Genomic DNA, 72,089 nt, shown 5'->3' with positions numbered 1-72,089 from the left:
ATATATCTGCATGGGGCCCTATACATAAGAAATATCTGCATGGGGCCCCATACATAGGATATATCTATTTCTGGACCTATACATAGGAAATATATACATGGGGCCCTATACATAGGAAATATCTGCATGGGGCCCTATACATAGGAAATATATACATGGGGCCCTATACATAGGAAATATATACATGGGGCCCTATACATAGCAAATATCTGCATTGGTGCCCCTTAACCACTTGCCTGGCGTAGTGGCATAAAATGTGTCAGATTGCCCACAGGCGGTTGCTGGAATGTCATTTTCCCGCAGCTGGCCGGCTCCGCACACCTGGTTGGCCCCTTGTCATCCTCTGGTCACTGCCGTCAGCCTCTTCCTCCTCGGCCATCTAGATCTCCATCCTCGGGCAGGAAGCCAGGAGCTAAATGGTGAAAAGGGAAAAGTTAGATGTTTATTACTAAAAAAATCAGTCTTTCTGCAGCACAACAGTTATTGTTGAACTACATCTCCCAGCTTTGTGTTTTAGTCAGTTACTAAGAGGTGCAATAGCAGACAGGTAGCCCACCGGTACACTTCAGTCTCATATGTCAGTCATGTGCTAATTACCAAATACCCCCTGATGTGTATTACTCACGCTCACTCCATGGCAATGTGACTGTGACTAGCTATAGAAATTGCCTCCATGTTTACCTCCATGCAATGTGAGTCACCCGTAATTGCTCTAAGTAGCGTATGCAGGCCCCAATGCGTGCGCAGTTCGCTAGAAGTCACTAGATCCATAAGCAGGTGGGATTACATGCAACTCAGAATCAGGCCCTTTGTGCCCGATATCACACTTAGGGTTATCTGCACTGCGAAGCCTGAGGCAAGGCCACACAATTCAGCGGAATCACGTGATTGTCTGTCCATACCACGCACTTCACTAGGGAACGTGGGTGGGTGGCCTCCGGGAGACTTGCCCACTCTTCTGGGCATCCAGGAGAGTCACCCAAGATTCATGAATCTCCCGGATGTTCTGTAAGCAGGTATACTTATACTATTGTGCAGACACTGGGCCTGATTCAGAGCCGCTCGTAAGCGGCCGCTCGTTCGCTCTGAGCGATGGCCGCACATATGCGCATGCGTATGGGTTGTAATGTGCATGCGCCAACCAGTCAGTGCGGTCGTAAATCGTGTGCTCGCAAAATGGCGAATGCCTGCTAATTTGAGTGACAGGTGCCCCTGTCGCCCCCCCCTTAATCCGGCCCTGCTGACAATGATTGATGGTCTACCGGGGATGATTGATGTACATAAACTGAACGTCTGAACGTTCAGTGTATGCACTTCTCCCCTAGGGAGGTGACGGTACTATTACGATGTCGTAATCGTGCCGTCACCCCCGCATCTACAAGTGGATGGGCACCTTTACTGTAAAGACAGATAAGCAGCGAAGGGATAGATACAAAGTGACAACAGATTCAGGGGCATGGCACCATATCTGCACCTTCAGGGCTGTAACTAGGGATGTGTGAGTGGTGCCTACGCCCAGGGCACAGGGGAGTGTCAGCGTCGCTGCTCCATGACACCTGCATTTGGTTTGCAGAGAGCCTGACACGGCACAATGCAGCCTGTAGAGGCGGCAGGAATGTCCCCTAACCCTACAGCTTGTAATGTCACCCGGAGTGTCTATAGGATGCGCCAGGTACTCCTCTGCTTGCTGGTCCCGTGACCTGGGCTGCACTGTAACTAGTGTTGGGTTATTGACTCAATTGATTCTGAAATTAAATTTGTTAAAAAATTTATACAATTTCTGAATTCATAATTCACATCGGAGAATCAGACGTATCATAGTGCATGGAGAGTAATGCATCAACACACATGACTAGTCTATGGCCTTATACACTGAGCATCCAGCCCCTCACACACTGAGTGATAAACGCTAAACAAGGCTTGTCTGGCATTTATTTCTACTGCCCTTTTAAAACTGAGCCAAAGGCGCTGATGATCGTTGGCTTTGACAAACCGCTTGTTAGTAAATCTACCCCTAATTCATCTTGGTTCGTTCTAGAGCAGTGGTTCTCATACTCCGTCCTCAGGATCCCTAACAGGTCATGTTTTCCAGACCACCTCGCTGGTGCACAGGTGTACTCAGGGCCGGTTCAAGACATTGTGGAGCTCAGGGCGAAAGTTCCCAGTTGCGCGCCCCCCCCCCCCCCCAAAAAAAGAAATCACCTTTTTTTAGATAACATAACATTACGCCACACATAGTAATGGCCTTTATGAAACATTATGCCACATGCAGTAATGCCCTTTATAACACACAATGCCACACGCGTAATGCCCTTTATAACACACGATGCCACACTCAGTAATGCCCTTTTATAACACACGATGCCACACGCAGTAATGCCCTGTATAACACATTATGCCACACGCAGTAATGCCCTTTATAACACACGATGCCACACGCAGTAATGCCCTTTATAACACATTATACCACACGCAGTAATGCCCATTATAACATATTATGCCACACGCAGTAATGCTCTTTATAACACATTATGCCACACGCAGTAATGCCCTTTATAACACATTATACCACACGCAGTAATGCCCTTTATAACACATTATGTCACACGCAGTAATGCCCTTTATAACACACGATGCCATACGCAGTAATGCCCTTTATAACACATTATACCACACGCAGTAATGCCCTTTATAACACATTATGCCACACGCAGCAATGTCCTTTATAACACATTATGCGACACACAGTAATGGCCTGTGTAACACATTATGCACACACAGTAATGCCCTGTATAACACATTAAGCTATGTGCAGTAATAACCTATATAATACATTGTGCCACACACAGTAATTACCTTTATAATACATTATCCCCAATTCAAATTACACCACACAGTAGTCCCTTATGTTATGACACAAAGTGGTGCCCCTTTTACATAATGCCAAAATTAGTGTACCTTATACACAAGGCCCACAGTAGTAGTGCCCCTAATACAATGCCCACAATAGTAGTGCCCCTTATACAATGCCCACAGCAGTGGTGCCCCTTACACAATGGCCCCAGTAGTGGTGCCCCCCATGCAGTGCCCCCCCATTAGTAGTACCCCCAGTGGTAATGCCACCTATAGTAGTTCCCCCAGTAGTAAAGCTCAACAGTAGTAATTCCCCAATTAGTAATGCCCCCTATAGTAGTGACCACAGTAGTAATGCCCCCTATAGTAGTGCCCACAGTAGTAATGCCAGTAGTAATGTCCCTTATTGTAGTTCCCTCAGTAGTAATGCCCCCCATTACTAATGCCCCCATTAGTAATGCTCCCCAGTAGTAATGCTCCCCAGTAGTACTGCCCCCATTAGTAATGCTCCCCAGTAGTACTGCCCCCATTAGTAATGCCCCCTATAGTAGTGCCCACTGTAGTAATGTCCCCAGAAATAATGCCCACTGTAGTTGTGCCCACTAGTAGTAATGTCCCCTATAGTTGTCCCCCAGTAGTACTGCCCCCATTAGTAATGCTCCCCAGTAGTACTGCCCCCATTAGTAATGCTCCCCAGTAGTACTGCCCCCATTAGTAATGCTCCCCAGTAGTAATGCCATCATTAGTAATGCCCCCATTAGTAATGCTCCCCAGTAGTACTGCCTCCATTTGTAATGCTCCCCAGTAGTAATGCCCCCATTAGTAATCCCCCCAGTAGTACTGCCCCCATTAGTAATGCTCCCCAGTAGTAATGCCCCCCATTAGTAATGTCCCCTTTAGTAATGCTCCCCAGTAGTACTGCCCCCATTAGTAATGCTCCCCAGTAGTACTGCCCCCATTAGTAATGCTCCCCAGTAGTACTGGCCCCCTATAGTAGTGCCCACTGTAGTAATGACCCCAGAAATAATGCCCCCTGTAGTTGTGCCCACTAGTAGTAATGCCCCCTATAGTTGTCCCCCAGTGCTGGTGCTTCCGACTGTAAAAAAAACAAAAAAAACACAATACTTACCTTTAGCCACGCTCCTGCTCCCGCTGCTGCTGCCGCTGCCTTCTGGTCAGACGGCGGCTCCTCGGATCTATGGGGAGACGTCATGACATCATGACATCCCTCCCATAGTACTCTCTCTCTGTCGGAAGCCGGAGCTCAGGAGTGAGCTCCAGCTTTCGGCTGCTGCTGCAGGGCGGGAGCTGGGTGCCTGCTGATAACAAATATCAGCGGGCGCCCGGCAAATGCAGCGTCCCGGCGGCGGCTGGGGGGGAATTGGACCGCCACATTTTTTTTTCCTTTCTGATTTTTTTTTTGGTGGGGGGGGACTCAGTGGCGCCCTCTAGGTGTCGGCACTCCGGGCGACGGCCCTGTTAGCCCGCACCCGCACCTAGACAGTAATTAGATAGACAATGTCTAGATAGACCCCAGATGTTAGACAGTCAATAGGTCGACAGGTACAAAAGGTTGACACACTAAAGGTGGACGTGTAAGAAGGTCGACAGGGTGAAAAGGTCGACATGAAAATGGTCGACACAGAATCTATCAAGTGTCGATTTATACAGGCAATCCATTGCCAACACTTCTCCAAACACACTGGTCACCACAATACCCAATTATGTTCTGTACTTGTCATTAATGCTGTTAGCTATATAGGTGCAGGAATACAGGCAGCCACTGAGATCTCCACAGTTGCTAAAATGCACCAACATACTGTATTTTATGTTATTATATATACAATATCTGACCAGGGACAAGCTGCATGAATCATCCTCCTTATCAGCAGTGACAGGGTCACTCAGCCTCCACTGATGGGTGTGGTATAAGAGATAGACAGTAATTAGATAGACAATGTCTAGATAGACCCCAGATGTTAGACAGTCAATAGGTCGACAGGTAGAAAAAGGTCGACACACTAAAGGTGGGCGTGTAAGAAGGTCGACTGGGTCAAAAGGTCGACATGAAAATGGTCGACACATGGTTTTTGTTTTTTAGCCCTAATCTGCACTTAACTCTAAGTCTAACCTTCCCCTTGGTGCCTAACCCTAACCCTCCCTTCTAGTGCCTAACCCTAACCCTCCCTTCTAGTGCCTAACCCTCCCTTCTAGTGCCGAACCGTAACCGTCTTGGTAAGTGCCTAACTGTAACCGTCTTGGTAAGTGCCTAACCCTAACCATCTTGGTAAGTGCCTAACCGTGGGGGTAAGTGCATAAACCTAAAAAAAAAATGAAGTGTCAATAGATTTTTTGTGTCGACAAATTTCAAGTCGACCATTTTGCATGTCGATCTTCTTACATGTTGTCCTATAGTGTGTCAAACTTTTGTACCTGTCGACCTACTGACTGTCTAACATCTGGGGTCTATCTAGACATTGTCTAACTAATTACTGTCTATCTACAGTCTGGAACCCTCCACTGACACATTGTATAAGATAATTTATCCATTATGTTTATTGTGATTGCTTTCTGGTGGAAGCCTCTCAGTGTGGCCTCAGTGATGGTGGAAGGGCTTTCATGGGGTAGAGACAACACCAGCTAGATTGTACAGGTCTAACCTGGGCAATGCCAATCTACTGCACTTTAATGGCAGCTGAAGTGTTCCTAAACCTATATTACCCTATATTTAAAAAGCATTATATACAAACATAATTTAGCATGTCACTGGCCCTTTAAGGCATAAGTGGTGACATCAGAACCTGTAAGCAGTGTTATGTCATAAAGGGCATTGTCAGGTGACAGTTAAGAACCCTGCTGGCTGGCAATTCTGTACCACTGTGTGCCTGTAAGCCTACAGAGCAGCAGAGGTTTTTGTCAGTGAATTATTTACAATTTCCCAGAGAAATGAGAGAATTGGCCACGTATAGTCGTGGTTCTATACCATCAAGGAGCCCAGCTTGTAGCTCCACATTATTTTCATCCAGCCAGGACAGCTGCAGAACAAGTCCATATGCCACCATGAAGGGCACACATGGAGAGGAGAAACCTAGAAAGCCATATAGCCTAGGTGAGGACCTCTATGACTATACAGAGGAGGCAGCAAATAGAATCTACGCCAGGCTGCTACCTAACTCAGCCTCCAAACAGTCGTCTAACATGAGCCAGCAGGAACAGCGTTCTGCACAAAGACATGGCATCAAAGAACAGCCATCTAGAGACTCTGATGGTGATGGTTGTAGTAGGGCAACACTGGGCAAACCACCAGCATGTCCACTGCTCATTACTAAATTGCCGTTATTGCCACAGATGAATCCAAGAAAAACATTTGGACCAGTGTATAATGCTTCAGATGTGAAACTCTCCCATCTCCCTCCATCGAGGAGCCCAGCATGTAGCTCTGCATCAACAAGTCCATTTTCATCCAGGCCGGACAGCTGTACAAGTCCATATGCCACCATGCAGGAGATACAGGTAGAGGGGAAACATGTCTCACCTAGAAAGCCATATAACCTAGGTGAGGACTTCTATGGCTATAAAAAGAAGGCAGAAAATAGAATCTGCGCCAGGCTGTTACACAACTCAGCCTCCAAACAGCCGTCTAACATGGGCCGGCAGGAACAGTGCCCTGCACAAAGACACGGTATCAAAGCACAGCCATCTAGAGACTCTGCCGATGATGGCTGTAGCTGGGCAACCCTGGGCAAACTACCAGCGTCTCCAATGCTCGTTACTAAATTGCCGTTATTGCCATGGATGAACCTGAGCAAAATATCTGGACCAGCTCCTGCCTTAAATCCGAAACCCTCCCGTCTCCCTGCGCTGAAGCCATGAAGGACATCTGATGCTCCGGCTCCCAATCTGAAGACCAGAGGCACCCTTAGGGGGAAGGTTTCCTGTATCCCAGCACCTCCCACACACCTGAATTAGAGCTACTCTGTGGTTGAGGGAGTAGAAGTCCAATCAAGTCCTCCCGTATCCCACAGCTGACTCTCATAAATACATCTGGGGTAGGTGCTTCCTCATCCTAACTGAAGACCACCTGTATCCCACGGCTGAAGCCTAGTTCCTGCCACCAAAGTGACTGCTTCCCGTGTCGCACAGCTGCAGCAATTATCTGTAGTTAGAGACAATTATAAATAAAATTCTGTTTGAATCTATTATTTATGTTGTGTCATAATCTGCTGGGATAGGGAAGCTGTGAGAGGTCTGGGGGCTTTTACCCAGGTTCCAAAGCAGGTTGACATCAACTCCAGGGAAGGTGCAGTAATATCTCTGTGAGGAGAACGTCTTTATTTTCTGGGCCTGGAATTTAGGAATGACTGGAAGGTTTGGTGGGTCGGTTATTTCCCTCCCCCTCTCTTTTATTCCAGTATTATTGTGTTATTGTACCTGTATTGTATAAACAAGCACCTGTGTCACTATTATTGTGCCCAATATTCATTATAGTCTTATGTAGAGTTGAACAAAATTTATGTAAGAATTGCTCTTATGCTGCGGCCACTCCGACCATTTATCTTTGTCTGCATAGAAAGCACTGGCTCATGCAATAACAACCAATCAGACACTGGTGGGATTAAAGTAGCTGCTATAAATATATTTCCCATGGTCTTTTAGAGCATGATTTTATTGTTTCTGGTGCACTACAACCCCCAGACGTGGAGAGAGCTTAGCGCAGGTCTCCTGGGGTGAGTGGAAGCCGGGCTCTCCCACATCTGTAGCTATATCACATAGACTGGCAATTACCACTTGTGTCCGGGTGCATTCAATCAGACCTTAAACACATTTCCGTTCTCTTGAAAGTGTCTCAAACTCTATTTTAATGGTGTAGCTTGAAAACATATATTTGGTCATTGGCTCATCTTTGTTGAGGGGACCCTACATTTAGGAAACTTTGTAGTCTGCTTGACTTTGTGATCTGGCCCCACAGACATGTAATGTGATTAGGACAGTGATCGCCAACCTTAGTTGAGGTGTGAGCTACTTTAGAAAAATGAAACCTCCTGAAGAACTACTAAAATTGTATAAAAAAAAAATCTGGCTAATAACCGAACAATTGAAGGTCATTTAATGAAAATGAAAAAAAATGTTTCATAGAAAATAACAATGCATCTAATTATTACGGTGATATTGTTGTAGTTTGTAAAAAAAATTAATTACAGGCACATTGTGTTAATGTTAATTACTGGCTCCTTGGAGGTACGTGCAGTAAAGGAGCAAAAGATATAGGCAGGACTGCTGTGTGATTTTCTGGCAGGGCTGGGTGGGAGTCAATCGCTCTGCCATAGCGTAGACGGCGTTGGTGGAACCATGTTATGCGACTGCTGTAGAGGCTGCGGCAATCACCGGACGTGCTTCCCTGTGGCTCCACCCATGGCATCGACACCACGGGGGAGCACACATCAGAGGTCACTTCCTCCTAGTTGACTCGGCAGTATTGCAGCTAGGGGAGCTACCAAAATGAAGACCGCGAGCTACCGGTTGGAGACCACTGGTTTAGGATACGTATTTAGAAGTTTAGAGATGCTTTCCTGACATCACCACCACCACGTGCTGAGCCAGCTCTTCCTATTCTGTGACCAGGACCCAGATCGCATCGACACTGGTTACCCGTTCACACTGTATAGCGAGCCGGGTTGAACCCGTGTAAATACTGGCTGCTTTTGCATGTGGCCCACAAATGCTGGACAGCTTTATTGTTACACTGCAGTTTAGTTTTTAATTTGGACATAACTCTCCCAAATCTAATAGTGCATACACAAGGTCAGATGAACGATTTGAAAGATTTTACAAACGATTTTGAACGATTTCTGAGAGCATTAAAATGAATGGAATCGTCCAAATCTGACTGTAAACACATCAGATGTCAGATATCGTTATCTGACAAGCGGGAACGCGCATCGTTCATCTGACAAACATGTCAGATATGTCAGAATTTCCTTCAGATATGAACGATTTTTAAAATGGTTATTGTACAGATCTGAAGGAAAATCTGACCGTGTGTATGCACCATTACTCTCTCTGCACACGTTACACCTATCCCACCTGCAGTGCAGCATGGTGTTACCAAGGTGCACAGTCACTGGCTCTATCTTACTCTATTCCTAACACAGGCCCAGTGTTAATAGACAAAACAGGTTAAACTGAGTTGAATATGAGTGTGAAAGATCTACATGGGGCCCTTTATATAGGAAATATCCACATAGGGCCCCTTCAATTGGAAATATCTACATGGGCCCATTATCTACATAGGCCCATTATCTACACCTATATAGGAAATATATACATGGGTGCCCCTATATAGGAAATATATACATGGGGCCCTATACATAGGAAATATCTGCATGGCGACCTATGACAGGAAATATCTGCATGGGGCCCTATACATAGGACATATCTGCATGGGGCCCTATATAGGAAATATATACATGGGGCCCTATACATAGGAAATATCTGTATGGGTGACCCTATACATAGGAAATATCTGCATGGGGCCCTATGACATAGGAAATATCTGCATGGGGGCCTATACAGAGGAAATATCTACATGGGTGCCCTTTAACCACTTGCCTGGCGTAGTGGCATAAAATGTGTCAGATTGCCCACAGGCGGTTGCTGGAATGTCATTTTCCCGCAGCTGGCCGGCTCCGCACACCTGGTTGGCCCCTTGTCGTCCTCTGGTCACTGCCGTCAGCCTGTTCCTCCCCGGCCATCTAGATCTCCATCCTCGGGCAGGAAGCCAGGAAATAAATGGTAAAAAGGGAAAGTTAGATGTTTATTAATCCAAAAATCAGGCTTTCTGCAGCACAACAGTTATTGTTGAACTACATCTCCCAGCTTTGTGTTTTAGTCAGTTACTAGGAGATGCAACAGCAGTCAGGTAACTTCAGTCTCATTTGTCAGTCATGTGCTAATTACCAAATACCCCCTGATGTGTATTACTCGCGCTCACTCCACAGCAATGTGACTGTGACTAGCTATAGAAATTGCCTCCATGTTTACCTCCATGCAATTTAAGTCACCCGTAATTTCTCTAAGTTGCGTATGCAGGCCCCAATGCGAGCGCAGTTCGCTAAAAGTCACTAGATCCATCACCCATAGCGAGCGATCGAGGCTTAACGTCCGAGTCTGAATCAGGCCCTGAGTCCTCAAGGCACCCTGACGGTCCAGGTTTGAAGGATAACCATGCTTGAGTACTGGTGACTTAATTAACTATTCTCACACCTTCAACATTTACCTCACATATATTATTATATACAGTGCATCAGAAAAGTATTCACAGCTCTTCACTTTTTCCACATTTTGTTATGTTACAGCCTTATTCCAAGATGGAATAAATTAATTTTTGTCCTCAAAATTCTACACACAATACCCCATAATGACAACGTGTAAAAAGTTTTTTTGAGATTTTTGCAAATTGAATTAAAAAAAAAGTAAATCACATGTACATAAGTATTCACAGCCTTTGCTCAATACTCTGTTGATGCACCTTTGGCAGCAATTACAGCCTCAAGTCTTTTTGAATATGATGCCTCAAGCTTGGCACACTTATCTTTGGGCAGTTTTGCCCATTCCTCTTTGCAGCACCTCTCAAGCTCCATCAGGTTGGATGGGAAGCGTCGGTGCACAGCCATTTTCAGTTCTCTCCAGAGATATTCAATTGGATTCAAGTCTGGGCTCTGGCTGGCCATTCAAATACTTTCACAGAGTTGTCCTGAAGCCATCCTTTGATATCTTGGCTGTGTGCTTAGGGTCGTTGTACTGCTGAAAGATGAACCGTCGCCCCAATCTGAGGTCAAGAGCGCTCTGGAGCAGGTTTTCATCCAGGATGTCTCTGTACATTTCTGCATTCATCTTCCCCTCTATCCCTGATTAGTCTCCCAGTTCCTGTTGCTGAAAAACATTCCCATAGCATGATGCTGCCACCACAATGCTTCACTGTAGGGATGGTATTGGCCTGGTAATGAGCGGTGCCTGGTTTCCTCCAAAGATAACGCCTGGCATTCACACCAAAGAGTTCAGTCTTTGTCTCATCAGACCAGAGAATTTTGTTTCTCATGGCCTGAGAGTCCTTCAGGTGCATTTTGGCAAACTCCAGGCGGGCTGTCATGTGCTTTTTTACTAAGGAGTGGCTTCCGTCTGGCCACTCTGCCATACAGGCCTGATTGGTGGATTGTTGCAGAGATGGTTGTCCTTCTGGAAGGTTCTCCTCTCTCCACAGAGGAATTCTGTAGCTCTGACAGAGTGACCATCGGGTTCTTGGTCACCTTCCTGACTAGGGCCCTTCTCCCCCGATCGCTTAGTTTAGATGGCCGGCCAATAGTGGTGGTTCCGAACTTCTTCCATTTACGGATGATGGAGGCCACTATGCTCATTGCGACCTTCAAAGCAGCAGATATTTTTCTGTACCCTTCCCTAGATTTGTGCCTAGAGACAATCCTGTCTCGGAGATCTACAGACAATTCCTTGGACTTCATGCTTGGTTTGTGCTCTGACATGCACTGTCAAGTGTGGGACCTTATATAGACAGGTGTATGCTTTTCAAAATCATGTCCAATCAACTGAATTTACACAAGTGGACTCCAATTAAGTTGTATGAGCATCTCAAGGATGATCAGTGGAAACAGGATGCACCTAAGCTCAATTTTGAGCTTCATGGCAAAGGCTGTGAATACTTATGTACATGTGATTTCTTAGTGTTTTTTTTTTTTTTTATTTGCAAAAATCTCAAAAAACTTTTTACACGTTGTCATTATGGGGTATTGAGTGTAGAATTTTGAGGACAAAAACGAATTTATTCCATTTTGGAATAAGGCTGTAACATAACAAAATGTGGAAAAAGTGAAGCGCTGTGAATACTTTCCGGATGCACTGTATGATCTACCCAGTGCTGCACAGTTTGCAATTAATGATAATAGTAATGACAGCCTGTACCTACAGGTGCATAACAGTGAATATGTTCTATGTGCCAAGACATGGCCAATGTGGTGCTCAGAATATGACAATGCATTTGACATGATTATTCAATTCTACCTGCCAATTCCTTAGATAAGCCTCTGTTACAAGTTATTATGTTATTTTATTTGTTTAGATATTACAGTTGATTCATTTATTTATTGGAGAAAGCAGCTGATTAGGGGCCTTTTTGTATTTTCCAGCTCTTGTTAGCGGTAGTAATTTATTTTCTGGGCATTTGTTTACCTTGGCATGTGTACAGCAAATTGCAGCATTTACAATATATTTTTTTTGCGTCATTCACCAGCAGAGATAGCGTTGTCACCAACCAGGGTGCATTGCCTAGGATGAGGCACCATCGCTGCCCAGTAGTGGCACCTGTGTTTGCCTTTCAGAGTGTCTGGAATGGCACCTTGCAGCCTAGCGAGCCAGCACAGAGTTACCATTCAGCTGGGTACACTCTGAGACAATGTGTACTGGAACTACATCGGCCGACGATCCCTTGTTCCATCCTCCTTTAACATGCATGGAGCCGCGCACGGGAGCGCGCACATTGTACATGCACACTGCAATATCTGTTGTTATGGCGCATGCACACGGTCAGATGTGTCAGATGAACGATTTGACCAACGATTTGAACTATGAACGATTTCTGGCTGCATTAAAATAAATGGAATCGTCCAAATCTGACTGCAAACACATCAGATGTCAGATATCGTTATCTGACCATCGGGAACGCGCATCGCTCATCGTTCAGACATGTCAGATTTTCCTCCAGATAAGAACGATTGAACGATTTTTGAAATCGTTATCGTTCAGATCTGATGAAAAATCTGACTGTGTGTATGCACCATTACGGTTTGGCCAAATCGGACAAATTGTAACGTCATTGTCTCAATGTGTGCCCAGCTTTAGGAAGCTCCAGGTGGTTAGGTTCTTACTAGCGCTGGCAGTCCCGACTCCTCGGGAAGGATGGTTACTCTGGTATGGCACTGATACCAAGTATGTAAACACCTGGGGAAGAATTCAAGTCAGCGATTTTATTGCGGTGTGCCGATCCGGAACTGCACATCGCGCCCTCCAGCATCACAAGTTTTCCTCGCACCTGTTACAGGTGCAAGTGTAAAAGTGCGCCATTGGCCCTACCGTATATGGATGATATGTGCGCAGCCGCGATGCATTGTATTGAATTCCCCAAAATATGGGTAATAATCACAGAAACAATGGCCCTTGGAATGATTGCAGTACTGAATTAAATAAAAAGGGAGGTGGGATGTGGCCAGCCCCACACAAATCAGCTGCTGACCTCCAGCAATGTGAGTCGATGTTGGGGTAACTTATTAAAAAATAACATAAAAAAAGGTTAATCCGAGGATGCTGCGATATAGCAAGGGCACATAGAGGAGATGATGAAGAGCAGAATACTTAGAGGTCACTAATAAGTCACAGGCCACAGCCACACATACCAACATCCACAGACTATTCCCCTGCCTGGAATAACCCAGGAAGAATAAGTGGCATATAATATGAGATATGGTAAGAACTTACCCTTGTTATCTCTATTTCTACGAAGTCCATAGGGTTCCACAGGATACCTTGGGGTATAGGTGATGACGTCAGTCTTCAGGCACCACAGAGTTAAAGTTTTCAGCCTCCCAGGATGCATCTGGGTCCCTCTCCTATACCCCGCCCCCGGGTCAAGGCATCTCAGTTACGTCACAAGCCATAGGCCGGAGGAGGAGAAGAAAGAGAGAGAAGAAAAAAATCTGGACACTCACAAGAATCACATTCTCACCATAGGGAGACGGAAAAACCGGTGACCAGAATAAAGCCCATCTGCAGTACAGGTGCGACAGGGCGGGAGTCCTGTGGAACCCTATGGACTTCGTAGAAATAGAGATAACAAGGGTAAGTTCTTACCATATCTCATATTTTCTACTTCAGGGTCCATAGGGTATCCACAGGATACCTTGGGATGTCCCAAAGCAGTATCCTTTAAGGGTGGGGACGCTCCTGTGCTGAGAGGAGAATCCGCCGCCCGAAGGAAGCATCCTGAGAGGCAAAGGTGTCAAAAGCGGAATACCTCACAAGGTATGGACAGAAGACTACGTAGCAGCCTTGCAGATCTGAACTGCAGAGGCACCACGTCTAGCTGCCCACGATGGACCCACAGACCTAGTGGAATGAGCCCTCACCAAGGAGGGAACTGGAAGACCTTCATGAAGATAAGCTTCTGAAATTGCCATACGAATCCAGCCTGCCAAAGTCTACTTTGAAGCAGGCCAACCCTTTTTACGGAAGCCATAGAGGACAAACAACGCGTCCGACTTCCTAAAAGAAGAAGTGCGGTCAACATAAATTCTCAATGCCCGCACAACATCCCAAGTGGCGTCACCCACTGAAAGTCCAGGTGAATTGAAAGCCGGCACAACAATTTCTTCATTGATGTGAAAACTGGATACCACTTCGGGAAGGAATCCCGGACGAGTGCGAAGCACCGCCCTATTCCTATGAAAAATCAGAAAAAGGGGGTCTACAAGAGATAACCCCTAAATCCGAAACCCTTCTGGCCGAGGCAATGGCCAGAAGGAATATGGTTTTAGCTGTAAGCCATTTAAAGTCCACTGAGTCCAGTGGTTCAAACGGCGGTCCCTGGAGAACTCTCAGGACCACAGCCCAATTCCAAGGCGCCACCGAACAAAAGGTGGCTGAATGCGAAGAACACCTCGCATAAAGGCGGGCACATCAGAGAGCGCAGCAATCCTACGATGAAACCAGACTGACAGGGCAGACACCTGCACTTTCAGAGAAGCCAGGCGAAGCCCATGATCCAGTCCAGCCTGTAGGAAAGCCAACACCCTAGACAGGCGGAAATACCCTCTAGGTCTACACCACTGGAAGAAAGTATGCCACACACGATGGTAGATTCTTGCCGAGGAAGGTTTACGAGCTCTTAGTATGGTTTGCACCACGGAGCCAGAAAAACCCTCTGGACCTTAGCATGACCGTTTCAAAGGCCACACCGAGTCAGGTTCGGGTGAAGACAAGGACCCTGTGACAGCAGATTCGGTCGTAATGGTAACCTCAGAGGAACGTCTACTGACAGACTCTGGAGGTCAGAGAACTAGTGCCATCTGGGCCACTCGGGAGCTATCAACAGTAGCGTACCTCCTTCTTGATTTGAATTTCCGTATTACCCGCGGAAGGGAAAACGGAGGGAAAAGGTAGGCAAACTGGAACGTCTACTGGACGGACAGGGCATACACCAGAGACGCCTTTTCGTCTCTTGTTCGAGACCCGTACACCGGCAACTTGTTGTTGTGCCGGGACGCCATGAGGTCTATCTCTGGAAGACCCCACTTGTCCACCAGACTCCGAAAGACGTCCTGGTGTAAAGACCACTCTCCCGGATGCACGTCCTGCCTGCTGAGAAAATCCGCTTCCCAGTTGAGGACTCCCGGGATGAACACTGCTGATAATGCTGGGAGATTGCGCTCCACCCAGACCAGAATACGGAACACTTCTGCGAGTGCTGCCCGACTTTGGGTTCCTACTTGCTGGTTTAAATAGGCCACCGTGGTGGCGTTGTCCGACAGGACCTGCACAGGGTGACCATGGAGAACCGGCTGTGCCAGCTGGAGAGCTCTTGACACCGCATGGAGCTCCAAAATGTTTATTGGAAGCTCCGCTACCACCCGAGTCCCCCTGCCCTGAAACAAGTGTGGACCCGTGACAGCTCCCCAGCCCCGGAGACTGGCGTCCGTTGTTAACAGGACCCAGTTCGCAACCCAGAACGGGCGACCCTTGTTGAGGTGGGTCGTCTGCAAACACCAGGTTAGAGACAGGCGAACGTCCGGAGTGAGCCCCATCGTCTGGAACTTGAGACACTGAGGCAATCCATTCCATCTGGACCGGATCAATAGCAGCAGAGGTTTGGAGTGAAATTGGGCGTACTCCACCATGTCGAATACCGACACCATTGAGCCCAATAACCTCATTGCCGAGTGTATCGACACTCGACGACACTGCAGACAACTGCGCACCCTCAACTACAAAGCAAGGATCTTTTCCTCCGTCACAAAGATCCACTGCTGCCTGGAGTCCAATAAGGCCCCGAGGTGCAGGATCCTCTGAGACGGTGTGAGAGTGGACCTCTGTCAGTTTGTCAACCAGCCGTGACGTTGCAGTACCGCAATCGTCAGATCCAGATGGTGTAAAAAAAAAAAAAGCTCTGGAGACCCCGCTATCAACAGGAGGTCGTCCAGATAAGGCAACAGTCGGACTCCCTGCGTCCGCAGGAGAGCCGCCATGACCGCCATGACCTTGGTGAATACCCGTGGAGCAGTCACCAGGCCAAAAGGCAGTGCCCGGAACTGGAAATGTTCGTTGCAGATTGCCAATCTGAGGAACTGCTGATGGCGCAAAAGAATAGGGACATGCAGGTAAGCGTCCTGGATGTCCAATGACACCATGTAGTCCCCAGGTTCCAGTGCCAGAATAATGGGCCGCAGGGTCTCCATCCGAAACAGAGGCACCCTCAAAGACTTGTTGAGGGCCTTTAAGTTTAGTATTGAACGGTAAGACCCATTGGGTTTCTGCACCAAAAATAGAATGGAATAGAAACCCAGGCCCCTCTGGGAAATTGGAACATGCACTGAAACTCCGGCCTGGAGCATAATGTGCAAAACCTTCCGCAGTTCCGAGGCTTTGCTCCGGTCTAGCGGAAGGCCTGTCCCGAAAGGAGAGGGCATACCCGTGAGAGACCACCTCCTGAACCCAAGTGTCTGTCGTAGTCCTCGACCAGCAGTGGATGAACTGAAGCAGGCGCCCCCCACTTTGGGGTCCCCCAAAAGGAGGCCTGGACCGTCAGGCCGCAGGTTTGTTATCTGACCTAGGAGCCGGACGTCTGGTACTCCAGACCTGTTTCTTGGGCTTGGACAATTTCTTGGTCCCAGCCTGCCGTGGAAAGGACTGTACTTTAGGCCTACCTTGGGCCCTGTGAGTCCGAAAGGACGACCCACCAGCACTAGAAGGAATCGTAGCAGATGGAAGACATGCAGATTTTGCTGCTGCCAACGTAACTACAATTTTGTCCAGATCTGGACCAAATAGTACCTGTCCAGACCTTCTAATCCCTTTTTGGAATCTGCGTCCGCTTTCCAAGAACGCAACCATAAGGTGCGACGAGCAGCCACGGCTGCAGAGGAGTTCCTAGAGGTGAGCATACAAATATCTAAGGCCGCTTCATTAATGTAAGTGGCCGAGTCTTGGAGATTGCCCACCAACTCGGTCTGTTCAGCCGAACAGTCAGAGTCCAAAGACGCCTCCAAATTATCCGCCCAGCGCTCCATAGCTCTGGCTACCCAACACACGGCCAGAGCCGGTCTGGATGCTTCCCTGCAAGGGAATAAACGGATTTGAGGCAGATCTTCACCTTGCGGTCAGTGATATCCTTCAAGGATGACATCGAAGGCATAGGCAACGTGGCACTTTTGACTAGGCGTGTGACATGTGAATCCACTTGCGTAGGGGATTCCCACTTAGAAAAATAATTGACCGCAAACGGATAAGCCACGGCTAAGCGCCTCTGGGGCTGAAACCGTTTACCTGGATTTTTCCACGCCTCCTATAAATGATCCACTAATTGATCAGAAAGAGGGAACACCGTAGCCTCACCCTTAATATCCTTAAAAAGGCATATATGAATGTGGCCACCGAAGGATCAATATCCTCAATAACTAAAGCCGAGCGGACCGCTCGAATAAGACCAGGGATATACAGTTTGGACTTAGCGTCCGGCTCTTTGGTACGGAGAGGTTCTTGGTCAGATAGATCCAGAATCTCCCCATCATCTGGCGTCTCATCGTCATCCCCATAAGGAGCAGATAAAGACGCCACCGGCCGTTATGAGGCCGCAACACAGACTCCCCCTGTAAAACATCGGACAAATGCTGAACCGATGTAGTTAGAGTATTAACCCACGCAGGCTCCGGAGAAACCTGGGAAGGGACAGGGAGACTGTGGGGTACCATCAATTGTCTCGGGAACTCCCGCATGGGTGACGACACCACTGACTGCTGGGACAAACCCGTCTGGGTAAACGCAGGTGGCGGAGCTAGCTGGCCCACAAGGGTTGTAACCGCCTTAGCAAAACAAGCCCAGGGAGGTTCCTGTACCGGGACGTGACCATAATCGGCCGTGACAGTGCCAGGCACTGGGGACATAACCCCTCCGCGTTACCCTCCCCCTCCGCTATTGGTACCTTACATTTAGTACACATGAGCTGGAGAGGAAAGTCAGTCTCAGACATGATGGTAAGTATGTGACACTCACACCTATACTTGGTATAGTGTGAATAACACCCTGCACACCGCGCACCGCAAGGGCTTTGAGCAGAGCAAGATCAGGGACAGTAGAAAGTGAAAGTACAGACAGCAGGCTAGCAGTTAGTCACATACAATGCATAAAGAAACAAATCCCTGCACTATTAGCGCTGGTTCTCAACTACTCAGACCCTCAGGCTGGTAGGACTCAGCGCTGCATACACTGACCTGTGACAAACAGAGGAGAAGTATGCTGGGGGACCCAGACCGCAATGCCACCGCTCACAGGCTTCCAGCAGCGTTCACCATGCTTCAAAGATGGCCACCGAGGAGCAGAGGATGAAGGTGGCCGGCCTGGGGGAGGAGCGCTGACACACTATGGCCAATCAGACAGAGCAGAGAGGCTGTGTGCAGCAGGGGAGGCGCCGGCTGTGAGACAGGGAAAGCGCGCTCCCCTGGCATGCATTTAACCCCTGGGATGCCGCAGTGCATGCCGTTCAGCAGCGGCCCGCTGTCCCAGGGGGTAGTGGAAGCGCAGGTTGGTCGCCTGGCTCCACGCTGCAGCCAGTCCCCAGGGAGCCCCCTGCCTGGGGACTCAGGACCATGTGACCAGCGGGGACCCACCGCGGGACCCCGCTGCTTACCTGCTATCCCCTGGGATCCGGCCATGGTCCAAGACATCTGGGGGCACCGCTAGCCGTGACCCCAGATGTCTACCAGCATCCCCGGATCAGTACCGGCGTTCTGGTACCGGCGGGGTGTAGGGGAGATGGCATGGACATCAGTACTGACTGTCCATGCTGTACTCCCAGATGTGCAGCCAGCGCTGCCTTTAAAAGAAACTTCAGGGGCTCTTCACAGCCCCCCTCTGCACAGTGCCTCCGACTCCGGCCAGGGACCGACGAAACTGAGATGCCTTGGCCCGGGGGCGGGGTATAGGAGAGGGACCCAGATGCATCCTGGGAGGCTGAAAACTTTAACTCTGTGGTGCCTGAAGACTGACGTCATCACCTATACCCCAATGTATCCTGTGGATACCCTATGGACCCTGAAGTAGAAAAGACTATGTATAGAGATGGGAGTGATCCTTAGCTGATTGGTCTCCATGTTTCCTGCACTCGGATGGACCTGATAAATTAATTGCTCCGCACATTTCTGGCAAATCTGGAACGATTTGCAAATTGCTGAATTTCTTCTACATCACTTTGTCCATCCCTAGCTGTGAGTCTCCAGCCGCCGTGGATCTTACAGTTGAACGGCTGCCGGAAAGGCGCAACATAGTCGTCCTAGCGGGTCTCGCTACCCGGCTGAACGTACAAACTGTTCTTGGTGCTTGGGACATGGGGGCATAATCTGGCTTATCTAAAATCAGTTTTTAAAGAAAATGTGATTAAAAACACATTTAATCAATAGCGACTTCAAAAGGCCTAATTCCGATATGCTTACTTATGCATGTAATAGAGTTTATAAAGAATACATTTGCCATAAGGGGTGGGGTACAGCTTAATTGCGGAGCACTGTGCAAGTGATGGGAGTGGTGGACGCATAAAGGTGCCTAGGGCAGCGAAAATTACATCTGGGTGGGGCTACAAACGCGACTTCTAACACTCCTATGAAGATATAAAGTATTTGTGTTGTATCCAATATGAATCAATGGAGACCCTCATCCCTCTGGTGCATTTCTCATACTGCGCGCTGTTCCCACCTACAACGCACACAACATCACCTTAGTTCTACAGGTACAAGCTGTGATTAAAGTACAAATAACGCCCCTATCTTGTTTTCAATTAATAATGCCTAATAGCTAAAATTATTATTATAATTAGTTATCAACACATTTGATTGTTAATTTGACCTCTTATAAAATTCATATTGCCCCGACCCCGCATAATATTACACTAGTAAGGGATGTATGTGGTTGCCTTGGGCATCTGCCACCAGGGCCGGTGCAAGGGGTTCTCTGCGCCCAAGGGAAAATGTAAGCCTGCCCCCTCCTCCCCCAAATACCCACCACCCAGCTCCTCACACACGTCAATTTTGTATGATAAAAATGAGAACTCTTGCCTGATCCTGTCAGGGTTGCCTACCCTCCCGATAATCGGGTGCAGCTCCCGCCCCCCCGGAAAGACAGGCAAGCCTCCCGGCAGCCGGCGATCCCCCCGACATCCCCCGCAATTTACTCTTAACCCCCGCTGCGAGGGCAGCCAGTGACGCGATTCACGTCATTTTGGCCCTGCCCCCTGCCTCATAATGCCTGTATTATCGTCATTGTGTAGCGGGGGCTGGGCCAAAATTACGCGATCGCGTAGCCCCGCCCCCGTGATGCCTACAAACGTCAGACACCCGTCCGGACACGCCCTCTTTTTCGGCCACGCCCCCCGCTGCCCTGCCGATCTGGCTGCTCCCTCCCAGAAGGAGCAGGCACCCGCCCGGACACGCCCCCTTTTTCGGCCACGCCCCCCGCTGCCCTGCCGATCTGGCTGCTCCCTCCCGGAAGGAGCAGCCAGAAAGTCGGCAACTGTGTCCTGGCTGGTGAGTCTGCAGTCCAGCTACCCGGAGGTCTAGTGCAAAATGCTGCCCAGACTCCACAGCAAGATATGTAGATCGGGAAGAGCCTAAATGTAAGGACAAAGTAATGCTCAACTCCCCTATGATATTGGCAGGCAGCAGCAAGAAGAGACTAACCACACTGCTGGTAAGTCGGGGCTGTTCTGCGCATACGTGACCCGATATTGCCGGGTCACACAGGTGTACTGTAGTGGAAGCTCGGTCAGTGGCTATCAGGGGCAGATTCAATGAAAAATATAAAGAAAATAATGCATTTGTAAAAAAAGAAAAACAAAAAAGACAAAAGCAAAACATATATACACACCTACACATATACTGTATATATATTTAGCTTTTTTAAAAAGGAAAATATGCTTTATCTCACTAATAAAGAACTGCTTTACCACGTCTCTTTCTCTATCTGGCACCCCCTCTTTTTGGACGCACGCACCTTTGGCGCACATGGGGTCTTGATTTCAAGGCAACATTTGTTGGGGGGTATGATGTCACACTATGTCCATACATGTTTACTCAGTCTCAAAAATGTCGACATTCTATATGTCGATATAATGACTACATACCCAATATACCCCAATAGAACATTACTGCACAAACCCACAATGTTAATACCCCCCCCACACACACACACAATTACAACACAACCTATCCACAGATAATATTAATACAGCACAAGATAAAAGTAAAGAACACCCCAACCCATACTTGTCTACTTTTGAAAAAGCATTTCAGGGAAAAAGCAGCACCTGTGAGCGCGGCGGTAAAGTGGGCGTGTCCTGCTACATCTGAGACGAAGAAGGCACCTGTGCCGAAACGCGTTGGAGACCCTCACATCAAACCCGACACCGATCCAGGCTGACCTCCACTAAAGATCCCCATCCCCACCAGGGACCACCAGTGCAGAAAGTTCTCAGCCCACCCGCCTGCTGGTCCGCACCGCTCACACCTCCAGTGACCGGCTCCACCCCGGACCAGCCCCTCTCCCCCCTGCTCCCAGGCGTGCTCAGCAACTCACTCCTGACCAGGGGTGTCTCCACCGTCAATCCCCATTTCCACGAGGGACCGTCAGTGATAAGAGCATCCCGCACATCCGGCCGCAAGTCCGCCCAGCCAACATCGCCAGTGACCAGCTCCATCCCGGTTACACTTTCCACATCCCCCCTCCTCCCTGGCTTTTTTTGAATCAGTATCCCGGGCAGACCACCCCCCAGGGGTGGTCCCAGCACACACGCTGCAACCCAGCCTCCCAGCAGCACACCCATCCACACCTCTGGCTCCGCACCACCAGCGGCATGACCAAGAGCCTATTTCAGCTGCATACTCCGGTCGCTGACCTCCGCAGACCAATCAGAACATCCGTGCACTTGCAGCACACCAGCAACACGCTGATCCAGCTCACCAACAAACCTGCAGCTTCCAACCTATCTGCAACGGCCGCAACGTCGACCTACATCACCATAACAAAAACCTACCGGTAGGTAAGTACTACCAAGACTCACACCAACATGCGGGACGCCGCACAGGTGTTCCAACCCACTCTGCAAATCCCCCCACCCCCCGAGACTTCCTAGACTGTCGACCATAGGTCCAGCAGGGGTGACGTGCAAGGTCACTGAACCGCACGGGAAGGAGCCCCCTAAAAGGGTCCACCTACCTCCCCCAGTCTCATCACCACTCATCACTGAACCCCACCCACCTGCCTGGGATCTTAACAGAGCAGCATTGTGACTACTCAATAAAAGATTTTGCCCAAAATTTCTGTGTCTCGCTGGCCTCATTTTGATCCTATTCCATTCCCCTTTTCACATTACTCCAAACTACACTCCATACCCAATCACACCCTCCTCACTCCCAAAACATCACCACCACCAGAAGAAACATTCTAATTAACACCACTCACAAACACACACAAGTCATCACCATCACTAGCAGGAAGAGCGCACCTTACCCCCCCTACCCCCATCTGAGACGTGTGTCATACACCTGACTTACATCCAAATGTAAATGAGCCCCAAAGCAGTTAGTTAAGGTGCGTATCCACTAGCCGATAGTGGAACAATGGTACGATTACAACATTGTAATCGTACAGTCGTTCCTCTTCCCCTGCAGTGCCTACACTGACCGATATGCCATTCAGTGTAGACACCCTCCCTCATCCCTGAATATGGTGAATCTGTCATTATCGGCAGATTGAACAGCATGTTCAGGCGATGATTGATGTAGGAAATGACCAGCGGGAGCGCGCTTTGCTGGTCATTTCCGACATTTTCATGCCCGATTTGTGCACGATTAATGAGCGATTGAACGATAACGATATCGTTCAATCGCTCATTTTAATTGGCAAATGGATACCCGCCTTAAGATCTACTTGGTGATGAAAACACACGGATTCTTCTCAGAAAATGCCTGTAGCCATAGGGATCATTGTGCCTTATACCCAAAGCAGGGCAATTATACTAATGATCCCATTTGAATGTACATATCTCTGTGTTTTTTTATATAACTTCATAATGGGGGTAAGGTGCACTCAGGGAGATTGCTGCTATATCAGGGAGACAGGGAGATTGCTGCTATATCAGGGAGTCTGCCTGACAATCAGGGAGAGTTGGTAAGTATGCCCCAATCCCCAGATATCATTGAAAATTGCCCCTCCTCCACAGATCCTTACCTCTGCTTGTAGGAAGCTCTTGTCTCTGTGTGTGGTCTCCTCCCAACACTCACTTCACCCCAAGGAGCTGCAGGCAGGGGAAGGACAGGAAGGTGGCACATGTTAGGAGCAGAGAAGTAGGAGGGGGCAGGGACTCATGGAGGACAGCTAGCACTGCAGTACACCAGTGGTGTCTGGTCCCAGGGGAGGTAGCAGCAGCCACCATGCAGAGAGCAAAGGCTGGAACAGCTTATAAGTTCTGTGGCTGAGGCCAGGATTTAGTACAATAAGGATTTCTCTTTCAGAGACATCTTTTATTATTGTGCTAGGCAGCCTCAATTCTGCCCCTCAGGTGTCGGCACCCTAGGCAGCTGCTATAAATCTGCCTGATGGCAGCACCGGCCCTGGCTGCCACAACTGCCAATGTTAAAACGTGCAGCTGCCTCTTCTATAAATGTCCTGATGGGTGAAGGTGACAACGTGACATTGGGCAGTGGCCTCTGAGAGGTAACATACAAGTGCTCCTGTGTGAAGTGGAATTCAGGCATATAGTAAAGCCAGTGCTGGTGCTGAGGTAAATGGAAGCTTGTTACACATGGTGCAGTCTAAACGCACATTGGTGTATTGTACAATCAGCACTTGCTTATGCTCCCAGAATGCCCGGGAGTCTCCCAAATTTCTTAGAGTCCCCATTGACTCCCTGAAGAGCAGGTGTCCCTCCCACTTCCTAGTAAAATGGGTGTGGTATCAGTATTTGCATCCCCACGACTCCGCCCTCTGCAATTTGCACTGAGGCAATTATAACGCGATTCATCCCTCCACGCCCCCCATAGCGGCCACCTGCATTTCCTGCAACACATTGTTATTGCTGGTTTTTATTATATTGCCTTCAATAAATGGTTGGTGCTTTCTTTTCCAAAATATGCTGCTATTTCATCAACTCTAAAACCAATACGTTTTCCACAGAAACAGATGACGTTGTATAATCGCTGCTTGCGGCAGCCTTTGTAGTTGCGCAAGCTGTTAGCTGCAGGAGGTAAAACGCTGGGGCTTGTGAATCAATTTTCATTTGATGTCCCCTCAGGTTCAGAGTTGTTGCCCTCAGAATTATACGAGTGCTGTAATACCGGAGGGTGCGCTACAGTTGCAGAAATGCAATTGTGCTTTGCATTGGAAAGGGCGGATATTACTGTACTGCTCAGAGCACACTAAGGACCTGATTCGAAGCTGCTCGCAAGCGGCCCGATGGTATGCGACTGCGCATGCTTTCTAAGGCGTGCATAATTAACAGGCAGCGTCATAGTACACATCACATGCCTGTTTTTTACTCTGAAGTCCTCGCAGTGCTTGCGGTAAGGTAAGGCAACCACAAGCGCTGCGATCGCTTCCGATGGTCCTCGATGTACCAATGCTAGTGGGCGTCTCAACATACGCTAACAGATGTTTGCATACACAGAGCGATCGCTCGCACAGCCAAAGTGGGCGTGCTAATGCCTTTCCGAGCGGCTCTGAATCAGGTCCTTAGGTCGTGACCAGTCCACGGCTCCTGTGGTGCAAAAATGGATCTTCTTGGGTTTGAACAAAGAAAATAAGTATTTCTCTTTTCCAGCAACACTGTAGCCTGATGCTTGGGCGCTCAGCATCCCTTCTATTTGTTCCCGAACACATATTGTATCAGAGATGGACGGATTTGCACGGCCGCACACAAGCGCCTGTACAAATCCGTCCATCTCTGATATGAATGCAGAAGGAGGTGTCAGACACCCTCCTTGCTGCATTAGCAATCCCAGCACTGCGACTGACCTCGCAGGCTAGGATCACCATCATGATCGATAGTCGCTTGATCCCCCGCATTAGTTGATCGGATAATTGGACAGATGAACCCTGGGAAAACTACCATCGTCTCCACTATTCGTTACTAAATTGCCATTATTACCGGAGCACAAGATCTGAACCAGCTCCTGCCTTAGATCCTAAACCCTCCCGTCTCCAGGCGTTGAAGCCAAGAAAGACATCTGATCCTCCGGCTTCCAAACTGAAGACCAGAGGCGCCCTTAGGGGGAAGGTTTCCTGAATCCCAGCACATCCCACACACCTGAATTAGGGCTGCTCTGTGGTTGAGGAAGTAGAAGTCCAATCAAGTCCTCCCGTATCCCACAGCTGACTCTCATAAATACATCTGGGGTAGGTGCTTCCTCATCCTAACTGAAGACCACCTGTATCCCACGGCTGAAGCCTAGTTCCTGCCACCAAAGTGACTGCTTCCAGTGTCGCACAGCTGCAGCAATTATCTGTAGTTAGAGACAATTATAAATAAAATTCTGTTTGAATCTATTATTCATGTTGTGTCATAATCTGCTGGGATAAGGCAGCTGTGAGAGGTCTGGGGGCTTTTATCCAGGTTCCAAAGCAGGGTGACATCAACTCCAGGGAAGGTGCAGTAATATCTCTGTGAGGAGAACGTCTTTATTTTCTGGGCCTGTAATTTAGGAATGACTGGAAGGTTGGGTGGGTCTGTTATTTCCCTCCCCCTCTCTTTTATTCCAGTATTATTTTGTTATTGTACCTGTATTGTATAAACAAGCACCTGTGTCACTAATATTGGGTCCAATATTCATTATAGTCTTATGTAGAGTTGAACACAAGTTATGTAAGAATTGCTCTTATGCTGCGGCCACTCCGACCATTTATCTTTGTCTGCATAGAAAGCACTGGCTCATGCAATAGCAACCAATCAGACACTGGTGGGATTAAAGTAGCTGCTATAAATATATTTCCCATGGTCTTTTAGAGCATGATTTTATTGTTTCTGGTGCACTACAACCCCCAGACGTGGAGAGAGCTTAGCGCAGGTCTCCTGGGGTGAGTGGAAGCCAGGCTCTCCCACATCTGTAGCTATATCACATAGACTGGCAATTACCACATGTGTTCGGGTGCATTCAATCAAACCTTAAACAAATTTCCGTTCTCTTGAAAGTGTCTCAAACTCTATTTTAATGGTGTAGCTTGAAAACATATATTTGGTCATTGGCTCCTCTTTGTTGAGGGGACCCTACATTTAGGAAACTTTGGAATCTGCTTGACTTTGTGATCTGGCCCCACAGACATGTAATGTGTTTAGGACAGTGGTCGCCAACCTTAATTGAGGTGTGAGCTACTTTAGAAAAATTAAACCTTCTGAAGAGCTACTAAAATTGTATAAAAAAAAAATCTGGCTAATAACTGAACAATTGAAGGTCATTTAATGAACATGAAAAAAAAGTTTCATAGAAAATAACAATGTATTTAATTATTACGGTGATATTGGCCCTGATTCAGAGCCACTCGCTAGCGGCAGTACGCTCGTTCCGAGCGATGTTCGCACATCTGCGCATGCGTACGTTTTTTAGTACGCATGCGCGAACCAGTCAGTGCGGCTGAAAATCGTTTGTACGCAATATAGCGAGTGCCTGCTATTTTGAGTGACAGAATGAGGCGTATGTGGGTGGTAACAGGGGAAGGTGCTTGAAAACGGGGAGTGGAGATCAGAACGCAGGCGTGCGTAAAGGTCAAAACGGGCGTTTTATGGGTGTGCATAATTAATATAGCAGCGTCATTGACCACGTCACTTGTTTTTTTTTTAACTCCGAACTGCTCGCAAAATAGCGGTTGAAAAAACCAACCACAAGAATAGCGAGCAGTTCATATCCTGTTCGATGTACTCGATTAATCTAATAAATAGCGGACATGACGTATGGTGCGAGCGGCCAGGGGGCGTTTTTAACAAATAAACGAGTGTATGTTTTGCTCGCTCGTTCAGACTTAGAGGTGTGAACAGACTGCAATGTGCGAACGGATCATTTGAATAGCCACCCCTTGTTTTTGAACGAACGCAAATAGCGAACGGCTCTGAATGAGGGCCATTGTTGTAGTTTGTAAATAAAATTTAATAACAGGCACATTTCAATCTTAATTACTGGCTCCTTGGAGGTACGTGCAGTAGAGAAGCAAAAGATATAGACAGAGCTGCTGTGTGATTTTCTCGAAAGTGGGAGTCAATCGCCCTGCCGTAGCGTACACGCTGTGGGTGGAACCACGTTAGGCATTGCTGTAGAGGCTGCGGCAATCACCGGACGTGCTTCCCTGTGGTTCCACCCATGGCGTCGACACCACGGGGGAGCACACATCAGTGGTCACTTCCTCCTAGGTGACTCGGCAGTACTGCAGCTGGGGGAGCTACCAAAATGAAGACCGCGAGCTACCGGTTGGAGACCACTGGTTTAGGATACGTATTTAGAAGTTTAGAGATACTTTCCTGACATCACCACCACCAGGTGCTGAGCGAGCTCTTCCTATTCTGTGAATGGGACCCAGGTCGCATCGACACAGGTTACCCGTGTACACTGTATAGCGAGCCGGGTTGAACCCGTGTAAATACTGGCTGCTTTTGTATGCGGCCCACAGCTGGACAGCTTTATTGGTACACTGCAATTTAGTTTACAATTTGGACACAACTCTCCCAAATCTAACTCTCTCTGCCCATGTTACACCTGTCCCACCTGCAGTGCAGCATGGTGTTACCAAGGTGCACAGTCACTGGCTGTATCTTAAGGTGCCCACACACATAGTGATATTTTACACGATCTGGCCGATTCCGACACATTTGAACGACAGATCGCACATCGCATCGTCAGATCTGCCGTGCAGTGGGGCAGATCTGACAATCTAGGAGGCGATGCACTGTGACAGTCTGGATGCAGGAGAGACCGTTTGAAGATTGGACACCAAATCGTGTACAGATTGTGTGGAGATCATGTGCAGAGCTGCCGGGGAGAGTTTCAAGGGAAATCGTACACAAATCGTACACATCGGCTGATCGTGGGCAGATCGGTATGTGTGTGGGCACCTTTACTCTATTCCTAAAACAGGCCCAGTGTTAATAGACAAAACAGGTTAAAAGAATTGAATATGAGTGTGAAAGATCTACATGGGGCCCTATACATAGGAAATATCTGCATGGGGTCCTATGCATAGGAAATATCTGCATGGGCCCTATACATAGGAAATATCTGCATGGGCACTATACATAGGAAATAGCTGCATGGCACCCTATACATAGGACATATATGCATGTGGCTCTACACATAAGAAATATCTGCATGGGGCCCCATACATAGGATATATCTGAATGTGTGCCCCTATACATAGGAAATATCTGTATGGGGCCCTATACATAAGAAATAGATGCATGGGGCCCTATGCATAAGAATATCTGCATGGGGCCCCATACATAGGAAATATCTGCATGGGGCCCTATACATAGGAAATATCTGCATGGGGCCCTTATACATAGGAAATATCTGCAAAGGCCCTATACATAGGAAATATCAGCATGGGCATTATACATAGGACATATATGCATGTGGCTCTATACATAGGATATAGCTGCATGGGGCCCTATACATAAGAAATATCTGCATGGGGCCCTATACATAAGAAATATCTGCATGGGGCCCTATACATAGGAAATATCTGCATGGGGCCCTATACATAGGAAATATCTGCATGGGGCCCTATACATAAGAAATATCTGCATGGGGCCCCATACATAGGATATATCTATTTCTGGCCCTATACATAGGAAATATATACATGGGGCCCTATACATAGGAAATATCTGCATGGGGCCCTATACATAGGAAATATATACATGGGGCCCTATACATAGCAAATATCTGCATTGGTGCCCTTTAACCACTTGCCTGGCGTAGTGGCATAAAATGTGTCAGATTGCCCACAGGCGGTTGCTGGAAGGTCATTTTCCCGCAGCTGGCCGGCTCCGCACACCTGGTTGGCCCCTTGTCATCCTCTGGTCACTGCCGTCAGCCTCTTCCTCCTCGGCCATCTAGATCTCCATCCTCGGGCAGGAAGCCAGGAGCTAAATGGTGAAAAGGGAAAAGTTAGATGTTTATTACTAAAAATAATCAGTCTTTCTGCAGCACAACAGTTATTGTTGAACTACATCTCCCAGCTTTGTGTTCTAGTCAGTTACTAAGAGGTGCAATAGCAGACAGGTAGCCCACCGGTACACTTCAGTCTCATATGTCAGTCATGTGCTAATTACCAAATACCCCCTGATGTGTATTACTCACGCTCACTCCGTGGCAAAGTGACTGTGACTAGCTATAGAAATTGCCTCCATGTTTACCTCCATGCAATTTGAGTCACCCGTAATTGCTCTAAGTAGCGTATGCAGGCCCCAATGCGTGCGCAGTTCGCTAAAAGTCACTAGATCCATAAGCAGGTGGGATTGCACGCAACTCAGAATCAGGCCCTTTGTGCCCGATATCGCACTTAGGGTTATCTGCACTGCGAAGCCTGAGGCAGGGCCACACAATTCAGCGGAATCACGTGATTGTCTGTCCATACCACGCACTTCACTAGGGAACGTGGGTGGGTGGCCTCCGGGAGACTTGCCCACTCTTCTGGGCATCCAGGAGAGTCACCCAAGATTCATGAATCTCCCGGATGTTCTGTAAGCAGGTATACTTATACTATTGTGCAGACACTGGGCCTGATTCAGAGCCGCTCGTTCGCTCCGAGCGTTGTTCGCACATCTGCGCATGCGTATGGGTTGTAATGCGCATGCGCCAACCAGTCAGTGCGGTCGGAAATCGTGTGCTCGCAAAATGGCGAATGCCTGCTAATTTGAGTGACAGGATGAGGCGTTTGTGGGTGGTAATAGGGGAAGGTGCATGAAAACGGGGAGTGGAGATCTGAACGCAGGCGTGCCAAACGGTCAAAATGGGCGTTTAATGGGAGTGCATAATTAACAAAGCAGCGTCATCAACCACGTCACTTGGTTGTCTTTTACCGTGAACTGCTCGCATGATTGCTACCACAAGAATAGCGAGCAGTTCATACGCCTCTCGATGTACTCGATTAATCTAATAAATAGCGGAGATGACGTATGATGCGAGCGGCCAGGGGGCATCTTTACAAAATAGCGAGCGCATGTTTCGTTCGCTCGCTCAGACATAGAGGCGTCAACAGACCACAAAGAGCGAGCGCTCAATTTAAATAGCCAGCCCCTTTTTCAGAACGACCGTCCGCAAATAGCGTCCGGCTCTGAATCAGACCCACTGTGCCCAGTGGATAATGTGGCTGGCGCTGTACTAACCTTCAGCTGTATATAAGCACAAAAGCTGAAAACATTATTAAAAAAAAAAAAACCTTTGTGTCCCTGAATACATATTATGTTCCTTTGTTATGTTAATGCAGTAATAAAGAAACGCCTCACACCTATTGGTAGTGAAATGAATGCAGCCAGTTAGTAACATGATAATCTGCAAATGATTGATGCTGACGTTTCTGCTGGTTAATGGTAAGGGGCAATTTTACCTTATTGGATGCATAATAGCAGCGCAGGGGCCTCATTCTACTCCGGCCAGGGTGTCTCTGTGCCTAGTTTGTATGTGTTCCCAGCATTCATGTGAGTTATTTCCTCTCATACTGGTAAATTATTTGACATTAAATGAATTGGTCCTGACTTCTGTATATACCATCTATGCCTATGGGAAATTAGAGTGTAAGCTCCGCTGGAGCAGAAACGTATGTGCCTGAATAATGTTCTCTGATTATACAGCTCTACAGAATATGTTGGCGCAGTGTGAAAGAGAAATATGATAGTAACCGGATATTCTAGACCGACCATCGATTGTTTGAAGCAGAAGCCATAGTTACATACAGACTGGTCTTACACGGTCCAGACAGTAATCTGAGTGAGGCCTTAGGCCCTCATTCAGACCCACTCGCAAGCGGGCGCACGTACGTTAGGCGTACGTACAAAAATATTTAAATTCAATGGCTCGCTCGTATTTTCGTTCGCATCTAAAATTCCTCCCTAAACTCAGGCGACCCCTCCTCTAACTAACGAGCGTGCGAAATAGCGAGCGTACATCCCCGAAATGGCTTGAAGGGAACGCACGCACAGTGAAACCGGAAGTGGCCTTGTCAGATGTCGATTACCTGCTCCTTTATTCTGCCTACCTCCCTCAATCGTATCATGCCAATCAATGTATCAATTAGCTTAATTGTTTGTTTTTTTTCAACACAATGCAAGAAACTTTACTCTTGTCCGTGTTTGTGTTTACCCGCAGAATACGTACGGATGGAACATTCGCTTTTATTGTTCAAAAAACATGTGAACCACAATTAAACAATTGTTCTATTGCTGTGGATCCCCGCATATTTTCCGGGGTTCATTTCTTTATTTAAATTTGCAAACGCATGTCACTGCATCAAGCCTATCATAACTCTCCAGAGATTTCTGGCCCTGTTGAACACATGACTCATACACTAACCAATAAAATTGCTCCTGTTAATTTCCAAAATACATTAGCCAATCAGAAATTTTGGCCACACTTTATCAAAAATGTTTTGTATGAAAAACTCCATTGCCATCATGAGAGCCTCCGCATTCACCAGGTGCGAGCTGCTGGTGCTTACGGAGGTGATGGATAGGCGGATCACCAGCCAGCCTCCACCCATCACCAACCGGCAGAAGCGCTCCGCGTATGCGGAGGCACGGTCCCGCCTGCGGTCGATGGGTTCACGCCGCAACATCGGGCAGCTTGAGCGCAGGTGGTCAGACCTGCAACGGCGAACGCCCCGCTTGCTGGCATGCTTTCGCATGCAGATCGTTGAAAGTAAGTGTTATGTATTGTGGTTTTCATGTTTGTGTTTGTGGGGCAAACTGCGTGTGCATGTTTTCCTGTCTGTCCTATTTATTATTTGTCCTCATATCTGCGTGTGCATGTTTTCCTGTCTGTCCTATTAATTATTTGTCCTCATATCTGCGTGTGCATGTTTTCCTGTCTGTCCTATTAATTATTTGTCCTCATATCTGCGTGTGCATGTTTTCCTGTCTGTCCTATTAATTATTTGTCCTCATATCAGCGTGTGCTTGTTTTCCCTCTATTTCTGTTTTTTTCATTCTACTCCGTTTTGCATGTTTTTTGTTGCTGGTTTTTTTTTTTTAATTTGGGCCCCGGATTTGCCCAGAAACTAACCTCAATTTGTTTGACATATTTTAGGAGGACAGCCAAGACTACGCCGTCACCGTCCGGCCAGACGGCGTTCCCGGCCACTATCCCCAACCCCCAGCCAACACTCCACCCCAAATATTTCCCCTATACCCCACTCCTCCCCAGCCTTCCCAGACCCTCTCCCGGAACTGTCGGGCCTCCTTCCCCTCCGTCCCACTTCCCCCTCTCCTCCACCCACCCCTCTTCCAATTACCCCCTCCCCGGAGTCCATCATTACCCCTCCCCGTTCTTTGGGGAATGAAGGCTCCTCCGAGGAAGAACATGGAGGGACTTCCGGAGCTCCCGTTTTGGCTCCCGGTATGTTTTTATTTCTAATTTTTTTTAACCACAAACTGTTTGTATGTAATCATGTGTCGTGCCTTTATTCGTGCTTGTTTGGTTTACTTTTGGTGATTTAGCAGTTTGCCTTTACCTCTTCCTGCTGATTTCAACATACACATATCACACCTGTGTGAATTTGTACATAGGCCTTGTATTTTTGCCAGCACCCCCTTTTTGTTTTGTTTTGTTTTTTTTCGGTTTAGGAGTGATTTCGTTGTGTTTTTGTTTTTTTAATGTGGATTCCCTATTGTTTTATTAATCCACACACTTTTCTCACCCACAGAGGAACAGAGGCGTCGTCAAGAGGTGGAGGATTGTGTTGGCCAGATGCGCCAACATGTAATTGGCCTTCTTGTGGCCCTTGACCGGCTGTCTGGCATCCTTCGCCAGTAGATTTTTTTTTTTTTTTTCGTTTTGTAAATAAATTTTGTAGTTCTAATATACGTTCTGGCTCATTCTTTTTTTCTAAAACACAAATAGTTTTCCCTGACATAAGTAGACTGTTCCTGCACGGATTTCCATTTTTTAAAAGTTAGATTGTATTTTGTATTTGTATGTTAAACAGCCACAAGAAACACATAACAGTAACAATGTCATTTCCCTTTTTGGGTGTAGTGTCAATTAGATATTTCGCAATTTTACAGGTTCCTAGTTGGTGTGCAAGCTGCTTAGGCCAATCTTCAAAATCCAAAGGTTTGGACAGGCTTCCTTTTGGTGTGGGTTGGGAACCTGCAAACATATTTTAGTTTACATCAACTGGTGTCAGTACTGGATTACCCCTTAGTCAATTGTAAGGTGTGTTAACCTGGTTCCACTTGCTGTTAACGTCCAAAAAAAGGAAGACCATTTCACTCTCCAAACATTTATTCACAACATAAATGAGAAATCAAAGTGGTCAGTCCCCAAAAAAAAAAACAGTGATAATCTCAAATACAACACATACAAATAAAATATTTAATTAAAAAAAACAATCAAGAACTGGTTGACGAAGGACCATGCTAACATGATTCCACAAACATGGCGTTGCGATATGGGTTCCAGAATATATGGACAAAATCACCAGATCCAGGTTTGGTAAGGGTAGCAGGAAGTAGTGAGCATTGGAGTGGCAAAGATTATGTGAACAAACAGAAGATGGTGAAAAAATAAAAATAAATTAGATGTTCGCAAACAAACACAAACACATTAGGTATAAACACTGTAGTTTGGGTCAAACTTACCTAAAAAATCTGGCCACCACATCATCGCGTATGGCCACCCCACATACTGACCTCCGACCAACCTCGGGGGGGCCATCCTCAGGTAAGGCATCCTCTGGCTGCATTGGGACACCACTCCTTATGGCGATGTTGTGAAATATCCCACACTACACCACAATTTTCGACACCATATCCGGCAAATACATGAGCTCGCCACCAGAGCGGTGGAGGCATCTGAATCGGCCTTTTAAAAGGCCGATACAGCGCTCCACCACTTGCCTGGTGGCTGTAAGTGCGGAATTATACTCACTTTGTGGGCCTGGTGTGGGAGCCAAATAAGGAGTGAGCAGCCAGGACATGCAAGGGTATCCACTGTCTCCTGTGAAAAATAAGAGACAACATCAGGAACACTGTGTATCAAGCTTAACATTGTTATGTACTAAAGGTCTCCACTTACCCAGAAGCCACGCATCACCAGCATGTAGGTTGGTTAATTTCTGCCATATCCCTGATTGCCGGATGACGAAGGAGTCATGTGCACTTCCTGGTAACTTAGCATTCAGGGACAGGATCTGGAGGGAGGCATCACATACCACCATTACATTCAGGGAGTGATAGTGTTTCCTGTTTCGAAATATTGCCTCCAGCCGTGCTGGAGGCTGAAGTATGTGAGTACCATCCACAACCCCTATGATGTGTGGGAAGCCAGCTATTTGGTAAAAATTGGCCTTGGCCACACTAAGGGCACCCATATCCAAAGGCATTTGAATAAAATGATGGAGGTGCTTGAAAAGTGCCTCCATCACTGCCCTCAGGATCCGGGAAAAGGAGGATTGGGAGATGCCCGCCACTATTCCCACCGTTGTTTGAAACGATCCTGAGGCACAGAAATGTAACACCGCCATAAATTGCGTCAGTGGTGGTATTGCTGTTGGACTGTCAATTTGCCGCTCAAGATCACTTTCTATTAATGAGAGAGTGTCTATGATGATTTTGGGAGGTAGACGGTAGCGTCTTAAAACCTCATCATCGGGCATTCCAAAAAGGGTGACACGTGTTCGAAATATCTGGGGCCTTGCATGCCTACGATGCCTACGCCTGGGATGAGATTGAGGTTGGTCGGCTTCCGGGAGCATGGCCAGAACAATCCTCCCCAGATCAACCTGAAATTCCAAAATTTAAAAGTAAGGCTTTTGACCCACCCCCAAACTATATTAAAACAACTTAGCTTGATGATACCATCCATTGCTGCTTACATGCCGGGGTATTGTCATGATACGTCCAAACTGAAAATAAACAACAAAATTACTTGACACATTTCACTCTGTGCATTTTTGTGGATACATTTTGTGCTAGACCAAAGTTCAAATATGCCAAACACCCATTTAGCAAAACCGCAAAGCGACATTTAACACAGTACATCAAAACGGGTCGAAATGTTGGCTCAAAAAGCGAAAGCTAAACCATCAAAAAGTTAGAATGATTATTAAGCTGTTTAAAATGCGCTAATTAGTTCGCTAATACAAGTCACAAGAGTAACTACTAAAAATGCGCTAATTAGTTCGCTAATACAAGTCACAAGAGTAACTACTAAAAATGCGCTAATTAGTTCGCAAATACAAGTCACAAGAGTAACTACTAAAAATGCGCTAATTAGTTCGCAAATACAAGTCACAAGAGTAACTACTAAAAATGCGCTAATTAGTTCGCTAATACAAGATAAAAAATGGACTTACCAAGAGCAAATATCTAAGATGCAAAATCAAAAGGTCTTTGGGGTCGAAAAAAAACAAAATCTAAAATAGAATAAATTAGGTATCCAAAAATTACAAAATATACAAAACACAATGAAACAACAATTGAACAAAAGTTAGACTTCACAAAACTTACCAAATCAACAAACGAGGTCCCAAAAATATAAACCAACAAAGATAACGGAAAAAAAAAACGCAAATCTAAACAACAAACGATTCTCCAACCTCCAACTCCTTTCTACACAATCAATAAACTCCAGCCAAGATAACCTCCAACAATCCAAAAACGCCACCTCGACTTGAGACACACCAAGCCATAAATAGTGTTTCGTTTCCCGCACAAATTAAGGAGGGATCATAGGGCCGCACAATCAATGATGCGGCCGCAAAATAAGGACGCATGTATAAATACGTCACGAAAACACATTCAAATTCTGGTGTATTTCTTGTTTGGACCGCAGACATGGCGACAGACCAGGGAAAAAATGCCCAAGAGTCAGGCGGTAAGTCTTTCATGCATTTTCTATCAACGATTACTTTGAAACATAAGATGAGGCAAGTTGTGATTTTGTGAATTCTGTAAATTTACACAAATAGGTGAGGAGGATGACATGGAAGAGGCTGCTGGGCCCAGTATTCCGGCCAAAGCGGCCAAAAAAAAAAGGCAGCCACATTTCACAAGAAAGGAGATGGAGGTTTTGATCCAGAAGTGTGTGGACATCCTGCCACAGGCAGACAGGAATATGAGTCTAAGCCAGAAGTGGAGAATGTGGGAAGAGGTAGCCGTTGCTGTCAATACGGTGGGTGATTATGTCCGTCTAGCCCGGGATGTCAAACGGCGGTAAGTAAACCCTTGCCCCCCCTAAAAACAAACCCCATTTTAAACCAAAGGATAATGGCTTCCATTTTTCCCCACAGATGGGGCGACTTCAAATATCGCCTAAAGCAAAAACTCGCGGACAGGGCTAGGCATGCAAGGGGGACAGGTGGGGGTCCCACCCCTGTGTCATTGGAGTTGACGGATTTAGAAGAGCTGGCACAGGGGTGTGTGCAGCCTGTGGAGGTGTTTGGCGTGTCCAACATGGATACGGACATGCCAGACTTTGCGGCTCCTCATGTTGGCCCAGGTAAGTATTGTGATGTCACCAACTCTGAAATGCTATTGTGCCAATATGTAGATTCTAATGTGAGTCTTTTCTCATTTTTCCAACAGAGACACAGGCGGATGAGTCTGCTCCAGAGGGAAGCCTTGGCCGCAGAATTTCTGCTGGCTCTGCAGGGGAGGAACCAGTACATCCGGCTGAGGACCCTGCAGAAGCCAGTCCAGGGCGTGCCCCCTCGCAGGCAGTGGGCCTCCTCACAGAACTCAATTTCAAATCGGATTTCCATACGGAGATTCTGCAGAGGATGGACGCCAGTCTGCTACGGGTGGCTGAGGCCCTGGAGCAAAATGCTGCGGCCAACGTGACCATTGGTCAAGCCCTGGCGGAAAATACCAGGGCCAACATCCGCATCACCGATGCCCTGGAGCAGCTCGTTCGCCAGCACATGGTGGAGCCGACCTCCCTTCCTGCCGGAACATCAGGATCCTCCACCTCTGGCACAACATCAGCCAATCCTCCAAATGTGCCTAGCCCTGTGCCTAGTCCAGAGGCCACAACATCTGCCTCTGGACAGGCCAGCCCGATGGCATCCCGGACCCGGTCTGGCGCCCACCCTCCCCCATCCAAACGGGCGAAAAAACGGTGACAGCAATGGCGACTTTTCCCACACTCCTTCTGTGCTTGGCTCATATTCCTTTCTGGTCAAAACTTCCCTCTCCTTTCTTGTGAAATGTTTTTAAGTTATTTTTGTACGTTTATGTTATCAGTTATTGATTATTTATTTTTGAAAAAAAGTATCTTTGGCAGAAAAACTAAAAAAAAATATTATGCCAATTGGTTTGTGTTTAAACAATAAATTTATGAAAAAAATCTGACATTGTATTGTGACATTATTGGACAAATGGGTTACATTTAATCCTGGACCTAAAGGCAAAAAAGGACACCAAAAACCATTTCATTTGTATAAAAAAAAGGCCTCTTGAAGGAACGTTTAAAAAAACACATAACGATGCAAATTGCACATTAAAAAAAAAAAAGGGGAGCTAATTAAAACATGATGACATTATTGTCACAATAGGCCATAAACAACAAATTGAGGCCAAAAAAAAACCCAAAAAATGTACGCCAATTGATTGTGTAATCCTGACATTAGCAGGTATGATTTCCACCTGCGTACGGTTTTGTGCTATCCCAATAAACTGCTTTCCAAACACATACCAAGCCGGTTTTCAATACAACACTAATTGCTTTTGTGACCACCCGCGATTAATCGCTGCAACATCGTGGAGTCCCGGGACGGAGGAGAAGGCCATCGCCAATGTGGTCGAGTAATCCAGACCCGAAACTGTGCGAGCATTTTGAAGGGAAAGAGGATGTTCCAGTAACGTATGTGACGGTCCGAACACATTTGACGTTCGCATCTGCTAATGTATGTACGCCCCAAAAACGCCTCGCCACGCCTGCGTTTTTCCATCTCCACCCCCGTCAACACCCAAAAACGCCCTGTTCTGTCAATCACATTTGACATGTCACTTCCTGTACGCTATTTTAGGAACGACAGATAAAAAGCTCGCAATCTGCCGTACGCACATGCGCAGTGTAACACCGACGCATGCGTGGTTAGTCAACATCGGAACGCAACGAGCGTACTGCTGTTTGCGAGTGGCTCTGAATGAGGGCCTTAATTACCACTGGTTGTGGGGTCAGCATCCCAGTGAGTTATCGCAATAAACGGAACCGAGCTGAATCTCAGGAAAGAACTTAAGGTGCCCATCCACGTGCCGATAATACTGAGCGATTGCACGATTACGCCATCGTAATCATGCAATCGCTCAATTATCAACTCCACATCGGGCATTTAAATGTCTAAAACGACCAGGGCTGGATTAAGGTTTGTGGGGGCCCCTGGGCAACAAACTTGTGGGAGCCCCTATATACCACCGTTTCTCGTCATCCTAGGATTTTTTTTTCTTTCTATTCACCTTAATGCCCCTCTTGCAATCCCCACTGTAGAAGTGCCCCTTATTCAATGTCCCCAGTAATTGTCCCCCCTATACAGTGCTCCTTATGCAGTGCCCCCTGTAGTAGTCCCCCCTATGCAGTGCCACCTGTAGTAGTGCTCCTTATGCAGTGCCCCCAGTATTGGTCTTCACTATGCAGTGCCCCTTATATAATGCCCACAGTAGTGGTCCCCCCTATACAGTGCCCCCTGTAGTTGTCCCCCCTATGCATTGCCCTCAGTAGCAGTTACCCCCTATGCATTGCCCTCATTAGTAGTACCCCCCTATACAGTGCCGCCAGTAGTAATCCCCCTATGCAGTGTCCTTTATATAGTGCCCTCAGTAGTAGTTCCCCCCTATGCATTGCCCTCAGTAGTAGTTCCCCCCTATGCATTGCCCTCAGTAGTAACCCCCCCTATGCAGTGTCCTTTATAGTGCCCCCAGTAGTATTCCCCCAAAAGCATTGCCCCCAGTAGTAGTCCCCCCTATACAGTGCCCAAGTAGTAGTCCCCCATGCTCTACCCCAGTAGAAGTCCCCACCTATACAGTGCCCCAGTAGTAGCCCCCCCCTATGCATTGCCCCCAGTAGCAAACCGCCCCCGTATACAGTGCCCCATGAAATGGCCCCCCTATACAGTGACCCTTGTAGCTGCCCCCCTATACAGGGACGCCTGTAACGCTCCCCCCACCCCCTATGCAGTGACAGTGCCGCACACACACACACACAAAAAAAAAAGCTTACCTGAATCCCTGCTCCTTACATGAGTCCCGGCTCTTCTGTTGCACAGTTGGGAGAGACGTCAGCGTCATGATCACCAGCTGCGGGGGGGAGCCGGCTCCCTTCCGTTGTACAGCAGCCAATGAGAGTCTGTCTGACTATGTCACTATTTAGTCTACACTACACTAGCGGAGAGGACGCTAGCTGCGGGCGCAGACAGCGCAACGCTGCTAGTGGGGGCCCCTCCGTGTGTGGGGGCCCAGGGACGACCGCCCCTGTCGCCCCCCCCTTAATCCGGCCCTGCTGACGATGATTGACGGTCTACCGGAGATGATTGATGTGCATACACTGAACGTCTGAACGTTCAGTGTATGCACTTCTCCCCTAGGGAGGCAACGGCATTATTACGATGTCGTAATCGTGCCGTCACCCCCGCATCTACAAGTGGATGGGCACCTTTACTGTAAAGACAGATAAGCAGCGAAGGGATAGATACAAACTGACAACAGATTCAGGGGCATGGCACCATATCTGCACCTTCAGGGCAGTAACTAGGGATGTGTGAGTGGTGCCTACGCCCAGGGCCCAGGGGAGTGTCAGCGTCGCTGCTCCATGACACCTGCATTTGGTTTGCAGAGAGCCTGACACGGCACAATGCAGCCTGTAGAGGCGGCAGGAATGTCCCCTAACCCTACAGCTTGTAAAGTCACCTGGAGTGTCTATAGGATGCGCCAGGTACTCCTCTGCTTGCTGGTCCCGAGACCTGGGCTGCACTGTAACTACTGTTGGGTTATTGACTCAATTGATTCTGAAATTAAATTTGTTAAAAAATGTATACAATTTCTGAATAAATAATTCACATCGGAGAAACAGACGTATCATAGTGCATGGAGAGTAATGCATCAACACACATGACTAGTCTATGGCCTTATACACTGAGCATCCAGCCCCTCACACACTGAGTGATAAACGCTAAACAAGGCTTGTCTGGCATTTATTTCTACTGCCCTTTTAAAACTGAGCCAAAGGCGCCGATGATCGTTGGCTTTGACAAACCGCTCGTTAGTAAATCTACCCCTAATTCATCTTGGTTCGTTCTAGAGCAGTGGTTCTCATACTCCGTCCTCAGGATCCCTAACAGGTCATGTTTTCCAGACCACCTCGCTGGTGCACAGGTGTACTCAGGGTCGGTTCTAGACATTGTGGAGCTCAGGGCGAAAGTTCCCAGTTGCGCCCCCCCCCCCCCCCCCCAAAAAAAAAAGAAAGAACTTTTTTTTAGATAACATAACATTACGCCACACATAGTAATGGCCTTTATAAAACATTATGCCACATGCAGTAATGCCCTTTATAACGCACAATGCCACACGCGTAATACCCTTTATAACACACGATGCCACACTCAGTAATGCCCTTTTATAACACACGATGCCACACCCAGTAATGCCCTGTATAACACATTATGCCACACGCAGTAATGCCCTTTATAACACACGATGCCACACGCAGTAATGCCCTTTATAACACATTATACCACACGCAGTAATGCCCATTATAACACATTATGTCACACGCAGTAATGCCCTTTATAACACACGATGCCACACGCAGTAATGCCCTTTATAACACATTATACCACACGCAGTAATGCCCTTTATAACACATTATGCGACACACAGTAATGCCCTGTTTAACACATTATGCACACACAGTAATGCCCTGTATAACACATTATGCTATGTGCAGTAATAACCTGTATAATACATTGTGCCACACACAGTAATTACCTTTATAATACATTATCCCCAATTCAAATTACACCACACAGTAGTCCCTTATGTTATGACACAAAGTGGTCCCCCTTTTACATAATGCCAAAATTAGTGTACCTTATACACAAGGCCCACAGTAGTAGTGCCCCTAATACAATGCCCACAATAGTAGTGCCCCTTATACAATGCCCACAGCAGTGGTGCACCTTACACATTGGCCCCAGTAGTGGTGCCCCCCATGCAGTGCCCCCCCATTAGTAGTACCCCCAGTGGTAATGCCACCTATAGTAGTTCCCCCAGTAGTAAAGCTCCACAGTAGTAATTCCCCAATTAGTAATGCCCCCTATAGTAGTGCCCACAGTAGTAATGCCCCCTATAGTAGTGCCCACAGTAGTAATGCCAGTAGTAATGTTCCCTATTGTAGTTCCCTCAGTAGTAATGCCCCCCATTACTAATGCCCCCATTAGTAATGCTCCCCAGTAGTACTGCCCCCATTAGTAATGCTCCCCAGTAGTACTGCCCCCATTAGTAATGCCCCCTATAGTAGTGCCCACTGTAGTAATGTCCCCAGAAATAATGCCCACTGTAGTTGTGCCCACTAGTAGTAATGTCCCCTATAGTTGTCCCCCAGTAGTACTGCCCCCATTAGTAATGCTCCCCAGTAGTACTGCCCCCATTAGTAATGCTCCCCAGTAGTACTGCCCCCATTAGTAATGCTCCCCAGTAGTAATGCCCCCATTAGTAATGCCCCCATTAGTAATGCTCCCCAGTAGTACTGCCCCCATTAGTAATGCTCCCCAGTAGTAATGCCCCCATTAGTAATCCCCCCAGTAGTACTGCCCCCATTAGTAATGCTCCCCAGTAGTAATGCCCCCCATTAGTAATGTCCCCTTTAGTAATGCTCCCCAGTAGTACTGCCCCCATTAGTAATGCTCCCCAGTAGTACTGCCCCCATTAGTAATGCTCCCCAGTAGTACTGCCCCCATTAGTAATGCTCCCCAGTAGTACTGCCCCCATTAGTAATGCTCCCCAGTAGTACTGGCCCCCTATAGTAGTGCCCACTGTAGTAATGTCCCCAGAAATAATGCCCCCTGTAGTTGTGGCCACTAGTAGTAATGCCCCCTATAGTTGTCCCCCAGTAGTAATGCCCCCCAGTGCTGGTGTTTCCGACTGTAAAAAAAACAAAAAAAACACAATACTTACCTTTAGCCGCGCTCCTGCTCCTGCTTCCGCTGCTGCTGCCGCTGCCTTCTGGTCAGACGGCGGCTCCTCGGGTCTATGGGGAGACGTCATGACATCATGACATCCCTCCCATAGTACTCTCTCTCTGTCGGAAGCCGGAGCTCAGGAGTGAGCTCCAGCTTTCGGCTGCTGCTGCAGGGCGGGAGCTGGGTGCCTGCTGATAACAAATATCAGCGGGCGCCCGGCAAATGCAGCGTCCCGGCGGCTGGGGGGGGATTGGACCGGCACATTTTTTTTTCCATTCTGATTTTTTTTCGGTGGGGGGGGACTCAGTGGCGCCCTCTAGGTGTCTGCACTCCGGGCGACGGCCCTGTTAGCCCGCACCTAGACAGTAATTAGATAGACAATGTCTAGATAGACCCCAGATGTTAGACAGTCAATAGGTCGACAGGTACAAAAGGTCGACACACTAAAGGTGGACGTGTAAGAAGGTCGACACGGTCAAAAGGTCGACATGAAAATGGTCGACACAGAATCTATCAAGTGTCGATTTATACAGGCAATCCATTGCCAACACTTCTCCAAACACACTGGTCACTGGTCACCACAATACCCAATTATGTTCTGTACTTGTCATTAATGCTGTTAGCTATATAGGTGCAGGAATACAGGCAGCCACTGAGATCTCCACAGTTGCTAAAATGCACCAACATACTGTATTTTATGTTATTATATATACAATATCTGACCAGGGACAAGGTGCATGAATCATCCTCCTTATCAGCAGTGACAGGGTCACTCAGCCTCCACTGATGGGTGTGGTATAAGAGATAGACAGTAATTAGATAGACAATGTCTAGATAGACCCCAGATGTTAGACAGTCAATAGGTCGACAGGTAGAAAAAGGTCGACACACTAAATGTGGACGTGTAAGAAGGTCGACAGGGTCAAAAGGTCGACATGAAAATGGTCGACACATGGTTTTTGTTTTTTAGCCCTAATCTGCACTTAACTCTAAGTCTAAACTTCCCCTTGGTGCCTAACCCTAACCCTCCCTTCTAGTGCCTAACCCTAACCCTCCCTTCTAGTGCCTAACCCTCCCTTCTAGTGCCTAACCGTAACCGTCTTGGTAAGTGCCTAACTGTAACCGTCTTGGTAAGTGCCTAACCCTAACCATCTTGGTAAGTGCCTAACCGTGGGGGTAAGTGCATAAACCTAAAAAAAAATAAAGTGTCAATAAATTTTTTGTATCGACAATTTTCATGTCGACCATTTTGCATGTCGACCTTCTTACATGTCGACCTATAGTGTGTCGAACTTTTGTACCTGTCGACCTACTGACTGTCTAACATCTGGGGTCTCTCTAGACATTGTCTAACTAATTACTGTCTATCTACAGTCTGGAACCCTCCACTGACATATTGTATAAGATAATTTATCCATTATGTTTATTGTGATTGCTTTCTGGTGGAAGCCTCTCAGTGTGGCCTCAGTGATGGTGGAAGGGCTTTCATGGGGTAGAGACAACACCAGCTAGATTGTACAGGTCTAACCTGGGCAATGCCAATCTACTGCACTTTAATGGCAGCTGAAGTGTTCCTAAACCTATATTACCCTATATTTAAAAAGCATTATATACAAACATAATTTAGCATGTCACTGGCCCTTTAAGGCATAAGTGGTGACATCAGAACCTGTAAGCAGTGTTATGTCATAAAGGGCATTGTCAGGTGACAGTTAAGAACCCTGCTGGCTGGCAATTCTGTACCACTGTGTGCCTGTAAGCCTACAGAGCAGCAGAGGTTTTTGTCAGTGAATTATTTACAATTTCCCAGAGAAATGAGAGAATTGGCCACGTATAGTCGTGGTTCTATACCATCAAGGAGCCCAGCTTGTAGCTCCACATTATTTTCATCCAGCCAGGACAGCTGCAGAACAAGTCCATATGCCACCATGAAGGGCACACATGGAGAGGAGAAACCTAGAAAGCCATATAGCCTAGGTGAGGACCTTTATGACTATACAGAGGAGGCAGCAAATAGAATCTACGCCAGGCTGCTACCTAACTCAGCCTCCAAACAGTCGTCTAACGTGAGCCAGCAGGAACAGCGCTCTGCACAAAGACATGGCATCAAAGCACAGCCATCTAGAGACTCTGATGGTGATGGCTGTAGTAGGGCAACACTGGGCAAACCACCAGCATGTCCACTGCTCATTACTAAATTGCCGTTATTGCCACTGATGAATCCAAGGAAAACATTTGGACCAGTGTATAATGCTTCAGATGTGAAACTCTCCCATCTCCCTCCATCGAGGAGCCCAGCATGTAGCTCTGCATCAACAAGTCCATTTTCATCCAGGCCGGACAGCTGTACAAGTCCATATGCCACCATGCAGGAGATACAGGTAGAGGGGAAACATGTCTCACCTAGAAAGCCATACAGCCTAGGTGAGGACTTCTATGGCTATAAAAAGAAGGCAGAAAATAGAATCTGCGCCAGGCTGTTACACAACTCAGCCTCCAAACAGCCATCTAACGTGGGCCGGCAGGAACAGTGCCCTGCACAAAGACACGGCATCAAAGCACAGCCATCTAGAGACTCTGCCGATGGCTGTAGCTGGGCAACCCTGGGCAAACTACCAGCGTCTCCACTGCTCGTTACTAAATTGCCGTTATTGCCATGGATGAACCTGAGCAAAATATCTGGACCAGCTCCTGCCTTAAATCCGAAACCCTCCCATCTCCCGGCGCTGAAGCCAATTAAGACATTTGATACTCCGGCTCCCAAACTGAAGACCAGAGGCGCCCTTAGGGGGAAGGTTTCCTGTATCCCAGCACCTCCCACACACCTGAATTAGGGCTCCACTGTGGTTGAGGGAGTAGAAATCCAGTCAAGTCCTCCCGTATCCCACAGCTTAGTCTCATAAACACATCTGCTGTAGGTGCTTCCACATCCTAACTGAAGACCACCTGTATCCCACGGCTGAAGCCAAGTTCCTCCCACCAAAAGGACTGCTTCCCGTGTCGCACAGCTGCAGCATTTATCTGTAGTTAGAGACAATTATAAATAAAATTCTGCTTGAATCTATTATTTATGTTGTGTCATAATTTGCTGGGATAGGGCAGCTGTGAGAGGTCTGGGGGCTTTTACCCAGGTTCCAAAGCAGGGTGACATCAACTCCACGGAAGGTGCAGTAATATCTCTGTGAGGAGAACGTCTTTATTTTCTGGGCCTGGAACGTATAAATGACTGGAAGGTTGGGTGGGTCGGTTATTTCCCTCCCCCTCTCTTTTATTCCAGTATTATTTTGTTATTGTACCTGTACTGTATAAACAAGCACCTGTATCATATTTTGTTATTGTACCTATTGTAACAAGCACCTGTGTCACTATTATTGTGCCCAATATTCATTATAGTCTTATGTAGAGTTGAACAAAATTTATGTAAGAATTGCTCTTATGCTGCGGCCACTCCGACCATTTATCTTTGTCTGCATAGAAAGCACTGGCTCATGCAATAACAACCAATCAGACGCTGGTGGGATTAAAGTAGCTGCTATAAATATAATTCCCATGGACTTTTAGAGCATGATTTTGTTTCTGGTGCACTACAACCCCCAGACGTGGAAAGAGTTTAGCGCAGGTCTTCTAGGGTGAGTGGAAGCCGGGCTCTCCCACATCTGTAGCTATATCACATAGACTGGCAATTACCACTTGTGTTCGGGTGCATTCAGTCCGACCTTAAACACATTTACATTCTCTTGAAAGTGTCTCAAACTGGATTTTAATGGTGTAGCTTGAAAACATATATTTGGTCAATGGCTCCTCTTTGTTGAGGGAACCCTACATTTAGGAAACTTTGTAGTCTGCTTGACTTTGTGATCTGGCCCCACAGACATGTAATGTGTTTAGGACAGTGGTCGCCAACCTTAATTGAGGTGTGAGCTACTTTAGAAAAATGAAACCTCCTGAAGAACTACTAAAAGATATAGGCAGAGCTGCTGTGTGATTTTCTGGAAGGTGGGAGTCAATCGCTCTGCCGTAGCGTACACGCTGTGGGTGGAACCAGGTTAGGCATTGCTGTAGAGGCTGCGGCAATCACCGGACGTGCTTCCCTGTGGCTCCACCCATGGCGTCGACACCACGGGGGAGCACACATCAGAGGTCACTTCCTCCTAGATGACTCGGCAGTACTGCAGCTGGGGGAGCTACCAAAATGAAGACCGCGAGCTACCGGTTGGAGACCACTGGTTTAGGATACGTATTTAGAAGTTTAGAGATGCTTTCCTGACATCACCACCACCACGTGCTGAGCCAGCATCTCCAAGTGCCAGCTCTTCCTATTCTGTGAATGGGAACCAGATTGCATCGACACGGGTTACCCGTGTACACTGTATAGCGAGCCGGGTTGAACCCGTGTAAATACTGGCTGCTTTTGTATGCGGCCCACAAATGCTGGACAGCTTTATTGGTACACTGCAATTTAGTTTTCAATTTGGACACACCACTCCCAAATCTAACTCTCTCTGCCCATGTTACACCTGTCCCACCTGCAGTGCAGCATGGTGTTACCAAGGTGCACAGTCACTGGCTGTATCTTAAGGTGCCCACACACATAGCGATATTTTACACGATCTGGCCGATTCCGACACATTGGAACGACAGATCGTGTAAAATATGGCCAAATCGTGAGGAAATCGTGAGACACTCATGATCACGATGCGAAACGCGTCCCCGTTGGTCGCACATTGCATCGTCAGATCTGCCGTGCAGTAGGGCAGATCTGACAATCTAGGAGGCGATGCACTGTGACAGTCTGGATGCAGGAGAGATCGTTTGAAGATTGGGCAACCAAAACGTGTACAGACTGTGTGGAGTTCGTGTGCAGAGCTGCCGGGGAGAGTTTCAAGGGAAATCGTACACAAATCGTACACATCGGCTGATCGTGGGCAGATCGGTATGTGTGTGGGCACCTTTACTCTATTCCTAAAACAGGCCCAGTGTTAATACACAAAACAGGTTAAAATTAATTAAAATGAATTGAATACGAGTGTGAAACATCTACATGGGGCCCTATACATAGGAAATATCTGCATGGGGCCCTATACATAGGAAATATCTGCATGGGCCCTATACATAGGAAATATCTGCATGGCACCCTATACATAGGACATATATGTATGGGGCCCCATACATAGGGTATATCTGAATGGGTGCCCCTATACATAGGAAATATCTGCATGGCACCCTATACATAAGAAATATCTGCATGGGGCCCCATACATAGGGTATATCTGAATGGGTGCCCCTATACATAGGAAATATCTGTATGGGGCCCTATACATAAGAAATATCTGCATGGGGCCCTATACATAGGAAATATATGCATGGGGACATATACATAAGAAATATCTGCATGGGGACCTATACATAGGAAATATCTGCATGGGCTCTATACATAGGACATATATGCATGTGGCTCTATACATAGGATATATCTGCATGGGGCCCTATACATAAGAAATATCTGCATGGGGCCCTATACATTAGAAATATCTGCATGGGGCCCTATACATAGGAAATATCTGCATGGGGCCCTATACATAAGAAATATATGCATGGGGACATATACATAAGAAATATCTGCATGGGGACCTATACATAGGAAATATCTGCATGGGCTCTATACATAGGATATATCTGCATGGGGCCCTATACATAAGAAATATCTGCATGGGGCCCCATATATAGGATATATCTATTTGGGGCCCTATACATAGGAAATATATACATGGGGCCCTATACATAGGAAATATCTGCATGGGTGCCCCTTAACCACTTGCCTGGCGTAGTGGCATAAAATGTGTCAGTTTGCCCACAGGCGGTTGCTGGAATGCCATTTTCCCGCAGCTGGCAGGCTCGGCACACCTGGTTGGCACCTTGTCATCCTCTGGTGACTGCCGTCAGCCTCTTCCTCCCCGGCCATCTAGATCTCCATTCTCGGGCAGGAAGCCAGGAGCTAAATGGTGAAAAGGGAAAAGTTAGATGTTTATTACTAAAAAAAATCAGTCTTTCTGCAGCACAACAGTTATTGTTGAACTACATCTCCCAGCTTTGTGTTCTAGTCAGTTACTAAGAGGTACAACAGCAGACAGTTAGCCCACCGGTACACTTCAGTCTCATATGCCAGTCATGTGCTAATTACCAAATACCCCCTGATGTGTATTACTCACGCTCACTCCTTGGCAATGTGACTGTGACTAACTATAGAAATTGCCTCTACGTTTACCTCCATGCAATTTGAGTCACCTGTAATTTCTCTAAGTTGCGTATGCAGGCCCCAATGCGTGCGCAGTTCGCTAAAAGTCACTAGATCCATCACCCATAGCGAGCGATCGAGGCTTAACGTCCGAGTCTGAATCAGGCCCTGAGTCCTCAAGGCACCCTGACGGTCCAGGTTTTAAGGATAACCATGCTTGGGTACAGGTGACTTAATTAACTATTCTCACACCTTCAACATTTACCTCACATATATTATTATATACAGTGCATCTGAAAAGTATTCACAGCGCTTCACTTTTTCCACATTTTGTTATGTTACAGCCTTAAGATGGAATAAATTAATTTTTGTCCTCAAAATTCTACACACAATACCCCATAATGACAACGTGTAAAAAGTTTTTTTGAGATTTTTGCAAATTTAATTTAAAAAAAAGTAAATCACATGTACATAAGTATTCACAGCCTTTGCTCAATACTTTGTTGATGCACCTTTGGCAGCAATTACAGCCTCAAGTCTTTTTGAATATGATGCCTCAAGCTTGGCACACTTATCTTTGGGCAGTTTTGCCCATTCTTCTTTGCAGCACCTCTCAAGCTCCATCAGGCTGGATGGGAAGCGTCGGTGCACAGCCATTTTCAGTTCTCTCCAGAGATATTCAATCGGATTCAAGTCTGGGCTCTGGCTGGCCATTCAAATACTTTCAGAGTTGTCCTGAAGCCATCCTTTGATATCTTGGCTGTGTGCTTAGTGTCGTTGTACTGCTGAAAGATGAACCGTCGCCCCAATCTGAGGTCAAGAGCGCTCTGGAGCAGGTTTTCATCCAGGATGTCTCTGTACATTTCTGCATTCATCTTCCCCTCTATCCCTGATTAGTCTCCCAGTTCCTGTTGCTGAAAAACATTCCCATAGCATGATGCTGCCACCACCATGCTTCACTGTAGGGATGGTATTCGCCTGGTAAAGAGCGGTGCCTGGTTTCCTCCAAACATAACGCCTGGCATTCACGCCAAAGAGTTCAGTCTTTGTCTCATCAGACCAGAGAATTTTGTTTCTCATGGCCTGAGAGTCCTTCAGGTGCATTTTGGCAAACTCCAGGCGGGCTGTCATGTGCTTTTTACTAAGGAGTGGCTTCCGTCTGGCCACTCTGCCATACAGGCCTGATTGGTGGATTGTTGCAGAGATGGTTGTCCTTCTGGAAGGTTCTCCTCTCTCCACAGAGGAATTCTGTAGCTCTGACAGAGTGACCATCGGGTTCTTGGTCACCTCCCTGACTAGGGCCCTTCTCCCCCGATCGCTTAGTTTAGATGGCCGGCCAATAGTGGTGGTTCCGAACTTCTTCCATTTACGGATGATGGAGGCCACTATGCTCATTGTGACCTTCAAAGCAGCAGATATTTTTCTGTACCCTTCCCTAGATTTGTGCCTCGAGACAATCCCATCTCGGAGATCTACAGACAATTCCTTGGACTTCATGCTTGGTTTGTACTCTGACATGCACTGTCAAGTGTGGGACCTTATATAGACAGGTGTATGCTTTTCAAAATCATGTCCAATCAACTGAATTTACACAAGTGGACTCCAATTAAGCTGTATGAGCATCTCAAGGATGATCAGTGGAAACAGGATGCACCTAAGCTCAATTTTGAGCTTCATGGCAAAGGCTGTGAATACTTATGTACATGTGATTTCTTAGTGTTTTTTTTTTTATTTGCAAAAATCTCAAAAAACTTTTTACACGTTGTCATTATGGGGTATTGAGTGTAGAATTTTGAGGACAAAAACTAATTTATTCCATTTTGGAATAAGGCTGTAACATAATAAAATGTGGAAAAAGTGAAGCGCTGTGAATACTTTCCGGATGCACTGTATGATCTACCCAGTGCTGCACAGTTTGCAATTAATGATAATAGTAATGACAGCCTGTACCTACAGGTGCATAACAGTGAATATGTTCTATGTGCCAAGACATGGCCAATGTGGTGCTCAGAATATGACAATGCATTTGACATGATTATTCAATTCTACCTGCCAATTCCTTAGATAAGCCTCTGTTACAAGTTATTATGTTATTTTATTTGTTTAGATATTACAGTTTATTCATTTATTTATTGGAGAAAGAAGCTGGTTAGGGGCTTTTTGTATTTTCCAGCTCTTGTTAGCGGTAGTAATTTATTTTCTGGGCATTTGTTTTCCTTGGCATGTGTACAGCAAATTGCAGCATTTACAATATTTTTTTTTGCGTCATTCACCAGCAGAGATAGCGGTGTCACCAACCAGGGTGCATTGCCTAGGATGAGGCACCATCGCTGCCCAGTAGTGGCACCTGTGTTTGGCTTTCAGGGTGTCTGGAATGGCACCTTGCAGCCTAGCGAGCCAGCACAGAGTTACCATTCAGCTGGGTACACTCTGAGACGATGTGTACTGGAACTACATCGGCCGACGATCCCTCGTTCCATCCTCCTTTAACATGCATGGAGCCGCGCACGGGAGCGCGCACATTGTACATGCACACTGCAATATCTGTTGTTATGGAGCATACACACGGTCAGATGTGTCAGATGAATGATTGAACGATTTGAACGATCTGAACGATTTGATGAACAATTTGAACTATGAACGATTTTTGAGTGCATTAAAATGAATGGAATCGTCCAACTCTGACTGCAAACACATCATATGTTAGATATCGTTATCTGACCATCGGGAACGCGCATTGTTCAGGCATGTCAGATATGTCAGATTTTCCTCCAGATATGAACGATTTTTGAAATCGTTATCGTTCAGATCTGAAGAAAAATCTGACTGTGTGTATGCACCATTACGGTTTGGCCAAATCGGACAAATTGTAACATCATTGTCTCAATGTGTGCCCAGCTTTAGGAAGCTCCAGGTGGTTAAGTTCTTCCTAGTGCTGGCAGTCCTGTCTCCTCAACAAGGATGGTTACTCTGGTACGGCACTGATCCCAAGTATGTACCTGGAGAAGAATTCAATTCAGCACTTTTTTTTTTGGTGTCCCGATCCGGAACGGCACATCGCGCCCTCCAGCATCACAAGTTTTCCTCGCACCTGTTACAGGTGCAAGTGTGCCGTTGGCCCTACCGTATATGGACGATATGTGCGCAGCCGCGATGCATTGTATTGAATTCCCCAAAATATGGGTAATAATCACAGAAACAATGGCCCTTGGAATGATTGCAGTACTGAATTAAATAAAAAGGGAGGTGGGATGTGGTCTGCCCCACACAAATCAGCTGCTGGACTCCAGCAATGTGAGTCGCTGTTGGGGTAACTTATTAAAAAATAACATAAAAAAAGATTAATCCGAGGATGCTGCGATATAGCAAGGGCACATAGAGGAGAAGATGAAGAGCAGAATAGTTAGAGGTCACTAATAAGTCACAGGCCACAGCCACACATACCAACATCCACAGACTATTCCCCTGCCTGGAATAACCCAGGAAGAATGAGTGGCATATAAGACTATGTATAGAGATGGGAGGGATCCTTGCTGATTGGTCTCCATGTTTCCTGCACTCGGATGGATCTGATAAATTAATTGCTCTGCACATTTCTGGCAAATCTGGAACGATTTGCAAATTGCTGAATTTCTTCTACATCACTTTGTCCATCCCTAGCTGTGAGTCTCCAGCCGCCGTGGATCTTACAGTTGAACTAGGGCCCACCAGGCCACGGCTGCCGGAAAGGCGCAACATAGTCGTCCTAGCGGGTCTCGCTACCCAGCTGATCGTACAAACTGTTCTTGGTGCTTGGGACATGGGGCATAATCTGGCTTATCTAAAATCAGTTTTTATAGAAAATGTGATTAAAAACACATTTAATCAATAGCGACTTCAAAAGGCCTAATTCCGATATGGTTACTTATACATGTAATAGAGTTTATAAAGAATACATTTGCCATAAGGGGTGGGGTACAGCTTAATTGCGGAGCACTGTGCAAGTGGTGGGAGTGGTGGACGCATAAAGGTGCCTAGGAAAGCGAAAATTACATCTGGGTGGGGCTACAAACGCGACTTCTAACATTCCTATGAAGATATAAAGTATTTGTGTTGTATCCAATATGAATCAATGGAGAACCTCGTCCCGCTGGTGCACTTCTCATACTGCGCGCTGTTCCCACCTAAAACGCACACGACATCACCTTAGTTCTACAGGTACAAGCTGTGATTAAAGTACAAATAACTCCCCTATCTTGTTTTCAATTAATAATGCCTAATTGCTAAAATTATTATTATTATTATTATTATAATTAGTTATCAACACATTTGATTGTTAATTTGACCTCTTATAAAATTCATATTGCCCCAACCCCGCATAATATTACACTTGTAAGGGATGTATGTGGTTGCCTTGGGCATCTGCCACCAGGGCCTGTGCAAGGGGTTCTCTGCGCCCAAGGGAAAATGTAAGCCTGCCCCCTCCTCCCCCAAATACCCACCACCCAGCTCCTCACACACGTCAATTTTGTATGATAAAAATGAGAACTCTTGCCTGATCCTGTCAGGGTTGCCTACCCTCCCGATAATCGGGTGCAGCTCCCTCCCCCCGGAAAGACAGGCAAGCCTCCCGGCAGCCGGCGATCCCCCCGACATCCCCCGCAATTTACTCTTAAACCCCGCTGCGAGGGCAGCCAGTGACGCAATTCACGTAATTTTGGCCCCGCCCCCTGCCTCATAATGCCTGTATTATCGGCATTCTGTAGCGGGGGCTGGGCCAAAATAACGCGATCGCGTGGCCCCGCCCCCGTGACACCTACAAACGTCAGGCACCCGTCCGGACACGCCCTCTTTTTCGGCCACACCCCCCGCTGCCCTGCCGATCTGGCTGCTCCCTCCCGGAAGGAGCAGGCACCCGTCCGGACACACCCTCTTTTTCGGCCACGCCCCCCGCTGCCCTGCCGATCTGGTTGCTCCCTCCCGGAAGGAGCAGCCAGAAAGTCGGCAACTATGTCCTTGCTGGCGAGTCTGCAGTCCAGCTACCCGGAGGTCTAGTGCAAAATGCTGCCCAGACTCCACTGCTGCAGCAAGATATCTAAATGGGGGTGAGCCTAAATGTAAGGACAACGTAATGCTCAACTCCCCTATGATATTGGCAGGCAGCAGCAAGAAGAGACTAACCACATTGCTGGTCAGTCGGGGCCGTTCTGCGCATACGTGACCCGATATTGCCGGGTCACACCGGTGTACTGTAGTGGAAGCTCGGTCAGTGGCTATCAGGGGCAGATTCAATGAAAAATATAAAGAAAATAATGCATTTGTAAAAAAACAAAAAAAACAAAAGCAAAACATATATACACACCTACACACATACTGTATATATATTTAACTTTTTTAAAAAGGAAAATATGCTTTATCTCACTAATAAAGAACTGCTTTACCACGTCTCTTTTTCTATCTGGCACCCCCTCTTTTTGGACGCACGCACCTTTGGCGCACACGGGGTCTTGATTTCAAGGCAACATTTGTTGGGGGGTAGGATGTCACATTATGTCCATACATGTTTACTCAGTCTCAACATGTCGACATTCTATATGTCGATATAATGACTACATACCCAATATACCCCAATAGAACATTACGGCACAAAACCCACAATGTTAATACCCCCCCCCACACAATTACAACACAACCTATCCACAGATAATATTAATACAGCACAAGATAAAAGTAAAGAACACCCCAACCCATACTTGTCTACTTTTGAAAAAGCATTTCAGGGAAAAAGCAGCACCTGTGAGCGCGGCGGTAAAGTGGGCGTGTCCTGCTACATCCGAGACGTGTGTCATACACCTGACTTACATCCACATGTAAATGAGCCCCAAAGCAGTTAGTTAAGGTGCGTATCCACTAGCCGATAGTGGAACAATGGTACGATTACAACATTGTAATCATACAGTCGTTCCTCTTCCCCTGCAGTGCCTACACTGACCGATATGCCATTCAGTGTAGGCACCCTCCCTCATCCCTGAACATGGTGAATCTGTCATTATCGGCAGATTGAACAGCATGTTCAGGCGATGATTGATGTAGGAAATGACCAGCGGGAGCGCGCATCGCTGGTCGTTTCCGACATTTTCATGCCCGATTTCTGCACGATTAATGAGCGATTGAACGATAACGATATCGTTCAATCGCTCATTGTAATTGGCAAATGGATACCCGCCTTAAGATCTACTTGGTGATGAAAACACACGGATTCTTCTCAGAAAATGCCTGTAGCCATAGGGATCATTGGCCCTCATTCAGAGCCGTACGCTCTGAGCAGAGCGCATGCTCTGAATGAGGGCCGGGCTCCATTTTCATGGAGCGTCCTCCTGGACGCTCGTATAGCTGTGGGTCACCACCCACAGGCTATACGAGCGTGCATTTTGATGGCCGCGATGGTCGTGACCATCGCGACCATCGAAATTGCGAGCCGGAGCCTGCGGTTGAAGTTTTCAACCGCAAGCTCCGGAGTGATTTTGGCTCTATCAGAGCCAAAATCACTCCCACTGACATCACTAGTGATGTCAGTGGGCCGGCTTCTGACGGGAGGCGTTCCCGTGGGAACGCCCCCATCAGGGAGGCACGCCCCCGGCACGCCCACCAAAGGGGGCGTGCTGTCAATTAACATTGACAGCACGCCCCCTTTGATCAGACACAACGAGCGAAGGAAAGTCCTTCACTCGTCGTGTCTGGCGCATGCGCACGACGGAGCTCCCTCCGTCGTGCGCATGCTCAGTGCAGACCATCGACCCACTTGCGAGCGGACAGCCGCTCGCGAGTGGGTCTGAATCAGGCCCATTAAGCCTTATACCCAATGCAGGGAAATGATACTAATGATCCCATTTGAATGTACATATCTCTATGTTTTTTTATATAACAACTTCATAATGGGAGGAAGGTGCACTCAGGGAGATTGCTGCTATATCAGGGAGTCAGGGAGATTGCTGGAGTCTTCAGGGAGACAGGGAGATTGCTGCTATATCAGGGAGACGGGGAGATTGCTGCTATATCAGGGAGACGGGGAGATTGCTGCTATATCAGGGAGTCGGGGAGATTGCTGCTATATCAGGGAGACGGGGAGATTGCTGCTATATCAGGGAGTCAGGGAGATTGCTGCTATATCAGGGAGACGGGGAGATTGCTGCTATATCAGGGAGTCAGGGAGATTGCTGCTATATCAGGGAGACAGGGAGATTGCTGCTATATCAGGGAGACAGGGAGATTGCTGCTATATCAGGGAGTCGGGGAGATTGCTGCTATATCAGGGAGACAGGGAGATTGCTGCTATATCAGGGAGACAGGGAGATTGCTGCTATATCAGGGAGTCTGCCTGACAATCAGGGAGAGTTGGTAAGTATGCCCCAATCCCCAGATATCATTGAAAATTGCCCCTCCTCCACAGATCCTTACCTCTGCTTGTAGGAAGCTCTTGTCTCTGTGTGGTCTCCTCCCAACACTCACTTCACCCCAAGGAGCTGCAGGCAGGGGAAGGACAGGAAGGTGGCACATGTTAGGAGCAGAGAAGTAGGAGGGGGCAGGGACTCATGGAGGACAGCTAGCACTGCAGTACACCAGTGGTGTCTGGTCCCAGGGGAGGTAGCAGCAGCCACCATGCAGAGAGCAAAGGCTGGAACAGCTTATAAGTTCTGTGGCTGAGGCCAGGATTTAGTACAATAAGGATTTCTCTTTCAGAGACATCTTTTATTATTGTGCTAGGCAGCCTCAATTCTGCCCCTCAGGTGTCGGCACCCTAGGCAGCTGCTATAAATCTGCCTGATGGCAGCACCGGCCCTGGCTGCCACAACTGCCAATGTTAAAACGTGCAGCTGCCTCTTCTATAAATGTCCTGATGGGTGAAGGTGACAACGTGACATTGGACAGTGGCCTCTGAGAGGTAACATACAAGTGCTCCTGTGTGAAGTGGAATTCAGGCATATAGTAAAGCCAGTGCTGGTGCTGAGGTAAATGGAAGCTTGTTACACATGGTGCAGTCTAAACGCACATTGGTGTATTGTACAATCAGCACTTGCTTATGCTCCCAGAATGCCCGGGAGTCTCCCAAATTTTTAGAGTCCCCATTGACTCCCTGAAGAGCAGGTGTCCCTCCCACTGCCTAGTAAAATGGGTGTGGTATCAGTATTTGCATCCTCACGACTCCGCCCTCTGCAATTTGCACTGAGGCAATTATAACGCGATTCATCCCTCCACGCCCCCCATAGCGGCCACCTGCATTTCCTGCAACACATTGTTATTGCTGGTTTTTATTATATTGCCTTCAATAAATGGTTGGTGCTTTCTTTCCCAAAATATGCTGCTATTTCATCAACTCTAAAACCAATACGTTTTACACAGAAACAGATGACGTTGTATAATCGCTGCTTGCGGCAGCCTTTGTAGTTGCGCAAGCTGTTAGCTGCAGGAGGTAAAACGCTGGGGCTTGTGAATGAATTTTCATTTGATGTCCCCTCAGGCTCAGAGGTGTTGCCCTCAGAATTATGTGAGTGCTGTAATACCGGAGGGTGCGCTACAGTTGCAGAACTGCAATTGTGCTTTGCATTGGAAAGGGCGGATATTACTGTACTGCTCAGTGCACACTAAGGACCCGATTCAAAGCCGCTCGCAAGCGGCCCGATGGTATGCGACTGCGCACGCTTTCTAAGGCGTGCATAATTAACAGGCAGCGTCATAGCACACGTCACATGCCTGTTTTTTACTCTGAAGTCCTCGCAGTGCTTGCGGTAAGGTAAGGCAACCACAAGCGCTGCGATCGCTTCCGATGGTCCTCGATGTACCAATGCTAGTGGGCGTCTCAACATACGCTAACAGATGTTTCCATACACAGAGCGATCGCTCGCACAGCCAAAGTGGGCGTGCTAATGCCTTTCCGAGCGAGCGCCTGCCATGGCATCACTTTGCTGAATTTGCATACGCTGGATGCGAGCGGCTCTGAATCAGGTCCTTAGGTCGTGACCAGTCCACGGCTCCTGTGGTGCAAAAATTGATCTTCTTGGGTTTGAACAAAGAAAATAAGTATTTCTCTTTTCCAGCAACACTGTAGCCTGATGCTTGGGCGCTCAGCATCCCTTCTATTTGTTCCCGAACACATATTGTATCAGAGATGGACGGATTTGCACGGTCGCACACAAGCGCCTATACAAATCCGTCCATCTCTGATATGAATGCAGAAGGAGGTGTCAGACACCCTCCTTGCTGCATTAGCAATCCCAGCACTGCGACTGACCTCGCAGGCTGGGATCATGATCGATGGTCGCTTGATCCCCCGCATTAGTTGATCGGATAATTGGACAGATGAACCCTGGGAAAACTACCATCGTCTCCACTATTCGTTACTAAATTGCCATTATTACCACAGATGGACCGGAGCACAAGATCTGAACCAGCTCCTGCCTTAAATCTTAAACCCTCCCGTCTCCAGGCGCTGAAGCCAAGAAAGACATCTGATCCTCCGGCTTCCAAACTGAAGACCAGAGGCGCCCTTAGTGGGAAGGTTTCCTGTATCCCAGCACATCCCACACACCTGAATTAGGGCTGCTCTGTGGTTGAGGGAGTAGAAGTCCAGTCAAGTCCTCCCGTATCCCACAGCTGACTCTCATAAATACATCTGGGGTAGGTGCTTCCACAGCCTAACTGAAGACCACCTGTATCCCACGGCTGAAGCCTAGTTCCTGCCACCAAAGTGACTGCTTCCCGTGTCACACAGCTGCAGCAATTATCTGTAGTTAGGGACAATTATAAATAAAATTCTGTTTGAATCTATTATTTATGTTGTGTCATAATCTGCTGGGATAGGGCAGCTGTGAGAGGTCTGGGGGCTTTTACCCAGGTTCCAATGCAGGGTGACATCAACTCCAGGGAAGGTGCAGTAATATCTCTGTGAGGAGAACGTCTTTATTTTCTGGGCCTGGAACTTAGGAATGACTGGAAGGTTGGGTGGGTCTGTTATTTCCCTCCCCCTCTCTTTATTCCAGTATTATTGTGTTATTGTACCTGTACTGTATAAACAAGCTCCTGTATCATATGTGTTATTGTACCTGTACTGTATAAACAAGCTCCTGTGTCACTAATATTGGGCCCAATATTCATTAGTCTTATGTAGAGTTGAACACAAGTTATGTAAGAATTGCTCTTATGCTGCGGCCACTCCGACCATTTATCTTTGTCTGCATAGATAGCACTGGCTCATGCAATAACAACCAATCAGACGCTGGTGAGATTAAAGTAGCTGCTATAAATATATTTCCCATGGTCTTTTAGAGCATGATTTTATTGTTTCTGGTGCACTACAACCCCCAGACGTGGAGAGAGCTTAGCGCAGGTCTCCTGGGGTGAGTGGAAGCCGGGCTCTCCCACATCTGTATCACATAGACTGGCAATTACCACTTGTGTTCGGGTGCATTCAGTCAGACTTTAAACACATTTCCGGTCTCTTGAAAGTGTCTTAAACTCTATTTTAATGGTGTAGCTTCAAAACATATATTTGGTCATTGGCTCATCTTTGTTGAGGGAACCCTACATTTAGGAAACTTTGGAATCTGCTTGACTTTGTGATCTGGCCCCACAGACATGTAATGTGTTTAGGACAGTGATCGCCAACCTTAATTGAGGTGTGAGCTACTTTACAAAGATGAAACCTCCTGAAGAGCTACTAAAATTGTATAAAAAAAAAATCTGGCTAATAACTGAGCAATTGAAGGTCATTTAATGAACATGAAAAAATGTTTCATAGAAAATAACAATGTATTTAATTATTACGGTGATATTGTTGTAGTTTGTAAATAAAATTTAATAACAGGCACATTTCAATGTTAATTACTGGCTCCTTGGAGGTACGTGCAGTAGTGAAGCAAAAGATATAGGCAGAGCTGCTGTGTGATTTTCTGTGGGAGTCAATCTCTCTGCCGTAGCGTACACGCTGTGGGTGGAACCACGTTAGGCATTGCTGTAGAGGCTGCGGCAATCACCGGACGTGCTTCCCTGTGGCTCCACCCATGGCGTCGACACCATGGGGGAGCACACATCAGAGGTCACTTCCTCCTAGATGACACGGCAGTATTGCAGCTGGGGGAGCTACCAAAATGAAGACCGCGAGCTACCGGTTGGAGACCACTGGTTTAGGATACGTATTTAGAAGTTTAGAGATACTTTCCTGACATCACCACCACCACGTGCTGAGCGAGCTTTTCCTATTCTGTGAATGGGACCCAGATCGCATCGACACGGGTTACCCGTGCACACTGTATAGCGAGCCGGGTTGAACCCGTGTAAATACTGGCTGCTTTTGTATGCGGCCCACAAATGCTGGACAGCTTTTTTGGTACACTGCAATTTAGTTTACAATTTGGACACACCCCTCCCAAATCTAACTCTCTCTGCCCATGTTACACCTGTCCCACCTGCAGTGCAGCATGGTGTTACCAAGGTGCACAGTCACTGGCTGTATCTTAAGGTGCCCACACACATAGCGATATTTTACACGATCTGGCCGATTCCGACACATTGGAACGACAGATCGTGTAAAATATGGCCAAATCGTGAGGAAATCGTGAGTCCTCACTCACGATCACGATGCGATACGCGTCCCCGTTGGTTGCACATCACATCGTCAGATCTGCCGTGGGAGAGTTTCAATGGAAATCGTACACAAATCGTACACATCGGCTGATCGTGGGCAGATCAGTATGTGTGTGGGCACCTTTACTCTATTCCTAAAACAGGCCCAGTGTTAATAGACAAAACAGGTTAAAATGAGTTGAATATGAGTGTGAAAGATCTACATGGGGCCCTATACATAGGAAATATCTGCATGGGGCCCTATACATAGGAAATATCTGCATGGGGCCCTATATAGAGGAAATATATACATTGGTGCCCCTTAACCACTTGCCTGGCGTAGTGGCATAAAATGTGTCAGATTGCCCACAGGCGGTTGTTGGAATGTCATTTTCCCCCAGCTGGCCGGCTCCGCACACCTGGTTGGCCCCTTGTCATCCTCTGGTCACTGCCGTCAGCCTCTTCCTCCCCAGCCATCTAGATCTCCATCCTCGGGCAGGAAGCCAGGAAATAAATGGTAAAAAGGGAAAGTTAGATGTTTATTAATCCAAAAATCAGTCTTTCTGCAGCACAACAGTTATTGTTGAACTACATCTCCCAGCTTTGTGTTCTAGTCAGTTACTAAGAGGTGCAATAGCAGACAGGTAGCCCACCGGTACACTTCAGTCTCATATGTCAGTCATGTGCTAATTACCAAATACCCCTGATGTGTATTACTCACGATCACTCCGTGGCAAAGTGACTGTGACTAGCTATAGAAATTGCCTCCATGTTTACCTCCATGCAATGTGAGTCACCCGTAATTGCTCTAAGTAGCGTATGCAGTCCCCAATGCGTGCGCAGTTCGCTAAAAGTCACTAGATCCATAAGCAGGTGTGATTGCACGCAACTCAGAATCAGGCCCTTTGTGCCTGATATCGCACTTAGGGTTACCTGCACTGCGAAGCCTGAGGCAAGGCCACACAATTCAGCGTAATCACGTGATTGTCTGTCCATACCACGCACTTCACTAGGGAACGTGGGTGGGTGGCCTCCGGGAGACTTGCCCACTCTTCTGGGCATCCAGGAGAGTCACCCAAGATTCATGAATCTCCCGGATGTTCTGTAAGCAGGTATACTTATACTATTGTGCAGACACTGGGCCTGATTCAGAGCCGCTCGTAAGCGGCCGCTCGTTCGCTCTGAGCGATGTTCGCACATCTGCGCATGCGTATGGGTTGTAATGCGCATGCGCCAACCAGTCAGTGCAGTCGGAAATCGTGTGCTCGCAAAATGGCGAATGCCTGCTAATTTGAGTGACAGGATGAGGCGTTTGTGGGTGGTAACAGGGGAAGGTGCATGAAAACGGGGAGTGGAGATCCAAACGCAGGCGTGCCAAACGGTCAAAACGGGCGTTTAATGGGAGTGCATAATTAACAAAGCAGCGTCATCGACCACGTCACTTGGTTGTCTTTTACCGTGAACTGCTCGCATGATTGAGGTAGGAAAATTCTACCACAAGAATAGCGAGCAGTTCATACGCCTCTCGATGTACTCGATTAATCTAATAAATAGCGGAGATGACGTATGATGCGAGCGGCCAGGGGGCATCTTTACAAAATAGCGAGCGCATGTTTCACTCGCTCGCTCAGACATAGAGGCGTCAACAGACCGCAAAGAGCGAGCGCTCAATTTAAATAGCCAGCCCCTTTTTCAGAACGACCGTCCGCAAATAGCGTCCGGCTCTGAATCAGGCCCACTGTGCCCAGTGGATAATGGGGCTGGCGCTGTACTAACCTTCAGCTGTATATAAGCACAAAAGCTGAAAACATTATTAAAAAAAAAAAAAACCTTTGTGTCCCTGAATACATATTACGGCCCTGATTCAGAGCCACTTGCTAGTGGCAGTACGCTCGTTCCGAGTGATGTTCGCACATCTGCGCATGCGTACGGTTTTTAGTACGCATGCGCGAACCAGTCAGTGCGGCTGAAAATCATTTGTACGCAATATAGCGAGTGCCTGCTATTTTGAGTGACAGAATGAGGCGTATGTGGGTGGTAACAGGGGAAGGTGCTTGAAAACGGGGAGTGGAGATCAGAACGCAGGCGTGCTTAAAGGTCAAAACGGGCGTTTTATGGGTGTGCATAATTAATATAGCAGCGTCATTGACCACGTCACTTGTTTTTTTTAAACACAGAACTGCTCGCAAAATAGCGGTTGAAAAAACCAACCACAAGAATAGCGAGCAGTTCATATCCTGTTCGATGTACTCGATTAATCTAATAAATAGCGGACATGACGTATGGTGCGAGCGGCCAGGGGACGTTTTTAACAAATAAACGAGCGTATGTTTTGCTCGCTCGTTCAGACTTAGAGGTGTGAACAGACTGCAATGTGCGAACGGATCATTTGAATAGCCACCCCTTGTTTTTGACCGAACAAACGCAAATAGCGAACGGCTCTGAATGAGGGCCTATGTTCCTTTGTTATGTTAATGCAGTAATAAAGAAACGCCTCACACCTATTGGTAGTGAAATGAATGCAGCCAGTTAGTAACATGATAATCTGCAAATGATTGATGCTGACGTTTCTGCTGGTTTATGGTAAGGGGCAATTTTACCTTATTGGATGCATAATAGCAGCGCAGGGGCCTCATTCTACTCCGGCCAGGGTGTCTCTGTGCCTAGTTTGTATGTGTTCCAAGCATTCATGTGAGTTATTTCCTCTCATACTGGTAAATTATTTGACATTAAATGAATTGGTCCTGACTTGTGCATATACCATCTATGCCTATGGGAAATTAGAGTGTAAGCTCCGCTGGAGCAGAAACGTATGTGCCTGAATAATGTTCTCTGATTATACAGCTCTACAGAATATGTTGGCGCTGTGTGAAAAAGAAATATCATAGTAACCGGATATTCTAGACCGACCATCGATTGTTTGAAGCAGAAGCCATAATTACATACAGACTGGTCTTACACGGTCCAGACAGTAATCTGAGTGAGGCCTTAATTACCACTGGTTGTGGGGTCAGCATCCCAGTGAGTTATCGCAATAAACGGAACCGAGCTGAATCTCAGGAAAGAACTTAAGGTGCCCATCCACGTGCCGATAATACTGAGCGATTGCACGATTACGCCATCGTAATCATGCAATCGCTCAGTTATCAACTGCACATCGGGCATTTAAATGTCTAAAACGACCAGCAAGGCGTGCGCCCGCTGGTCATTTCTGACATCTATCATCGCCCGAACATGACGGTCAACCTGACGACCAGGGCTGGATTAAGGTTTGTGGGGGCCCCTGGGCAACAAACTTGTGGGAACCCCTATATACCACCGTTTCTCGTCACCCTAGGATTTTTTTTTTCTTTCTATTCACCTTAATGCCCCTCTTGCAATGCCCACTGTAGAAGTGCCCCTTATTCAATGTCCCCAGTAATTGTCCCCCCTATACAGTGCTCCTTATGCAGTGCCCCCTGTAGTAGTCCCCCCTATGCAGTGCCCCCTGTAGTAGTGCCCCTTATGCAGTGCCCCCAGTATTGGTCTTCCCTATGCAGTGCCCCTTATATAATGCCCACAGTAGTGGTCCCCCCTATACAGTGCCCCCTGTAGTTGTCCCCCCTATGCATTGCCCTCAGTAGCAGTTCCCCCCTATGCATTGCCCTCATTAGTAGTACCCCCCTATACAGTGCCCCCAGTAGTAATCCCCCCTATGCAGTGTCCTTTATATAGTGCCCCCTGTAGTTGTCCCCCCTATGCATTGCCCTCAGTAGCAGTTCCTCCTTATGCATTGCCCTCAGTAGTAGTACCCCCTATACAGTGCCCCCAGTAGTAATCCCCCCTATGCAGTGTCCTTTATAAAGTGCCCCCAGTAGTATTCCCCCAAAAGCATTGCCCCCAGTAGTAGTCCCCCCTATACAGTGCCCCCAGTAGTAATCCCCCCTATGCAGTGTCCTTTATATAGTGCCCCCAGTAGTATTCCCCCAAAAGCATTGCCCCCAGTAGAAGTCCCCCCATGCTCTGCCCCCAGTAGTAGTCCCCCTATACAGTGCCCAAGTAGTAGTCCCCCATGCTCTACCCCAGTAGAAGTCCCCACCTATACAGTGCCCCAGTAGTAGCCCCCCCCTATGCATTGCCCCCAGTAGCAAACCCCCCCCGTATACAGTGCCCCATGAAATGGCCCCCCTATACAGTGACCCTTGTAGCTGCCCCCCTATACAGGGACGCCTGTAATGCTCCCCCCACCCCCTATACAGTGCCCCCAGTAGTAATCCCCCCTATGCAGTGTCCTTTATATAGTGCCCCCAGTAGTATTCCCCCAAAAGCATTGCCCCCAGTAGTAGTCCCCCCTATACAGTGCCCCCAGTAGTAATCCCCCCTATGCAGTGTCCTTTATATAGTGCCCCCAGTAGTATTCCCCCAAAAGCATTGCCCCCAGTAGTAGTCCCCCCATGCTCTGCCCCCAGTAGTAGTCCCCCTATACAGTGCCCAAGTAGTAGTCCCCCATGCTCTACCCCAGTAGAAGTCCCCACCTATACAGTGCCCCAGTAGTAGCCCCCCCCTATGCATTGCCCCCAGTAGCAAACCCCCCCGTATACAGTGCCCCATGAAATGGCCCCCCTATACAGTGACCCTTGTAGCTGCCCCCCTATACAGGGATGCCTGTAATGCTCCCCCCACCCCCTATGCAGTGACAGTGCCCCACACACACACACGAAAAAAAAAAAGCTTACCTGAATCCCTGCTCCTTACGCGAGTCCCGGCTCTTCTGTTGCACAGTTGGGAGAGACGTCAGCGTCATGATCACCAGCTGCTTCCGTTGTACAGCAGCCAATGAGAGTCTGTCTGACTATGTCACTGTGTAGTCTACACTATACTAGCGGAGGGGACGCTAGCTGCGGGGCGAAAACAGCGCAACGCTGCTAGTGGGGGCCCCTCCGTGTGTGGGGGCGCAGGGACGACCGCCCCTGTCGCCCCCCCCTTAATCCGGCCCTGCTGACGAAGATTGACGGTCTACCGGGGATGATTGATGTACATACACTGAACATCTGAATATTCAGTGTATGCACTTCTCCCCTAGGGAGGCGACGGTACTATTACGATGTCGTAATCGTGCCGTCACCCCCGCATCTACAAGTGGATGGGCACCTTTACTGTAAAGACAGATAAGCAGCGAAGGGATAGATAGTGACAACAGATTCAGGGGCATGGCACCATATCTGCACCTTCAGGGCCGTAACTAGGGATGTGTGAGTGGTGCCTACGCCCAGGGCCCAGGGGAGTGCCAGCGTCGCTGCTCCATGACACCTGCATTTGGTTTGCAGAGAGCCTGACACAGCACAATGCAGCCTGTAGAGGCGGCAGGAATGTCCCCTAACCCTACAGCTTGTAATGTCACCCGGAGTGTCTATAGGATGCGCCAGGTACTCCTCTGCTTGCTGGTCCCGTGACCTGGGCTGCACTGTAACTAGTGTTGGGTTATTAACTCAATTGATTCTGAAATTAAATTTGTTAAAAAATGTATACAATTTCTGAATAAATAATTCACATCGAAGAATCAGACTTATCATAGTGCATGGAGAGTAATGCATCAACACACATGACTAGTCTATGGCCTTATACACTGAGCATCCAGCCCCTTACACACTGAGTGATAAACGCTAAACAAGGCTTGTCTGGCATTTGTTTCTACTGCCCTTTTAAAACTGAGCCAAAGGCGCTGATGATCGTTGGCTTTGACAAACCGCTCGTTAGTAAATCTACCCCTAATTCATCTTGGTTCGTTCTAGAGCAGTGGTTCTCATACTCCGTCCTCAGGATCCCTAACAGGTCATGTTTTCCAGACCACCTCGCTGGTGCACAGGTGTACTCAGGGCCGGTTCTAGACATTGTGGAGCTCAGGGCGAAAGTTCCCAGTTGCGCCCCCCCCCCCCCCCAAAAAAGAAAGAACTTTTTTTTAGATAACATAACATTACGCCACACATAGTAATGGCCTTTATAAACCATTATGCTACATGCAGTAATGCCCTTTATAACACACAATGCCACACGCGTAATGCCCTTTATAACACACGATGCCACACTCAGTAATGCCTTTTTATAACACAAGATGCCACACGCAGTAATGCCCTGTATAACACATTATGCCACACGCAGTAATGCCCTTTATAACACACGATGCCACACGCAGTAATGCCCTTTATAACACATTATACCACACGCAGTAATGCCCATTATAACATATTATGCCACACGCAGTAATGCCCTTTATAACACATTATGCCACACGCAGTAATGCCCTTTATAACACATTATACCACATGCAGTAATGCCCTTTATAACACATTATGTCACACGCAGTAATGCCCTTTATAACACACGATGCCACACGCAGTAATGCCCTTTATAACACATTATACCACACGCAGTAATGCCCTTTATAACACATTATGCCACACGCAGTAATGCCCTTTATAACACATTATGCACACACAGTAATGCCCTGTATAACACATTATGCTATGTGCAGTAATAACCTATATAATACATTGTGCCACACACAGTAATTACCTTTATAATACATTATCCCCAATTCAAATTGCACCACACAGTAGTCCCTTATGTTATGACACAAAGTGGTGCCCCTTTTACATAATGCCAAAATTAGTGTACCTTATACACAAGGCCCAGAGTAGTAGTGCCCCTAATACAATGCCCACAATAGTAGTGCCCCTTATACAATGCCCACAGCAGTGGTGCCCCTTACACAATGGCCCCAGAAGTGGTGCCCCCCATGCAGTGCCCCCCCATTAGTAGTACCCCCAGTGGTAATGCCACCTATAGTAGTTCCCCCAGTAGTAAAGCTCCACAGTAGTAATTCCCCAATTAGTAATGCCCCCTATAGTAGTGACCACAGTAGTAATGCCCCCTATAGTAGTGCCCACAGTAGTAATGCCAGTAGTAATGTCCCTTATTGCAGTTCCCTCAGTAGTAATGCCCCCCATTACTAATGCCCCCATTAGTAATGCTCCCCAGTAGTAATGCTCCCCAGTAGTACTGCCCCCATTAGTAATGCTCCCCAGTAGTACTGCCCCCATTAGTAATGCCCCCTATAGTAGTGCCCACTGTAGTAATGTCCCCAGAAATAATGCCCACTGTAGTTGTGCCCACTAGTAGTAATGTCCCCTATAGTTGTCCCCCAGTAGTACTGCCCCCATTAGTAATGCTCCCCAGTAGTACTGCGCCCATTAGTAATGCTCCCCAGTAGTACTGCCCCCATTAGTAATGCTCCCCAGTAGTAATGCCCCCATTAGTAATGCCCCCATTAGTAATGCTCCCCAGTAGTACTGCCCCCATTAGTAATGCTCCCCAGTAGTAATGCCCCCATTAGTAATCCCCCCACTAGTACTGCCCCCATTAGTAATGCTCCCCAGTAGTAATGCCCCCCATTAGTAATGTCCCCTTTAGTAATGCTCCCCAGTAGTACTGCCCCCATTAGTAATGCTCCCCAGTAGTACTGCCCCCATTAGTAATGCTCCCCAGTAGTACTGGCCCCCTATAGTAGTGCCCACTGTAGTAATGACCCCAGAAATAATGCCCCCTGTAGTTGTGCCCACTAGTAGTAATGCCCCCTATAGTTGTCCCCCAGTGCTGGTGCTTCCGACTGTAAAAAAAACAAAAAAAACACAATACTTACCTTTAGCCGCGCTCCTGCTCCTGCTCCCGCTGCTGCTGCCGCTGCCTTCTGGTCAGACGGCGGCTCCTCGGATCTATGGGGAGACGTCATGACATCATGACGTCCCTCCCATAGTACTCTCTCTCTGTCGGAAGCCGGAGCTCAGGAGTGAGCTCCAGCTTTCGGCTGCTGCTGCAGGGCGGTAGCTGGGTGCCTGCTGATAACAAATATCAGCGGGCACCCAGCAAATGCAGCGTGACGGCGGCGGCTGGGGAGGAATTGGACCGGCACATTTTTTTTTCCCTTCTGATTTTTTTTTTGGTGGGGGGGACTCAGTGGCGCCCTCTAGGTGTCGGCACTCCGGGCGACGGCCCTGTTAGCCCGCACCCGCACCTAGACAGTAATTAGATAGACAATGTCTAGATAGACCCCAGATGTTAGACAGTCCATAGGTCGACAGGTACAAAAGGTTGACACACTAAAGGTGGACGTGTAAGAAGGTCGACAGGGTGAAAAGGTCGACATGAAAATGGTCGACACAGAATCTATCAAGTGTCGATTTATACAGGCAATCCATTGCCAACACTTCTCCAAACACACTGGTCACCACAATACCCAATTATGTTCTGTACTTGTCATTAATGCTGTTAGCTATATAGGTGCAGGAATACAGGCAGCCACTGAGATCTCCACAGTTGCTAAAATGCACCAACATACTGTATTTTATGTTATTATATATACAATATCTGACCAGGGACAAGGTGCATGAATCATCCTCCTTATCAGCAGTGACAGGGTCACTCAGCCTCCACTGATGGGGGTGGTATAAGAGATAGACAGTAATTAGATAGACAATGTCTAGATAGACCCCAGATGATAGACAGTCAATAGGTCGACAGGTAGAAAAAGGTCGACACACTAAAGGTGGGCGTGTAAGAAGGTCGACAGGGTCAAAAGGTCGACATGAAAATGGTCGACACATGGTTTTTGTTTTTTAGCCCTAATCTGCACTTAACTCTAAGTCTAACCTTCCCCTTGGTGCCTAACCCTAACCCTCCCTTCTAGTGCCTAACCCTAACCCTCCCTTCTAGTGCCTAACCCTCCCTTCTAGTGCCGAACCGTAACCGTCTTGGTAAGTGCCTAACTGTAACCGTCTTGGTAAGTGCCTAACCCTAACCATCTTGGTAAGTGCCTAACCGTGGGGGTAAGTGCATAAACCTAAAAAAAAAATGAAGTGTCAATAGATTTTTTGTATCGACAATTTTCATGTCGACCATTTTGCATGTCGACCTTCTTACATGTCGACCTATAGTGTGTCAAACTTTTGTACCTGTCGACCTACTGACTGTCTAACATCTGGGGTCTATCTAGACATTGTCTAACTAATTACTGTCTATCTACAGTCTGGAACCCTCCACTGACATATTGTATAAGATAATTTATCCATTATGTTTATTGTGATTGCTTTCTGGTGGAAGCCTCTCAGTGTGGCCTCAGTGATGGTGGAAGGGCTTTCATGGGGTAGAGACAACACCAGCTAGATTGTACAGGTCTAACCTGGGCAATGCCAATCTACTGCACTTTAATGGCAGCTGAACTGTTCCTAAACCTATATTACCCTATATATAAAAAGCATTATATACAAACACAATTTAGCGTGTCACTGGCCCTTTAAATCATAAGTGGTGATATCAGAACCTGTAAGCAGTGTTATGTCATAAAGGGCATTGTCAGGTGACAGTTAAGAACCCTGCTGGCTGGCAATTCTGTACCACTGTGTGCCTGTAAGCCTACAGAGCAGCAGAGGTTTTTGTCAGTGAATTATTTACAATTTCCCAGAGAAATGAGAGAATTGGCCACGTATAGTCGTGGTTCTATACCATCAAGGAGCCCAGCTTGTAGCTCCACATTATTTTCATCCAGCCAGGACAGCTGCAGAACAAGTCCATATGCCACCATGAAGGGCACACATGGAGAGGAGAAACCTAGAAAGCCATATAGCCTAGGTGAGGACCTCTATGACTATACAGAGCAGGCAGCAAATAGAATCTACGCCAGGCTGCTACCTAACTCAGCCTCCAAACAGTCGTCTAACATGAGCCAGCAGGAACAGCGCTCTGCACAAAGACATGGCATCAAAGCACAGCCATCTAGAGACTCTGCTGGTGATGGCTATAGTAGGGCAACACTGGGAAAACCACCAGCATGTCCACTGCTCATTACTAAATTGCCGTTATTGCCACTGATGAATCCAAGGAAAACATTTGGACCAGTGTATAATGCTTCAGATGTGAAACTCTCCCATCTCCCTCCATCGAGGAGCCCAGCATGTAGCTCTGCATCAACAAGTCCATTTTCATCCAGGCCGGACAGCTGTACAAGTCCATATGCCACCATGCAGGAGATACATGTAGAGGGGAAACATGTCTCACCTAGAAAGCCATATAGCCTAGGTGAGGACTTCTATGGCTATAAAAAGAAGGCAGAAAATAGAATCTGCGCCAGGCTGTTACACAACTCAGCCTCCAAACAGCCGTCTAACATGGGCCGGCAGGAACAGTGCCCTGCACAAAGACACGGCATCAAAGCACAGCCATCTAGAGACTCTGCCGATGATGGCTGTAGCTGGGCAACCCTGGGCAAACTACCAGCGTCTCAACTGCTCGTTACTAAATTGCCGTTATTGCCATGGATGAACCTGAGCAAAATATCTGGACCAGCTCCTGCCTTAAATCCGAAACCCTCCCGTCTCCCGGCGCTGAAGCCATGAAGTACATTTGATGCTCCGGCTCCAAAACTGAAGACCAGAGGTGCCCTTAGGGGGAAGGTTTCCTGTACCACAGCACATCCCACACACCTGAATTAGGGCTGCTCTGTGGTTGAGGGAGTAGAAGTCCAATCAAGTCCTCCCGTATCCCACAGCTGACTCTCATAAATACATCTGGGGTAGGTGCTTCCTCATCCTAACTGAAGACCACCTGTATCCCACGGCTGAAGCCTTGTTCCTGCCACCAAAGTGACTGCTTCCCGTGTCGCACAGCTGCAGCAATTATCTGTAGTTAGAGACAATTATAAATAAAATTCTGTTTGAATCTATTATTTATGTTGTGTCATAATCTGCTGGAATAGGGCAGCTGTGAGAGGTCTGGGGGCTTTTACCCAGGTTCCAAAGCAGGTTGACATCAACTCCAGGGAAGGTGCAGTAATATCTCTGTGAGGAGAACGTCTTTATTTTCTGGGCCTGTAATTTAGGAATGACTGGAAGGTTGGGTGGGTCTGTTATTTCCCTCCCCCTCTCTTGTATTCCAGTATTATTTTGTTATTGTACCTGTACTATATAAACAAGCACCTGTGTCACTATTATTGTGCCCAATATTCATTATAGTCTTATGTAGAGTTGAACAAAATTTATGTAAGAATTGCTCTTATGCTGCGGCCACTCCGACCATTTATCTTTGCCTGCATAGAAAGCACTGGCTCATGCAATAACAACCAGACACTGGTGGGATTAAAGTAGCTGCTATAATTATATTTCCCATGGTCTTTTAGAGCATGATTTTATTGTTTCTGGTGCACTACAACCCCCAGACATGGAGAGAGCTTAGCGCAGGTCTCCTGGGGTGAGTGGAAGCCGGGCTCTCCCACATCTGTAGCTATAACACATAGACTGGCAATTACCACTCGTGTTCGGGTGCATTCAATCAGACCTTAAACACATTTCCGTTCTCTTGAAAGTGTCTCAAACTCTATTTTAATGGTGTAGCTTGAAAACATATATTTGGTCATTGGCTCATCTTTGTTGAGGGGACCCTACATTTAGGAAACTTTGTAGTCTGCTTGACTTTGTGATCTGGCCCCACTGACATGTAATGTGATTAGGACAGTGATCGCCAACCTTAATTGAGGTGTGAGCTACTTTAGAAAAATTAAACCTCCTGAAGAACTACTAAAATTGTATAAAAAAAAAATCTGGCTAATAACCGAACAATTGAAGGTCATGTAATGAACATGTAAAAAAATGTTTCATAGAAAATAACAATGCATGTAATTATTACA

The 72,089-nt window shown here is 47.3% G+C and overlaps 1 long non-coding RNA gene across 1 annotated transcript; it reads right to left on the bottom strand.

Moving 5' to 3' along the window:
- Positions 1 to 29,180: 29,180 nt before the first annotated feature.
- LOC148502731 (uncharacterized) lies at positions 29,181 to 63,811 on the bottom strand. Its single transcript, XR_015869972.1, has 3 exons — positions 60,711 to 63,811; positions 48,363 to 48,538; positions 29,181 to 29,299 (listed from the first exon to the last, which is right to left on the bottom strand). It is a non-coding gene; the product is annotated as an uncharacterized LOC148502731 (long non-coding RNA).
- Between the last annotated feature and the right edge of the window lie 8,278 nt (positions 63,812 to 72,089).

The sequence above is a fragment of the Taudactylus pleione genome, unplaced genomic scaffold, assembly GCF_031769625.1.
Source record: "Taudactylus pleione unplaced genomic scaffold, aTauple2 ptg000484l, whole genome shotgun sequence".
NCBI lineage: Eukaryota > Metazoa > Chordata > Amphibia > Anura > Myobatrachidae > Taudactylus > Taudactylus pleione.
This window is presented reverse-complemented; position numbering and strand designations above follow the sequence as displayed.